This window comes from Cottoperca gobio, chromosome 4 (genome assembly GCF_900634415.1).
Source record: "Cottoperca gobio chromosome 4, fCotGob3.1, whole genome shotgun sequence".
NCBI classification, from domain to species: domain Eukaryota; kingdom Metazoa; phylum Chordata; class Actinopteri; order Perciformes; family Bovichtidae; genus Cottoperca; species Cottoperca gobio.
The window spans coordinates 19,358,074-19,430,162 of NC_041358.1; positions in this window are offsets into that span (position 1 = coordinate 19,358,074).

Consider the following 72,089-nt stretch of genomic DNA (forward strand, 5'->3'; position numbering starts at 1 on the left):
ATTCTGAAGTAATGACTTTCTCTTGATTGAGAGCTCCAAGTCAAATCAGAGGCGCCGCTTTGTGTCCTTTTGCTTTGTTCTGTGTGAAAGGCCATACACACACAACGGCAATATGAGACATGAGATCATGAGAAAAAGTTTCCATAACCGTGTATTCTTTTTCAAAAATGCCACAACTAACTAAAGTATTCAGAAGAATCATTACATTTCAAGTATCTCTGCTCTTTTCTGTGACTATTCCCACAGAAAATATCACCAAATTGTTTAGGATGAGTGGAAATAACTCTCCCACACTGCCTTCATTTCACAGGACTTAGTATAGTGGCACAAATACACAGGCCTAACTAACTGATGATTCTCCAAAAAACATTGTATTATAGAGGCAACACGGTGGTGAGCCCGAGGCTACTCTTTTGCTCCTCTTTACTCTCAGGCCTAAGGCAACAACTTTGTTCCGTACATTTCAACATCTTTCAATATCAGATTGAAGACTTATTTGTATCTCGTGTCTTCGTTCATTGATTATTTTCACTGTTACATTATAAGATCTACAAGTTATGGCTAATGCTCATGTCGGATTTAAATGGTGTACTGCAGGAAAAATAATATAAGTGGTCTCGCTTACTCTTTTGTTTATCTCAGCATTTCCAACTAACAATGAAGCAGCATTAAAGGATGTGAGCCACTTTAAACAAATGTTTTTTTCTGACGACCAGTGGAAGCAGATTTAAGCAACTTGCTCACTAAGGACTATTTTCACTCAAAGGTCATCCAGGATAAGTGGGGAGGAGGAGGTACACCTCGTCACTTTTTGAAGGACTAAGTGTTCTGCACTGAAATAGACCGTTGGGAGACTCAAATGACTCAAAAGGCTATATCAGCGAGCACTTGTGGTCAACGTTATTTATTTATTAATTTGAGGCCTGTCTACTGACACATCTGAGTGGTCTAATTGCTGCGAATTGACACCGGTTACTGTCCATAATGGGAGCTTGGGAGTCTTTCCTAACCGCGGTTCATTCAGCCGCCCCTTGCTGCAGCTTAACTGCCCTTAAAATGTCTGATTGCAACACGGGAGCTGTGGGGCGAGACAGGATTATCAGTCTTTGTTGTGTGACTGTGTCTATTATCCTGACCTCTATTCACAGTGGGCCCTTAGGAGTGTCGCTTCCAGCCACACAGCAAAGTACCCCATCCCCGACAAACAACAAGTGAACCAGAGATCTCCCCCTGTCCCAATGCACTAGACACTTACAGCTCCAACACTGGGCAAAGAACCCCACTGCAGGTAAGGCTATCAAATCCCTATTGATTTAATAAAGATACATTGGAGGCACTTCCTTTCAATGTTATTGCAGCAGATGCGATTGATTGTTAGTGTTGACTGGTGATATTGTCACCAAGCTGGGTGTCTACTGTTAGTTTGGGAAGTTCATTACTAGTGAAGAGCTGCTGGCAGAGTCTTTGATAAGGAGGTAAAGTCAGTATGCTTGGGCTGCTCTTACTGTACTGTGTTGTTAAACTGTGAACTGTGTAAGCTCTGTAGCTGTGCTTGTGTGTGTGTGATTCTGATAGAGGTTTGGGCACCTTGACATCATAATATTTTGTATTTTGCGCTTGTGATTTATTCAGTGTCCTCTGTTTTTTCCCCCTGGTATTTATTTCTCTTATATTGAGTTTCTAATAAGGCTAATTAAGAATATTTAATTGTGGATTTTAAAAACAGAAGTTTGAAAATTTTACCTGCTTTGTTAAATATATTTTCATTTCCATGAGTAATTGTTTTCACATTGTATTTATAATGGCTTAATTAAAAACCTAGTAAACCTGTATTTGTTTAAAATAGTCATAGAATGCATTTTAATAATAAGTGATATTAAATTAATCAATTGTTGAATTTTTATTATAATATATTATAAATAATATGTTCTGGTAACCAACATTTTATTTTAATTTAATCTCAGAATGGAGTTCAATATTAATAGCAGAAAATAATAATGTTGATAGCGTAACTCAATTGGAGGATGTATCTTTAAAAAAATTAAAGGAAATTCATCTCCTTTTTTATAATTTCATAAAATATGTATTTGTTATCACCTTTTGTAGTAACATTTAATATAATTATTTTGCTGTAGGAAAATTAGTTTGCTATGCATAAAAAGTCCAAAGCTTTTTCTCTTTGTGCCACATCACTATCCTTATACGGTAAGGGTAGTGATGATCAATGCCAGAGGACACATAAGGATCCTCGTTGCTTCTCTTAGAGGTTTGTGGATTGAGGTCTGGCACGACACAACACACAGGCATAGTAAGCTTTTGGATTCAGTGGCATAAATACATGCCCATTAAAGCTCAGCTGATTAATTCATCATGTTTATTTTCATGGTGGATGTCATGAAGGCTATATATAAACTCTCTGTAAGCATAAAGATGTCAAGGAGCCAAAGTTTTGAAGGGTTCTGTGGCATATTTTCAGTATTAAATTTGACCTAAAACCTAAATACGCACATGATGAATGAAGGATGAAGAGAGACAATAGATTTTTTTCCTCCTTTTGCGTTTTCGTATTCGCAGAGTCGATGGAAACGTCTATGCTGTCATGGCAGGTTAAAAGAGGAAAGGGCATCGAAGTTAACATCATCATTCATTAAGCCTTTTATAAAAGCAAATATGGTAGTGCTTTGGTTTGCCTGAGCCTATTCTTTCAGAACTACAGTTCCAGCATATTCTTCTCCATCAGTCCTGAAATTTCAACCACAGCAAGTGTGAATTCAATTTATTTCTGTGTGCCCTGATTCACCGCAGATTGCTTAATGGTTTGAAACTCACTCCTGACAGCACCATTAAAGACTTCTACACAGATAATTTCCAGTGAGGGCCATTAGAGATGTTTTGCTCTTTTATGCATCCTACAAATGTGCACTGTTGGACAAAAGTGGAAAAGAAAATACGGTATAAACCACTTTTAAACAGGACTAATGTTTACAGATACCACAGATTTGCGCGACGAAAAAAACATACATTTTAAGATAAAAGCCAAATAAATAGACCAGAAGGGGCATCTGAAGGGTGCTGTTCTACCTCTTGCATACAATTGTTGAGAACAAAATGACAATGATTTGGTATCCAGTTGTTGCAGGAAATAACTCTTAAAACTTACTTGATGGATTGTTATTGCTGAAGTTATCTCGAACTTGTTCCACTGTCGAACAGAGCTGGACTGTGGAGCCTCGCATATCCTCCCTCAGCCCACTACATCAGATGGGGATGATTGCATTCTTGAAATCAATGAAACCACAAACCTTCCTGATAATATTCCCTCTTGGGGTGTGGTGGCAGTTACAGTTGTGGCACTATTTATCCGTCCAGCGGAGTCTATACTGGAGACATTTGTGGGTTCAGTTTGTGAATTGTATTTAATGATTTTGATGTCTAAATCTGCATTTTTACCAACACTCTTAAAACTTTTACAAGCGACACAGAATTCATTTTATTGAGAAATAATTATTTTATCATGTGAAAATAATCCATTAATCAATGTTTTATTGATGGAATCATTGACAATCCAATGTACGTTAACAGTGAGTTAGCAGGTTCTCGATGTTTCTTCTTTTTTGTTCTTTAGTGTTGAGAGGAAACACTCAGGAACACTTACACGTACAACTACATGATGACACGTCTGTTCTTGATTTTGAGACAATGCCCCCCAGAGAAACATCCACAGATCTGTAAATGGACCAATTTGACAATATAAAAGTCTCTCAAGCTGCCCGATCAATCATTGCTTTCCACTGCATTATTCCCCAAACAATAAAAAGACAATATCAGATTAATATATAGTCTGTTCTTGGCCAGGATTTATCCTTGTGAGGCGGCCAACGTATCCTTGTCTGAAGTCACCAAGCAGTAAGAAGGATTTGGTTGACGGAGCCCAGTGGGCCCAAAGATGTCTCTGTATTGGAGGTCACTGGTGGAAAGCAAAGTTATCTAAAGCCCCAGTTTGCGTCGATTTCCCCCCCAATTCCGGAGTGAGTGTCAGAGATTAGTGGTGTATCCATCCTCCGTGACCTCTAGGAGCTAAATAGACACTGCGTTGCCATCTTGTGACGTGTCAAACAATGCAAGGGCAAGACTGTCATTTCAATGCCATGCTACGCCACTGGATGTCCCTTTTGTTAAATGCTTTAGAATGATAGCCATGCATGTAATTTCAGCCAGTATGCACTATCATGGGCACCTCCCCCCCCCCCACCCCCCCTCCACTGAACTGGCTTTTAGAGACAACAATTTTTGTTCTGCAGAGGCATGTAGTGTAGAGGGAAGGTTAAGAAGTATTTGCCCCTCTTGGGAGATCACAGGATAATCTTAGGAGACTATTTCCAACACTTTAGTCCTTTTTTATAAATTGTGGCTGATTGTGAGCAATATTTTGTTATCTACCAATTTGGTAATCTCTTTATCGTTCTCTCCAGAGCAAAATGTTCTGTGTTGCAGTTTCTCTTAAAAATAGAATTGTTCTCCTCACATCTTTGTCGATTTTACAATCTAATGTCAAAGCTTACACAAAGAAGCCACTTGCCTCTCGCTGACTTACTTACTATTATGTATTTAGCTGAAGCCTAACCTAAATGTCAATTCTAATCGTATAGAACATGTCCATTGTGTAAAAATAATTTATTTGGGTCTTTTTTTTGCATAATTGGTTGTTTGATAAAGGTCCATATTCTGATGATTAATTCACAGACCTACGCGCATGATTAATCAACCGTTATTAGATATTCAGAGCTGAGACTTCAGCGTCTCTCTCACTTTGACTGACAGGCCAGTGGTAGGAATGGACAAAGCTAATAGAAGTAGTGTCAAAATGTCAAACGGACCATCTCTGAGAACATCAACAAAATGTCTGTATTGAATCTCTCCAAGGCCTTTAGTATTCCCTGACCCAAACCACAGAACTCGATACAACCAGAAAACTGGCATAAAAATATCAGTCAGATATCTGACATTCCCATTTCTGAGGCTGTCAGGCCTTCTCCTTGTTCAGGCATTGTGTGATGTATAAATCGTTCCCTTAAGGAAGTGGAGTAGCTCATAACACCACAGATTCCATCCACCACTATACCAAGAGGCATGTTTTACAATGTCTTATGAAAAGATCTGCTGAGATGTATCGAGGTATGTATTGGCATTGTTAAAAAAATGACAAACTTTCAGTGATTTATATATGAAATCATTGTAACAAACAAACAAACAAACTGTAGAGCAGTGGAAATTCACCCATTCTCTGAACATCATCCCTTCAAATGTCCCCAGTTAAATCATTTAGTCTACTTGGAGAGAATGACTGTAAAAGGACACAATTGGTATATTCTGATTCTCTCATTCTGTTACTATATTGTTGCTTTAGTCATATGCAGGATACATGGCGTGTATAGTTTTCTGTATTATGAATGATTTGGCACGCACATATATGGCCCAAAGTAAAACCTTTGAACCCTTCTCAGTGTGTACATGCAGAGCCTACTGAAGGGGCAAGTGCTTCAATAAAAAAGCAGGAAATCCCCTTTCCTCCAGCGTTTTTGGAGGTTTTCCACATTTTAAACAACAGTGTACATTCATAAAGATTTATTCTCTGTATGCATCTGATAAGCTGTTCTTTCCCTTTTTTATCCAGATCTAGATCTAGATCTGAATAATGAAACATTTCTGCATCTGTTTTGGCAAATAAAAAAAATGAAAAGAAAAATCCTCACCTCAGGTCATCTCATGTAATAAGTTGCAACTGCCTTCAGTAAGTTATCTGTATTTAGTAATCAGCAGTGTCATTCCTAAGGAGAGAGGCACCATTTTTAATAATTAATTGGCAACTTTTGACTTTGGATGACAAATAAGTGAGTTTCAGAGGTTATAAGGAGTTTTTGTAAATATGATGTTGAGTTTTAGACATTTCTACCAGCTTGCTGTTTTGAGGGCAGAAATAATCATTTGGCAAGGCGAATCAGATGTGGCCCATGATGCACTACACTAGGCGGCAAAGGTGTTTGAATTTACGGCCCTTCAGGTCATCAATTACTATAAATTGATTATGGGGAAAACTGCAATTACACCAGGGTTAGTGAATTATTTAGTAAGCACAAGAAGACTCTGTCCACAGAGCGGCTTACTTAAAATGTTTTATTTACTTATGTTCCTTCTCCTTCATGGGGATACAAGCACACTGATGGAAAACACCAAATGTTTTTTACTTGACTAATCTATCACATCAGTTCATTAGATCTATTCCGACAATTACTAAAATAGTTTATGGACAGCTATGAATAAAACTGTTAAAACTAAGATTGTTTGTGCTTATGTTCTCTAAATTTTTTATTATTATATTTAGATATATTCTGTAAGTGTCAACCACTTTTACCGGTCGGGACACTCTGCAGCTGGATGCTTGGTTTAAGTTTAAAGTGTATTTGCTTTGGGTTGTCAAGTTCATTTTAATGCATACTACACAATGTGTACATATTTTCAGCATAAAGGATTGTCAATCTCACTGGCATGGAGCAGTATTTGCATGTTTGCATTAATTACAATAGTTGGAAAAGAAGCCAACGTGTCTGTTCTGACGGGAAAGGACGGGCTTGAAAGCATGCTTTTCCTATGGTATATACTTAGGGTGAAGTAAAATAGGAGTTGCTTTCCATTATGCCCATTGTCTTGACTGGCCAAAAGGTTGCTGTGTGATGGGTCATGTTTATTGTGAAAGTGTCAGCAGGTCCATACAGCCAGACTGGACTGGTCTAATAACCATATAATTTGAGTTGTCAGCCCCTTTCCATGTTGCAACATAGAGAAGGAGCTGTCCATCAAGTGCTGCAGCTTGCCTTTTTAAATGGCCCTTTTCAAGTGATACTAGCCGCTCGGGCACTTGCATTCCAGTTTCATGCATGGCGCTTTCATTACATTACAATTTTAAGAGCACTTTGAGGGCTGTTTAAGTAGTGTTTAAAAGGAAACTATTCATATTATTCTTAACTGAGTGGAACAGACGGTCAGGGCCTCAGTCATACTACCAATGATATGGCCTTGCCTCAATATGGGCTGTAACAATATGCCTGGCAGTCAGTAATGATGAGTATTGGAAGGAATGACATTACCTGCTTAGTCTTCATCTCCAGGAGCGCAGCTACATAATATGCTACCTGGGCCCAAGGCAAAATCGGTGTTCGTACTTAGATAGGACCCCAGCTGTGTGTTCCTCCGAGATAGCGAACCACAAAAGTAGCCATGACCAAAATGCTGATAATGGAATCAGTGACATTTGATGTGTCAGTTTAATCCCCCCACTTTAAGACTCCCATCACTTTATTTATCATTTCATTTTGTGGATTTGCTCCACCCTGGCTGAGAAGGGTTTGGATGTGTGGCTGCAGGAGGACTTTCGCTTGATTGATATGTTATTCATATAAAACGTGTCCTGATAAAATGTTTAACTAGTTTGACCCTAACAGGGGGTGGACATTTGAGATTTTGGCCTGTTTTTTTATGAGGGACTTCCCGTAATAAAGAAACTATTTTGAGACCCCATTTCAGGTCCCAATATTCTCATGACCGGTCAGAGCGGTTGCTATGTGATTTTGTTTTTTATCAGTTTATTTGACAGGCAAATTGCTCATTGATCAACAGAAAGGGAAATAAAACTGTAAATGAGCCAGAGTTAGTCTGAAATGCTCGTTTCCTTTAATGTCCCTTGCCAGTTTAAAAAAAAGGCACTATACAAATGTAGAAATGACATCTTATAAATTCATACACAAGATTGATATTCATAAAACGGTACAGTACACGCTCACCAATTGAGTATGAAAACATTTTATTTTCAACAGCATTGAGGGGCTCAAAGGACACATTTTAAGGCTTTTTAAAAATATAATATAATATTTATACTTTCAAAAATGATAGTTTTTAGGAATCTCTCCATATGCAAGTGAAATGACCTTGTGGTGCGCCAACCTCAAGGTTGAGAAGCTCGCCACTAACCAAGTAATGCTAACGGAGACTTACCAGTAGCAACAGTGTGACTAGTTAGCTGGTTTCTAGTTGCTATCACGTGTCTAAGAGAAGGAATTAAAAATGTATTATTATTATTATTATTATTATTATTATTATTATTATTATTATTATTATTATTATTATTATTATTATTATTATTATTATTATTATTGCTATTACTGATTTTGCAACATAGGTCACAGTCTACCAGCTTGCAATAAGAGATGAATTTGGAGACGTTTCTTACATTTGTCCTACGAGCCAGACATGGACCAGGCATACTGCCACTTATAGTATGATTTATCAATGTAAAATAACTCCATGAAAAAAATAGTACAACTACTTTACAGCCAAATCCTTCACTAATGAGGCGAGCAGCCGCAACAAGGAAATGGAAGACGCTGAATATGAGAAATCAATGAATAAGCTGTGTACAAGAGCCCAGATATCATAGGCTGCTGCTGTTTGCTGGATGGGTTTATTTAAGCTGCATTAGATTACTATGCAAGAACAGTGAGCTTTCTTCCTTGAATCGACTTCAGAGCAGACTGTTTTCAGATGCCTCTCCAAGTTCTACCACATGCCATGATTAATTCAGCCGTAATGTATGTTAATGTATGTTAATCTGTGTCACCGATATGCTAATGAATACCTAACTCCCACAATCCAACTTGTCCACGATGGCAACACACACTCGGTGAGGGAGGTGCCATGTTGGAATTCTGAGGGCGGCTCGTCTGTACAAATTGCATTTATACAGTAGTCCTGCACTGCTTTGTCAGTTGTTTGTGGCAAACATGAGGCTTGCCTTGAATATTGTCCAGCATTTCTACAAAATTATAAAATGGAAACACATCAAGTTTATGGTAATACAAATTATATTATGATGAAAAAAGTTAGTGTTATATTCATGTAGTTTATTTTTTAATAGTATGTTGATGTTGAAGAAATGGAGAGTTGTTTTGGACTACTGTAAAAACACATATTAAACAAGTAAAAATACAAATGAAACAAAATAAGGCTAAATTGTAGTTTAACCCTCATCCTACCAACATTTAACTAACAAGGATTACCAACAGGGTTCCCTGGGGACACTGTTAGAAATAACCATCATAGCAACATGTTAACTTATTTCTTTTAAAAACATTATCAGTTATGTAATTAAAGTCATCTGGAAAAAACAAACTAATAATAATAATAATTATTATTATTATTATTATTATTTTATTAAAGTTACAGTTAATTGTGTGAAACAAACAAATAAATAGGCGAAGCACATGAGGAAATCTGTGTGAGTCCCCCGACCTCCCCTGTCAGTGTGTCATTAACTCAATAAATAGTTCCTACCTGTTAAACTGCAAAGGTGGAATTAAGCCACAATAAATTGTTATTTAAATAAACAAAACACTAACTAAAATAGAAACAGAAAACAATGATATGAACACATTGATTATTAATTGATGAAATCATAAGAATTGGAATAATAGAATGAAGCACCTGACAAAGTACACCTCTGGGCTCTGCGAGGACTAAGGATTAAGGTTACATTCTGAGCTTCCCAATTCTGAGCTGTTTTTTTTTTTTTTAAATATATAACATCCCCAAGCAATATGATATCTATATTAACAGTAGATGGCACCAAGTCATCATGATGTAAAGGGTGAGATTAAACTCTATTATTTTAAATCCAGTTCCACCATAAATAATTGGTTTCTGGGAGAAAAGAGAAAAATAATCTGGCCATCCAAATCCATGGGATGGACTAGTTTCTTTCTATTTTTTTATTTTTTATTAACTTCGACATTTATAAATGAAGACATGATATACCAATGCAGTTCATAGCTCAATATGGAGAAATAAAAATCCTCTCTGTCGTCAGATCAGTCTGATGCAGTTTGGGAGCAACCATGCTGACATTGTTATTATGCAGGTGATGTTTATTTATAGATGAAAACTCATCGTTTGTGTTGCGACGTTGGTTGAGTATGAGATGCTCACTAGAAGGGTTGCAGAGGTGTTTACGACTACGCCAAAACACAGTCGCTGTAACATATGTTCCTAGAAGAAATGTCAGAGGCAGAGTGAAGGTTTGTGTTTTCTGGAGATAAGTGTCTTTGAACCTTGACCTCAAAGCTTCCTGCCTGAATGCCTCGATGGTATCTGGTCGACATTCTTCAGCTGTGATGCATGTTGTAAGCAGGAAAAACACCCAACATGACACATTTTTTATGCACTTAATATGTATTGTCCCTCATCTTAAAGTTCAGTGTCAAGTTTATATCGTCTTGACGAGGATGCATCCATGTAAAAATGATTTTGAAATTTCCAGGGCAACACTCAAGTGAATATTTTATGATTCTATTCCACTCTATTTGTCTTAGTTTGTGACAATCAAGCCGTTCAGAAAACAGTCATCAATTATTCACATTTGCTCAACAGGCTTATCAAAATTCATCATAATGGTCAAATGACAAGCAACCTACTAATACAGGAAAAAAAAGCTGTTGAACATTTTGGTTTTCATAATTATGTTTTTGATGACAACACGAAAACATAATTAATGAGGATAAGACAGGAGATGTTTGATGATGATATTGGATCAGCGGCGCAATGAGCTAGGAATAAATAATATGAGAGAGAAGTGTTCAAGGAGAAGATTGGACTCATGTCTAGCATATACAGAACATAATCATTTTCTTGGGTAACTTCTGACACATTGTTCTATTTTAATGAACTCTTAACCTTTTTCTTTGTAGTAATAGTTCCCGTACTTTAATCTTTTTTGTTTTTACATTTAAAAAAAAAAAAACCCCAAATAATTATACTACACATGGCTTGCTGCAGTTGGATATTCCTTGGTCAACATCAAATATTATCAGGACTCATAGATTTTATCATAGGTTTTGAGATATATATACATTTCTAATATAAATGCAAAGATAACAAGCTTTTGCAGAATTGTTCTGTAGCAAGGTTTAAACACTTGCAATCCTTCTTGTCTTGTTTCATCGCTCTTCAACTTTGTTTTTGTTGCAAACTGTTAATGATCAGGAAAACACCGCTTACATTCGTACTCATAAACACGCTCTGGCCATTTGCTTAGTCTATGTTGTAAAAGATAATGACATGTTGAAAATAAATGAGCCCAGTCATAATCATGCCTAATCTGCCATTGCAGCCCTTTTCGCGACAGACATTAATCACGTCTGCATCCAGTGGGATATTTTATTTGCAATGCCTCAGGATAGGTAAGTGAGTGTAGACACTTCAGCCAGATTTGAGTTGCACTGACTATAATACAATGACCACTAATTGCTAATTATGAAATTCTCTGATGGGCAGAAGCACAGTGCGTTCGTCCCATTATTGTTTATTCCTCATTATGTTGAGCTTTGTGTTAATGGTTCCATTTTATTCACAGCACATAAACTAAAGAGTTTACCTACTGTCATGTGCAATTTATACATATTCACTGTGCTCGATATAGTCATTGCACATAGGTCAAGACTACATACAAACAAAGCTTTTAAAGGACTGTTTTCAACTGCACCATTTCATAGTGTTAATTGAATTTAAATGATTGTTTGCTTAGAGGGCCATAAAGTCCCTCAACAAAATGTCTCTAGAATGGAGCCATAACATCAAATGAAGTCTTTAAAACAGTCAAGGAAACATAACAACAAATCTCTGAACAGCTCAACTGTAAAAACTAATTGTTATTGTTTGTGGAAAACTCTTCCACAAAGCAATTCGGCTTTGAATCAAGATGAGATTTAAGCAAATATATGGAATGTAATTTTACAGCTTAGTTGTCTTCCTGCAATTCCCTAACGGTCACCCTCCGGATAGACTAAAGATTGCGCCGCAGCAGGGCCACTAATGACTCTAATAGTTTTGGCGTTGTGAAAATACTGCTCAGCAACCAGCACTGATCATACTATCTGAGCTTTTGAACATGCAGCGCAGGCAATTACTGCATATCGATGCCTGATACAGAGTTTCACAGTTTCCCCGCCACATGCTTTTTTTTCCGGGAGGCTTGGAGTCGGCCAATATAGCACCCTCAGATCACCCTCGCAGGGCCACTCTTCAGCACTTCCGCTGCCAGACAGTATCATTACTAATGACTCCTAAACCTGCCATCAATTTCCATCAGGCCATCTGCTGGCTGCCCGTTACACATTGCAGGTCCATCTAAAAGTCATTAACTCTATTTAGATATAGAGAAGCGTCAATACCGTCACTGTGTCTCACTCGTCCCCCCTGAAGCCAGCGGGGATCTCCCTCAATTTGTACTTTTGTTAAAAAATAATTTGTGTGTGGGTAAATTATGTTGGTAATGCACCTGAAGAGAATTTTCAGTTACCCATGAGTATATATGCACTAAATATGATAGAAATTCAGAATTGATGCTTAATAAAAGCAATACTTCTGCTACCCTGAACCCGCTAATGCATCTCAAATTGACTTTGTCACTACATTGTGTCGTTACATGAGGACATTTGCAGTTCTGATGTTCTGGGGCAAGTGATTTCTTTGCAAGCATATGAGCTTCAGCTCATTTATTAAAGTAGGACACCCTTGCACAGTCTGCCGCTCTGCAGTGTTATTGTACAGTAAGAGAAGCGTGACGTGACAAGAATAGCAATTTGTTCAAGAAGGCAAGTTGCTCTGTGATTGACAGTAACTTGTTATTAGGTATATGGCCTCACGCTCGTGTATGCTGTTTGTAGGGAATCTATCAAGTCTTGTAAGGGAAACCCCTTCAGGTCAGGATTTGTCTTGCATTGTTCTTGTGTTAATAGAGGGGCCACTCACGAATATGAACAACACACCATCTTGTGAATCACTTTACAAGATATGTCCACTGACATTGATTAACATCCCTTGAAAACTTGGAATTCAATCTTATCTGTAGCATTAAATGTTCACGACTCACCAAGCGTCAATCAAAGCTAAAGTTCAGGGAAAAAAAACATCCTTAATTAGTATTTATGAATAGTTTAACACGCAACATTTCAGTTAATGTGATGTGTGGGTATGGTTTCATCAGATTTGATTGACGGTAGCATACGCAAACAACCTCACAACTGTCAGATTCTTACACCTATTTTTTGCTCAATCCTGATTGGTGCATGGCAGTATGTGACATCATCTATTTCCAACTGATTCCCGTCCCGTTTAAACCAGTGAGAAAAGCACAGAGGAAAAGCGAGGTAGGAAGCAGAGTGAAAAATAGGTTTTCAGGACATTTAAAGGTTGGAATGACACCGGGAGGGGAGGTGCTTGTTTGCCAATTTAATTCTCCACACAGTTCAGTCCCGTAGCTTTAAAACCTCTGCCCTGCTTTAAGTTCTATGAAAGCTGGATCAAATGATAAAATTGTGTAGGTCTGGATTAAATTGCGACCAAATTCAATTTAGAAAGTGAATTTCTTCAGAGCTTCTTTGTGACGAACATTTGGATGATCAACGTACAGCTAAACCAAAGCGACAGCACATGTAAAGCCCAACAACCCATGGGATTTTCTCAATCAATTTAGTTTCACCTGACCTATTTATTGCATTCAAATGACTAGGGAGTAAAGCTAATTTAAATACTGGAGAGTTGATTTTTGTTTTACTCTTGGCTATTGAGTGGTCCTTAAATTATTCATCCTCTGTAGCAGTGGCTCTTTGTTGTCAAGGAAATGATCGGGTCAGAAGGCTCCATTTGCAACATCTACACTCCAGCTATAAAAGGTATTCTACAGTTTCACACCTGTTTTCACGTTTGTACAGTGTAATAATTTCAATGCAAAAAAATTTGGCTGCGGAAATCACGGTCATAACCTTGTTTGTATAGCAGCTGCAGTAATTAACAGTATGCTTTTAGTATTTTTAGAGTTGGAAGATGCACTCTTAGTAGTTTTTAGATTACTTTGTTATTGATTTGTAAAATAATCTCTATTCAATTTGTCTGATCCTGACTGAAAAGTGGCTAACATTTATTTCACATGGCATTTACAACACAGTGAGATACAGTATCTCATATTGTCCATCCATCCATCCATCCATCATTCATTTTTTATGTAATTGCTTCAGGGTAAAGAATAAAGAAAGAACTGAATTCAATTGCAGTTTATTTTTTTCAGGTCTTTATTATTTTGTGTTCTCATGAGTTGTTTTTGGTATCAAGTTTGCAATGGCTATAATTTGATTGCATCCCTGCCATCAGCCCAACGATTATATTCCAAAACACCTCTGTTCTTCTATACTTCTTCCTTTCTGACATTCCAATTATCTTTTCATCAATCATTCAAATCTATTCACATTTCTCGTGTTCTTTATGGATCATCATATGCTGCAGTTCTTGTCCCAATGCTGGAATATTATTTTGGATCCCAAATAAAATATTTTACTGCTCATTATATTTGATTCTGTACGTCACTATATCAGGCAACATCCAAATGGAATCATATACACTTCCCATTAATCGTGATGGTGGCAGTATATTGTGTTTTATTATATGCAGCCTTAATTAAAATTATTTTAGGGGATAGTATTTTTCTTCTGAATTTGTAGGATTTGTTATGATCTTATTTAGCATACATGCAGTATTAAATCTGAAGGCATTGCCAAATACATGTATACTACATTATGTGTTACTCTGAATACATATTGTTTAGATGATTTCAGTATGTATATTACTGCACTTTTTCTGTGGCTACTTGGATGATAAAATCCCAACAAATTATTTCTAAGAAGATTAACATTTTTAGACTTCGTAGTAAATTAGGGCTGCAAATAATGGTTATTTTAATTATCAATAAATCTGCATTTTTTTTCCTCGTTTTTAATTGTTTCGACTACAAAATGTCAGAAAATTGTGAAATGGTCCAAGGGGAAGTTTTTAAATGTCATGTTTTGTTCGACCAGCTGTCCAAAACCCAAATATATTAAATTGGCAATGATATAAAACAGAGAAAAACAGAATATCCTCACATTTGAGAAGCTGGAACTAGAGAATGTTTGGCATTCTTGCTTGAAAAAATTACTTAATTCATCAATTGTCAACTAATGGATTAATTAACTACTCATTGCAGCTCTATAGTAAATTATATGTAATCAGTACAATCCCTTTTGTTGATAGGTGTATGCATTTGTGACACGTTGTGCCAAATATTCTTCACCATCTCATCATTTAATACTTACAGATTGACTAGTTTTATTTAACTTCCTTGCACTTTAGGATTTTCCAGACACATTGATGCTATTTTATGACAAAGAAATGTTTATCCTAATTTCTTGTGAAGCTGTCACTCCTTTGGGTTACTTTCCAGAGAAACCCCATGGTAAGATTCATTACAGCCAGGAAGGGGATCAGTGCTGAATAACTTGCTCATGGTGGCTTTTAAAGGCCTCCAACCTCCGTAACAACAGGAACCTGAAACTCTATACTACATCCATTAAGTGCATAACTTAGAGTGGACAACACCTCCAATGAATGAACTTGATAGGATTATATTTGTCAGCAGAGGATCAGTGTCGGGGTTAGACTTGGGTCTAATTTCCAGTATCGTGTGGATTTGGAGTTTATGATTTTTTCATGAAAAAGTCCGACGCCAACTGTGTGCCCTTGTGGCTCAAACACATAAAGGAGAGGTCACAATTTGAAAGATTATATACCACAAAATATTTAAATGGAGAAAGAAGAAAAATATATTCTTGGTATGTAAAGTATAGTTTGGCTGGCACTCGCTTTTTCAACATGAAAACTAAGCACTTAACTTTCTGAGGGATACGTCCATGTTATGATACTTTATACTCTCGCTCCTCTTGTACTCTGTGCACTACTTTCATTTAAGGACTACAGTTACTAATTACTTAGCAAATTTAGATAATCATGATCCCTTTATGAAATGTAATACATTATTATTGATTGAACTATCAGACACTATGATAAGTAGGTAAAATCTTCCACCCTGAGCAGCAACATTAAAAGGCTGCTTATAACAAATCAATAATATATAATAATTGTAACGCTGGCAGGGGCCTTTCTGCATAACGAGGACTTTTACTTGTATTACTTAAAGTACATTTTCTGATAATACTTGTGCACTTTTGTTTGAGTAATGTTTTTAATGCGAGGCTTTTACTCATAACATAGTAGTTTTACACTGTGGGATTGCTACTTTAACTTAAGGAACTCGTCAGAATACTTTTAATCCACTTCTGCATGGTACCAGAGTTTCATTTGAAATGGAAGAAATGGGGTTCTCAGTTAAGAGATCCATCCACATGCTTTGACAAGATTTTCTTTTTTTTCTTTTCTCTCTTACTTTTAGTCTTTTATTTGATCACTTGCCGCCTTTCATTATCTCCCATACATACTTACAGACCTGCACTCTTACTTTACTGGCTTCTGCAGCTAATTCAGTGTATCAAAGAAAGGCCACAGAGGCCTTTATCTGAAAAGGATCATGTTACAAACTAGCTTTTCACAGATACAAATCCATTTAAACAGATCTGAAATTAATTGAAACATTGAAAAAAAAGAATAAGAATGAAAAAAACGTCCTTGGGAAAATAATGCACTGTATTTGTACTCGTGTATTGAAAAACAACCCAGCTCAGTGCCAGTCAAAGAGATTGATTTCCATGTTCACAAGGGGGGTCAGCTTTCATATCAAAGACGCAGAGATGTGATTTTGATAATGACTGCTTCAGTGCCACCCTACTGAGATGATGTTTTTGTTTGCTGTCTCTCAGACATTTGAAATTGCTTAAACAACAAAATGAACTGACAAACAGACAGACGAGACTTGCATACGTTCAAGAGAACCGCTAGAGGAGTACAATCAATTGTATTAAATGTCTACATTTCAATTGCAACATCAGTTAATAAGTGCTTGTATGGCATTAAGAGTTTACAAAAGTTCTCATGTCACTGTAGACTATATGTAGGGTTTATGGGAATAATGAAAGGGCAGTGGTATTCTTAGTTTCCTCCCTTGTATTGCAACAGAGACCTCTCGAATGCTACTGTGAAGACATCCAATTAAAACCAGAAAATATTGCCTTTTGAGCTGGAGGTTACTGCTCCCAATGGTCTTCTACTGACAATATATTAATGGACAAATGTCTGTCGATGGAGAGAAATATTCGTCACAGTGTTAGGTAAATTCAATAGCTTTGTGTGTGTGATTCCAAATAATGGTGGACCTCACAATGCAACTCAGTATTTTCTGCTGTAGTGTGGTTGTACAAGTTTGGTATGCTAGCAACATAATACTTTGGCAAAGAGCCTGTTCCCAATTCCAGGTGGGAAATCTGTCAGTTGTGTGTTCGAATGAGTCGAGTTGATAAAGCTTTCTGTGCTGTAGTACAGCTGTGACCAGTGAGGATGAATTGAAAATCAACAACTCCACGAATGTGTTCCAGTGCGGTATATGATTAACTTCCGTCTCAAGATTCATTATTCGTTATTTGTGAGTATGAGTGTATAATTAATCACCTCAAATTAAATTCATGGAGATGAAGTCATTATGAGATTGAAAAGTGTGGTCACTGTAAATCAGTGGAGCTGTCACAAATATCTCAGTCATAATGATTATGGTTAAATACAACGAGTGCTCTAACAGTAAACTGACCGACATTTGGTCTGCGAATGCTTTACACCTTGTATGAATTAGTTCAGCTTTGCCTCTATGCCTGTAATTACTGCCCCCATCTGAATGGCTTAGCAGGCTAGTGTGAAGGAGTCCCAGTGGGGCCCAGCGTGGGTCCTTTCAGCTTTGTATATTCCAGCCGTGCCATTTCAAAAAAATGTATTACCGCCTTGCAGCTCTGGTAAATGTCATGCCATTCTCTCCTGTGTGGGAGGAATTGCAGCTATGGTGGTGGTCAAAGAACCCCAGCCTTGAAACCAACAGGAGGCCAGGCATTTTGAGAAATGGGACTAGATGAGCAAACAATAAATCTTTTTCTTTCTTCTTCTCCTTACTTTTTTTTGGAAAATAAGATTACAATAAAATGGTATAGATGTGACAGACTTTGCTCACTTTCTACACTTGAGACAGGCAGTAATATTGTTCTAAATTACATTAGAATGTGAAATTTCACATGTGTTACATTTTTTTTATGAGGTATCAAATCTGTGAACCAACCCTGTCTCCTCGAAATGACATTAATGTATTGCACATCTGTCCTCCTCAGTCACTCTCCCTGAGGTTTCTTCCATTACAAATCTGTGTTGAAAACAGCAGGAGGAGAGCTTGTGAACTTTAGCAGTCACCGGTGAGCAGCACAGTCTTGCATGGCTAACTAACGGAGCTAACAGCAAACATAAACGGAGACTGCATTGAGTTACATTATGATGCATTCAAGATCTATTCAGTACAAATGAGTATTTGACAAAGGTAAATTATAACGTTATCATGATGTGTTCAAATGTAATCTTGTAAAATTAAGTTTTTGGCAAGTACCTTGAATAAATACAATTGTTTGAAGGAGATTTTTTCAGCAATATAAAATGGATATGAAAAAAGTTCATATGGAGCCTTGTATGCCAGCTGCTATACCAAAACAAAAAAACAATATTGGTAATTGGTGTTGGGGCATCTCTAGTTGCTACAAACGTATAGCACAATATCCCATTGATATGCTCGGATACCATAGGAAGAACAAATGAAATACATTGTCACTAAAGGTTTTGAAGATATCTTTAGTATGAACATTTTGCGACTTTGCAGATATGTTTATTAAGAACGTTATTCAATGATGCAGATCAAAAACGTAATTGGGACAACCTTACTTTTCTCTCAAATAGCCCGAATATTAGACGATTCTGATTGTAAGGTAAAGTATTTTTGAAGACACAAAAATGCTTCAGATTAGCGTTGTTGAGAAAGATTCCCTGAGATACTATTAGTCCAAAGAGGGGATACTTCTCATCCCTGAAGCTTTTTCTTTCGTAAAAGGGAAAATGAAATACTTTGCCAGAACATAAACCACATTTGTTTTTGTAGTCAGTCAATCAGTCAGTCAGTCACATACCCACACTCTCCTGTCAGGCTCTTGAAAGCGATCAGAATAATTTTCTCTTGTCAGTTAGCAATTTTTTCCCCTCAGTTATTGAGCTTTTCATCATCTGTGACACTGGCAATTCATGGCAGTTTGACAGATGATTTGGTCCTTGTTTGTGTCTGCATTAAAGACGTCAGAAAACAATTTCCACTTTCCACAGGAATTAATTACCCGCTAAACACGTTGCATGAGCCGTCAGAAACTCCTGTAGGTTACTCTTGGCTAACTAAACACTGTCAGGACTGACTAACTCTAACTGACACATTACAAACAGACTTGTCCTGCAATATTAGGGTACAATTAACCCAGAATGCACTCTATTGTAAACAAATAATAATGTTGTAAGTATGTGATTGTCTAGTCCTCAAATATAATACAACCGCCGCTTTTTCAAATGTAATTTTCTTATTTTACCGTCTTATTTTCAGACCAATATGATGCATATAAGAATTATATGAATATAATATTTTAGGAGAAAGGTTTGGTACATTATACCAGTCAATTTTCCATTCCAAACAACTTGTGTTCTGTTGCATATTACCAGAGAGCTGATCACCCTTTAAAAGAGTGGATTTTGGTTTTTAGAGATGATCTCTCTAACTCACTGAACATTGCGTTGGGAACTTGAGTTTTGCTCATTATCAAAGGTGACACCACCAAAGAGGAACTTAGAGGTTCTTAGCTCTGTGGATTATATATGTGTTTATGTCATGCCACACTGAGCCTGAGGAATGACTTGGAACCAGAATGAATGAGCCGCTGTGGTTTACATAAAGGCATAAAAACCCACCAGATTGCCGGAGGTAATTGCAGTATTTTGACTGCTTCATAATCTCAGAGCACATAAAAAAACCATTCATCAGTGTAAGATATTGGTCAAACATCATTAAAAATAAAGCTTAAAGTTTATTTGAAATGTGAAGTTGTAGATATGTTCTAGTTAGGAAAATAAATCAGAATGATCAAATGAATCATCTTTCTATGCCAAGGCAATTAGGCAAGTGAGAAGGTATCCCATGTGCCAAAGGAGTGTGTATTTTTAGTCAGAAGTGAGCATTCATCATATCGCAGCTTGGTTTCCTGATCAGCTTAAAGTGTCCCTTAGGTGATTCTTCTCTAAAGACATTAATCATGGATGCTTATTACACATAACCTGCTGATACCAGGTTTCTCCATTTATGTCTCGACTGCACTGTCAAATACTCTCACCTGGTCCATGTGAACCCAACGTTTTGCTTGCTTGCTTGCTTGATCGTAGCACTTTCATTTAATTTATGTCCGTCTGTCTATCAATCTCCTCCGCTCTGTTTCTGTACAACGCTGCGCCTACAAACAACTACACACAACAAAAAGCGTTGTCTAGAAACAACAGCTAAGCTAAGTCTTCTATCACAGTATATGTACTTTTATATCACGGTAACGGTATATATCAAGATACAGTAATTGTTCTCTAAACTTAATTAAGAAATTATTTAAAATAACCTAATCACATTTAATTATTTTTCTTTTATTGGCCACACATGACACAACTTTAGTTAAAAACCAAAGAGTCAAAATGGAATCTTTAAGGTTCCTGGGAACAATAATCAAGTGTTTCAAGTGTTACAGGTTTTAGGGTTAACAAATAAATACCAGTCTGACTTCAGTCAGTGCAACATAAAGCAATATAAAAGTCACACAAATTTGTATTTTAGAGTATAACGAAAGAAAAGAAGACTTGGCTTTTCCTGCTGGATTTGTTCATCTGTAATTTTAAAAAGCCGACAAGACACTGTCAAATTAAACTACATTGCAAATGCTTTTCCTCCTCCTGCTCTGTATTTACACCCTCACTCTCCTCCTCCATGTCTACACAAATCTTGTTACCTTGCGAGTCAACTTGATTCGCAACATTGTGAGTTGTCGCATGAGATCAGACGAGAAACGCACGATCACAAGAGAATAGCTTCGGTATCGCAAAATCTCTACCGGCGGACTAATTTCTACCGTTGTGCGTTATATATTATTATATCACCAAACCATAGTCCTATGTATCTCTGTCTATTAATCCATAAAGCTTAAACTGAGGAGGATCAACGATCAAAAAAGACTTGACCAATCAGATTCGACTATGTTAATTCTTAGTCGGTGACACCCTTAGTTGTTCTAACTACCACATTCAACCTATTTTCATACCGAGTAAAGCTCTGTTGCCACTGCCTGAAAAAAACCCCCATCATTTTCTTTTTGATTTTTCCAGGAAATATTAACACCTGAAAGTGTTTACAAAAGTAAATGTCAATGCTTTCTCACTGTGAAATGTCATGGTAAGATTAAGTAATGTATTTGAGATTTAAAAGTACTTATACAGGAATAGCTTTGCTAATTGTGGAAGTTGCTATCTTACTAAAATGAAAGTAGTCTCTGTCTGTCTGTCTTTCCTCAAATTTTCTCAGAAACTGTTCATCTGATCGACTTCACACTTTGCGGACGTATTGCTTTGAAGGCCCAGAGAAGTGCGGTGTCGAGTGTGAGCTCTTGAGATCTACGGGACATATTTCTTAGTAATGTTACGTTCACACTGTGCAGTGTATTGAAAGGGTACCCCTTTTAAAGTGCAAAGGATTTTGGGGGATCTATTGGCAGAAATGTAATAAAATATCCATAGGTACATTGTTATGTATCTTGCCAAAAACTACATTTTACAAGATTACACTTGAACACATCATGATAAAGTTATAATTTACCTTTGCACAATACTGACTTTTACTGAATAGAGCATGAGCGCAACATAGTGTAATTTAATGCAACCTCCAATGGCTGCTAACGTTAACCAGCTCTCCTCTGCCGATTTCAACCCGGATCTGTTGTTCACAATGTAGCATCATCAGGTGTTGGGCCTGCTCGATAAGCAGAATTTTTATTAAAATCTCTTACCAATTCCTTTTGGAATCAGAATTTTGGAAACGGTTCTTTTTTGGAACCAGTTCTATCTTGTGGCCCAACCCTACTTGGGCCACAAATCGGTAAGAACTCACTCAAAGTAGGCCAGTGGTGAGCAAAAAGGCAGAGAAATTGGCAGTGAGCCAGTAAATAGTCAAGCTGACCATTTCATTTCTTTACTACATATGTCTATTAGATGGTAATCTACATGAGAAAAAAAGTGCTTTTAATAATCACCCGCTTACAGTGATCAATTTGAATTGTAGAGACAAATATAAGAGATTGTTTTCCAACCTTTGTACCTACTGAAGGTGAACAGAATGACAGAAACTCATTACAATGTAATGTAATAACCTACACACAAAGCGAGTCATCAAGAACTGCCATAGATTTAAATCAACGGCTCTCTGACAAAACATTTACCGCAGTGCCATTTTACTTTATAGCAGTGAATCACAATATGTTCCTGTTTCTCACTTCTGTAATTCCATTGTCTTTTTGTGATTATTGGGATATTAAAAGTAGTGCCAGTCATTTTTTCCAGCCTGGAAGCTCGAATCATCTGCACCTCTAACATTTAAGGCATAGCATTTAAAGGAAGATCTTACTGTTTCAGAGGCTTGTATACAGGCAGTGTGAAACAAAGGTTATGGAAGCTCTTCAATATTTTATAGGGGAACCCCTCCCTTGCCATAATTAGGCCGATTACCTGTTAGCCATGCTCCCATGTGCAGAAATGTTTTTAAACTGCTTTATCCTCCAGGCAAATGGAAAGGAAAGTCAAAAAGAATTACACGCTGTCCGAGCAACAGTGAATGCGCTATTAATGGCCATAGCCAAGGCAACAAAAAAAAAGCCTGAGTAACCCTCTCATGTTGAGTAGTGATTAAATTTTAACTGGTTTGGAGTACAAAAGGGTTGGTTAAATATTTAAAAGCCTTGTGGCTGATGGTGGCAGTCAGATGTCGAGACGGTTCAATCACTTCTGCACAAGCTGTTTGTGTGCTGTAGCTCCACATGGGGTTCACCAATAGTGTCTATCATTTACATCTACAATATGAATGTAATACAACAAATGCAATTGAGACTTCAAAAACAAACAGGTTTCCATGTGTAAAGTTACAGCAGTACCATCAGCTGTCAACTCTGTTTTGTGTTGGTAGGTTATGTTTCAGTTATTACAGTTATTTTCAGTGAAACAGCGTATGATATGTTACTTTTGCACAAGGTTTGCATGTTTGAACTATTACCAATCACACAATCGCAATTTTAACGTTTACATTAAGAATTTTAAACACGCATGTATACTTTTTTTTTTACCATAATTGTCTTTATTTATTATATATTGTATCTACTTGTATGGTAGAACACTTGGTCACTGCATTTTAATAACTCTGTACAGAAACGCTGCCTTTATAAATAGAGTAATCACCTCAGGGAGACTTTTAAGCTGATCAGGATATCAAGCTGTAATATAAACGATGCTCACTTTTGAGTAGAAATACTTTGTCTGAATTATTTGCCACATGGGAGACCTGCTTGCTTGCCTGCTCTTCTACATATATTAAATTATTTGAATGATATGATTTACAAAATATTGATTCTAATATTTTTATGTTTCTTAGGCAAACGTTCTTACGCTGATAAACAGCAATGCTAATTCACTGGAAGTTTGTGCAAACACAGTTTGCCTTTTTTGTTTTATGCACCAATCAATGTTGTTTTTTCCTAGTCCTATGAATCCATTCTTTCTCTAGCCAACAGCAACTGATTATGTTTAATGCTCCAAATGACATGGCTGCACTTCTTTGATCTTATTTTATCACTGTGTCCTTTCCGTGGTTAAAAACAGTCTGTGACAGTCTGTTTTAATGCTGTGGTTTTAAAGTGTAGCCCAGCCTATTATTACAACTATTGACTTTAAAACCTTTCTGTTGCAGTGTGTGTGTATCTGTGCACACATGTTTGTCTTTTTGCTTCTTTGTGTGTGAGTTTTCCCAACCTTTTGTTATTACTGGTGATTATTTTTGATACTATACTGTGTGGTTTTTAGACCTCCTATGTTAATGTCTAAGTTAAGTTACTGTTGCATGGTAATTCAGTTTTGAAAATGATCCTTGTTGGTTGTGTACACAACATATGAGATTTGAGAGTTGTGAGCTGAGAGATGTAAAATCATATCTCTTGGATTCATGAGCTATACATATAAATATTAACTTCATTTATTGGAATTAGCTGTTTAGTGATTTCAAATGTTGTCACCAGTATCATACTTGACAGCTATCCTTTATCTAAGTGAACCCTTTTTTATTTTTATTTTTTTCAAACTTGAGTGAGGATATTTCAGTTGTGTGTCTACTCTCTATTCTGTCCATCAATTTCTTTGGCCATTAGGGAATGGAGTCATTATGAGGTTCACCTTTCTAAAAATGTTCCATAAACGCCATTTAGTATATTGCATTGTATGAAGTGCAAAGCATTTCCCTCATACAGTGCTGGAGTAATTAATCCATCCTACTTCTCCAATATAATCACATGAGCTATATTTAAACCAAGTACAGTCTGTATAATGTTTCCCCCGTGGACAGCAGGACCATCTGTGTTGTCATTTTTTCTTTTACTGATGACACCAGCGCTTCAGCTGCACAATGTTTCTAAACCTGGCCTTGGCTGGATGCAGTTGCTTAGCTTGTCTGTTGTCTGTTTTCTTATCACATGATGAGCACTCATGGTACCTCACATTAGTCAGATGTTTGCTTGTCTTGTTTCCAGCTTTTGAGGCCGAGTTGCCTAATGAATTTGTGTCCATCGTGTTCAGTTTGTAAAATATGTGTCACTGCGTGGCAGCGTTTTGCATAGTGCTGGGCACATCATGCTGTGGTAGATGCTACTGATGGATGCTTCTCTGATGCAGGCCATGAAAGAGTTCTGAAGGAAAATGGTAACATGAAGGCCACAAAATACAGACAAATCCTGAAGGGAAACTGTCTGCAGTCTGCAGGAAGGACGCACATTTAGAGACAATTTATTTGCTAACAATATGACAAACATGAGGAATAGCCTGAAACATCAACGGTATGCCGCATTTCCACTGCACAGCTATACTCAACTCATCCCTTTTTTCTGTTTTTCATTAGCAAAACTTTTTTTGGTACCACCTAGGTCGAGTTTCTGAGTAAACTAAGCCAATACAAAAACATGGAGTCGAAACACTGTAGGGAGAATTATCGCTTGCGTGTCACGAGACATTCTGCACAAACCCGCCAATTAAGGAGCCAACCTACAGTCAATAGTGACCCCCAATTAGTTTCTTTTCACTAGAAATGGCAGTTGCAAAACTGCGCCATACACTACTGTGCACCATTGACGAAGTGCAGACGTTGCTGATGGAAGGAGCCAGCGAGTGTAGTGTTAAAGATGATTTTGCATCAGTTTCACGCAGTGATCTGGTGGTCAGCGAAGGATTTACACTGAAGAGATACGATCCGCAGTGGAAGCTGAAATGGAGAGAAAAGGACCTGGTAACAAAAGTGAGTCGAGCCAAACCAAGCAATTGAAATGAGGTATTAATGTTTTAAGTCAGAATTCAGATTACTTTTCTATCACAAATTTGAGGTAGGACTCAAAAAAGCTCCATTTATATCCTCTATGATACAAAATGACAAAAACAATATAAAATGAACATGTTTTAGTGGGATTAACACTTTCATAGAAACTTGTATGTGTACATGTGGCCTTCCTATAACATAATTGAGTTTGAATCTATAATGCTGCTGGCTTGATGCAGTAGGTACAAAATTAACCCTTGCCAATTAGACTTAATATAGATGAGGCTCAGATATTTAAATCACCAAACAGGGATTTCTGTCATCTTATATTCATCATGCCCTGACATCAGGCGCTTACTTTGGGGTGCTTTGATTGAATTTTATGGAGGTCAATTGTTAATGGAAGGCGGGGGTTTAAAAATACAAGTACGAAGGAAATCCTGATGCAATATTTCATCTTGCAGAGGCCAGATAAAGCCTAATGAAAAGCGAATGCATCACTGTACACTGTGCTGCTCAAATGGCAGCTGCACGCCCCCACACTTAGTCCATCAGTATGCAAAGCATTGGGCAAGAAGCTCTAGAATCACAAGTCCTACGGGACTCCACCACAGAAGAGTTGAGGACATGCAAGTACCTTTCTCACATTTAACTAAACCATTCCTTTTCTCAGAGCATGCAGAAGAAGGGAATTGCATTAAGAGATGTCAGATCCAAAGAAAGGCAATGAGATATGCAATGTCACCGCTAGGCTATCAGGAGACTCTTTCTTTTTAATCAAAGGCCCTCATCATAACGTCCACAAGCCCGTTCACTTGCAGTGGTCTATGCAGAGAGTTGCAAAACTGCTGGCATACTGTAAGCTCTCGCTCTCTCCCTGCCGCGATGCTCGGTAGATCATCTTTGATTGACCCAATTAGGCGAGTCCACCGGGTGATACTTGCTGCTTATTAGTGTTTCACATTGGCTTAATCATTGGATGCAGTACGTGAATGACGTGCAAAGCAACCTGACAGAGGGCTGACACGGGCCTTCTTTTAAGTGCAAATGAAACCAAATGATGGTAACCTGTGGTAACTCCAACAGCTGCTTTAAATGCTCATCACAACCAGTCCTGATATAATTTAATAGGTCACTGGTTAGGAGAAATACTTATAAAGCTTTTTATAAAGTTCTGAAGAGCTACTGCTTCACGTTCATTATAGAATTTCTCAAGCTAGCAAGACAATTTAATTTTCTCCCCAGTGACCGTTTTAACTGTGTGTCAGCCAACGTTTCTGTACATTATTTTAAACGTGTCACATTCTTTAAAGACGTAATGAAGCAATATTTCACGAGGTGAGCTGTAGAGAAGTGGAATGTGAAAGAAGCGAGCAGCAGAGCATTGTGCTACAGATGCAGGTGAACTCCCTTGTGTGATGGATGGAGGGGAAAAGGTAATTTGTGAAGAGACCTACCTGCCAAGATGATGAAGAGTTCTCCTTTGTTGATTTTCCCAAAAGTGTCTCCCAGTCAGGAGTCATAAGAGAGCAGAGCTTACAGTGACACCTTGACTGGCAATCAGGGAGAGGTAGTCCATTTCTTGAACCTTTGTGTGTGTGTGTGTGTGTGTGTGTGTGTGTGTGTGTGCGTGTGTGTGTGTGTGTGTGTTTAAAATAAAGAATATCATTATGTTTTGATAGGAATTCTCTGTCATATGCAGAGGTAATTCCTCTTCTCTGGTGACAAGGGTTGCCTTTGGGCTTACTGTGTGACACTATTTGTAAATAGATTAAACTTTCCTTAAGAAATGCGGGTAGGCGGGTATTGTTACCTAGACAATAGCACCTTATTTGGAAACTAAGACGCAAGGTGTTTGTGCTGTTTGAAGAGTGATTGATGTCTGGAACTTTAACCCATTTTGTCATTATCATAAACTCTGGAGAATACCGTTGTGTTTTGTTTTCCAAAGTTAAATGCCATCATTCAGATATCACTGTCATAGGACAAACGTGCATGTATAGAATCACGGGAATTATTTCAGCAATACAGGTGTTTACTAAGCTTGAGGCATCATTGCCCATGGCATTTGGTTTTGTGTTCCACACAGAGAAGAGTGGCAAAAAGACATTTGACAGTTTTAATTTCAAAGATATCTTATGGTGCACCAATGAGCCTGGAGAAGTTAAGCTCTGTGGCCACTTAAGTTTTAGTAGTAACCCACTGCAGAGTCCTTCTCAATGATGCTGCAGGGTATAGATCTGTAATAATCTCTCATTGTGTCATTAGATATTAATGATGGCTGTGTGTTGATGGCAGCTTTGATGTGCACATGACAGTTTTATAAATATTTGAAGTGTGATTAAGTAGATGTGAGCTAATTATTCAGAACAAGGTACTGTAGCTGTAATCTGAATTTTGTATTCAGACACTTATTTTTGCTTTAAAATTCAACCTTTTTTTTTTTCTTTCTTTTTTACAAACACTTTATCTATTCATGCTGCTGTGTGTTGCATATGTTATAGTGAAAGCTATACGGTGTGTGATTCAGAATGTAATCACACTTAATGAGGATGAGATTATTTGGAACTAAAATGACAAAATTTCAGTTGCATCAGTGTTGCATAGGGTGATAGATGTTTATGCAGAAGTACTTTATATTTCACACATAGAGAGATGTTGTTTTAACAAACAGCATGCGCCTAAACACATCCCTTAAATGAGATGCAGTGAGAAACACATCAGGATCCCCGTCTGTCATACAGAGATGGAGGATGGCCCAGAGGAACTCGTACAGGTAGACTCCGTCAAATCAATAAAAGCTCTTTGTATGCACGTTTAACGTACTGTCAGACTTCATGATGCTGCGACATCCTCATTTGCTCCAAATCAAATGTAATTAGATGCTGTAAAGACTTCATGACACACCTCCTTTTGAGCAAACAGTTCAGACATGTAGCCAAGTTGGAATCACCCTCACAAAGCTTAAACGACAATTTACGACTATGGTGTAATGTTTTTTATTGCAATTATGTCTTTGTACTGTATTTCTTAAAGAGCCAATGAAGGATCCCTCATTGTGTTAAGCGACGTATGTCTCTATTAAGTAAAACATATTAACAAGCTACATTTCCAGGACTGAATCTCAAAGAAGTGAAACGTATTTGTTTCATTATTTTCTGTTAAAAACAATTTTCTTTATGTTGTGTATAGAAGTATAAAGTTATCTTCTATATAGCTAAATACAAGCCAGATTCCTCACGGATTAAATTAACATTTTCTGTGAGGAGTTATGGTCAGGAACCCGAACTAGGTCTTTGATACAGTGTCCCATTCAACTACAAGAGCAGTTTGATGCAACAAGAACTGTATTTATACTCTTAGAAACATACTTTATTCTATAGACTGAACTTGCCCTGTAAGTAATACAGTAAGAAGCTGTCTAACAATATATCTCAATTTCTTTCACACTAATGGCAATTTATACCAAAAATGTTCATAGTCAAAACCCTAGGTTTCTATCACAATTTATATATTAAAAAAAATAAAATTATATATTGCAAATGGGTACTTTTTACTTTTTGCATTTACACTTTTTTTGTTTAACTTTTTAACTTTTTCTGCAGTTTTTGTTTATGCTGCTCTGTTTCGATCGTGAGCTCAGCCACGCTCTTTCGCCTACCATGCTAACTACGCAGTTATTCTGATCGCAAACAGATTCATGTTATTACTAACAGAAGCTGAACAACATTGTTTTTTCTGCACCAATGGATATATATATAAAGTTTAAAACTAGAAAAAAATTAATGAACTATTTAAGCTTTCATAGTTTTAATGACTTTTAAACTGTGAAGCAGAAGCAATCATTTATATAAATATATATATATATATATATATATATATATATATATATATATATATATATATATATATATATATGACTAACTATTGCACTCTTTCAGGGTTATTCCTTTTTTAACTTAAAATATCACCAGTGCTGAACAAACATTTGCTCTATTTGGTACCCATAATGCCGTCTGTCAGAGGAATGACGCCCTCTCACAGTTGTCACAAGTGCTCTGTCTCGTGTCTCCCCTCGGACTGCATTAGTGTCAGCGTGCGCTCTGCTCTCCTCATTGTGTGTAATCATTGCTTTGTCTCTGGTGCCCTGACACACACCTCACTGCATGCAACTTCCGCAGTCCCACCGGTCCCCCCACCACCAAATCTCTTGCCGTCCCCTGCGCCACTGAGCTGCACTAGCCTCACACCTAAAGGGATTGCTGTCACGCTGAAAAGGCCAGGCTTGCTATGCCTGACAACTTGCATATTTGTACACCGCGATGCAAATGTTTCCCCGCTGATTTTGTTTTGTCACTTAATGGTGACCCCCACTAGTGCGCCATTAAGAGCTAGGCATTCCAGAGTCTCACAGAAACAAGGCATTTCTGTAAACTTGTCCCCATAGGACATTTTCAATACTTGTCCTTCTTGTTATCTACGTGCTATTGTATGCCGCACAAAACAATTTTCTGCTTTATTCGTCCCCCGCTGCATGACGTTGCTGGGAACCCATGGGGGGGTGACAAGAGCCCTTCACCACTTTCTCACTGAAAACTTTCTGCTTTTGTCTACGTTCTTATTTCTGTGTTAAGATGACACCTGGGAATAATCCCGGGGGTTTTGACAAAAATGGAATTAAAATTAACTGGATTAAATGCTATAATCATAACAGGCATAATAACTATTACAACTTTGGATATGTTTTGATCTTGTCCTTCGTTTCATTTTCCTTCATTTTCTTTATTTTTACACATTAAACTCTGAGTGGAGGAACATATGTTGGACTAAAGATGGAAATGGAATACAATCTTAGAAAGTAGCAAAATGCCCAACAAAGGAAAAACAAAAATCTTTTTCAGAACACACACTTTAAATGGAAGTTGGACTACTTGTTTATAACCCCAACTATTTAGAATTTGCAAACTAAATTAAATTGGTGTGACCCAAAAAAACATCAGCAAAAACTCATATTGCATTTAAAACAATTAATGTTGAATATGAACAGTAATAAATCATGTGTTCCACTTTCCAATGCAGTCTGCAACATATGAGCCATATGGTGCCATATTCTTTTCCCGCCACGTAAGGGATTGGCCTGTCTCCATGGCGCACATAGTTTACCCTGTTACCTGTCACCACCTCAGCTTTGAGAGACTCCGTGTCAGCAATCACTGTCACGAGTCACATGGTTATGAATAAATTCTAGCTTTGAGCTTTTCACTTCTCTTGGTGATGTGCAGGCAAAGCTGTCACAAAGCCCTTCTTAGTTTCATATTTGGAATTGGTTACGATTTTTAAGGCTTTCCTTCTAATGTTTTTTTTACATCATTATTATAAATAATTTTGCTGACTGTTGACAGCCACAGCGATGATATTGTGGTATTGTGAACCGTTATCAATAAAAAACACGTTAAAACGGTTGGCTTGTCCTTGAAAGGTAATAACTGTCATTACAACGTATGCAGCAATGCGTTTCCACAATGCAGGGGTTTCAAATTGTTTCGCACATCTTTTTTGTGCGCTGATATCAAGGCTTTCTTTTCATCTTGTGAAACGTTCACGAAAGGTCAGAAAGATTAATTAAATGTATTCCAGTTTTCCATACGAGTGCTCTACTACAGTGAGAGGCCTTGTCTCCATTTTATGCTAAATTTGAAGATGTGTCGAGGGAAAAAAACTACGCTGTCTGTTGAAACCCTGCTGCTTTCAAGGACATGCCGTACATAACGCATAAATACCTGGGGGATATGCTTTTTCCCCCTTTTAATAGTACTTTTTTTTTTACAGTATATAGAATGAAGTGCATCCTGTTTCCTCTCCTTTTTTTAATTAATTGTGAAGGCTATGATACTTGCATACTTATGTGTACGCAGTTTCTAAATAGGTAGAGGGGAGCAGAGGAGCCATATGGTGTTGTCTGACATGAAGAAATTAGGCCACCAATGCTGTCTGTTCATTGTCATCAACCTGGCCACCTGCTTTGCTTCTGCAGCGGGTAAACTATTATAAACCCCCCTCCCACTGCCACCGCCGCCACCGCAGTCCAACTTGTTATGTCTTCATAAAACAAGCTTTAAGAGAACACCAAACTATTCAGGGGCAAGTTTCATTTTGATACAAATGATCTGGAGAGGCCAGTGGAAATTGCCTGGCTTTACTCCAGCGAGTTCAGTAGTGTCGTCTAATATTGAAAGTAAACAGATATGTTTGTTTGTGGCTTGAGCGTGATGATACAGATGGTTAGATTGGCCCCTGCCATATCCTCTTAGGTTGTGTCCTTGACGTAGGGATTCTGGGTGGTAGTGCCAAAGCCCACACACTGAGTCGCCTTACTTTTAAAACGGCGTCCAACAACTTTTTTTTTTCACCATCCTCTTGAAAGAAAGAAAGACTAACATGCACGCATTTAACCAGACCCTTCCTAAAACCTTTTCCCTGTCGGTTCACCTTGCTTCTCTTTGTTTGCAATGTAATCATTTCCCTAAATGTACTGGGTTTGATATGCCGGCGAGAAAACATATGGTGGGACTAAAGCTCAGACTATCAGTCAGCAGACAGTTACTTAGGTCGCATTACAAGCTGCTGGGTTCCACTCAGAGTAGACACTTTTAAAGCAGACCTCAATGCCGAGAGAACAACCTCTGGGGACAGACTACACACTCTTCCTGAGGCACTTAATTTTTTTTTGGTGTCTGAATTAATTTTTCATCATTGTGCTCTAGACTCAGCGAGGCTCCATGGTTTCACTGATCTACAGTAGAGCGAACTGTCATATCCATTTGGCAACAACTCACAGGCTACACCCAGCTGCTATGTTTGTGGCTTTGGTACGGTGATGCAGATAGTTATTTAGATTGTCCTCTGTCGTATCAGCTTAGTCTGTGTCCTTGACTTTTGGATGCTGGGAAAAAGTGCCAAAGCCCACACAACACCAGGCAGCTTCAGTTTTAATACTTCCTCCAACTAATTCTTAGCTGTTAGCTGCCAATACTGAATCCCATTCCATATTTAATTGGAACAAGTTTTGCAGTTGAATGTTTATTTAAAAAAAACAACAACTGTGAAATAGAATTGTTTAACAATTTTCAGCACATTATCGATACGGTGTAAGATTGAAATGACTTATATTCATTTCATCCATCCCTTTGTGAGATTTGGTGAATGCCTAAATATACACAATCTTTCAGATTATTTTATATTTATATATTTATCTTTTGTATTGCAGAACATATCCAAGGCTAAATACAGTGCACAGTTGTGTCTTGAGAAAACCGTGTAATGTATTATTTCTATTATCTGCCACAAAGCTCTAAAGAGGCTCGCCAAAACACCTTTGGTCCAGACAGAAGATGGGTATTGGCACATGTTGGGTAGAAAGAGTTAAAAGGTCTCCTCAGTTGATCTGGCCCCATCAGCTTTCAACAAGTCTTTCTAGGCCTTTGCTTGAACCTTGAATGTGCTGGATTCCAGTCTCCTTCTGGTTTTGCAAGGAGGTTTTTACTCACTGCGGCCCCACAGAGCCTGAGGAAGGATTAAAGATTGATGAGAGCTCTCAGAATCAGTTTATTGCTCCAGAGACCCTCGCATGTGTTATGAGTGGGAAGACTGTGTTGCTGTTTTGCCTCCTAGAAGTTCATGAGGCTGGCACAGCACTGAAGTGGTTGACAATCAAGGTTAGATTGTTTTTTCTTGTTTTTCTTTGCAAAGCAGATAGCCTTTGGATTGCCAGAGAGCTGTTAGTAGGCAACAGTACAGTATATTCTGATGTAAAACGTGATGAAATCCTTGTGCTATCAGGAAGAGAAGCTTTCATATTCCACAGACTCACTCCTGGATTTTGCCTGACTTCAAAGTTGATAAGGGCTACACTCACTCACTATTGCAGATAATACCTGGACCATCTTGAATGAATTTCCACTTTTGCTCCCGCTGTATTACATCTGCCTGAAAAGAACATGAACTGTATCAGTTGGGCTTCAGTGAGGAATATAATGCATTGCATTACGGCTGTATTCTGTGGTACTTATGTTGAGACTCAGTGCTGTTTATGAACTCTTATAAGAATGCAATACATAGAAAAGTTAGTGAGCCCATAACAGTGTTCTCCATTCTAGTTTGACATGTAGTTCCCATCAACATGTTTTATGCACATTTGTGCATGAATAAACCTCAATGGAAACTCTGTCATTTTAAAATAAAGTCAGAATATTGCAATCACGGCTAAGAAGAAAAAGTTTGTGTATCGATAATGCAAAAGTCCTTTGAAGCTATCAGATGAATACATGGAATAAATATAAATGCATATTTCCATCACATTTTCTACATTGGTCCGTCTGAGGTTTGACTGGAGCTCTTTAATTGCGCCATTGTTACGTCTTCTTTTTCTGTAATAGTTAAATGGCACCTGATAGGAGAATAAGAGTCACTGATTTTTATCTTGATGCACTCAACTTCTAATAATCACATAACAGCAGTGGTTAGAAATGCACATCAACTGCTAGTTTTGCTAAGTTGCTTAATGCTAAGATTTGCATCACATTTGGAAGGAATTCTGTTCATAACAGATGAAGCACTCAATGGTAAGACTGATATTTAAGTTTGCCAATACCCCAAATCCAATGGACATTCCTCTCGGACTACAGCCACATAAAGAAATATAGAAAGCCTAGAATGAAGATTGTTTTGCACATTTTGTCTGTCCACTATTAAAATATTTTTTTATTTAAAGGCCTTTTGTTTCCCATTTTGCTTACAATTAAAAAATAATTTCAGTTTGTTGAGCAATAAACTTTCATTCATGATCATGGAAAGGGTAGTTCGATGTTCTCCAAGGTAAAAATGAAATCTCATAAAACACAACCTCCACTTACTAGATTTTTCTGGAGCTTTCACAGCATCTCACGATATTAATCGGAAGATGGAGATAGCTCAGTGTGAAACTTTTATTTTAATTTTAGTATAGGGCTTTCGCTGAGAATTTAGTTGTCTATGGTCTAATTGCTTTTTATGGTGCGTTTTCACCCTGGCACATATTGAATATTAACACAAAATATTGTCTATCTGTAACCTGGATCTAAATATGTCTGCATAAAATCATATCTGTCAAGCCCTAATGGATACATTTGAAGCAGACCTGAAGCAGTGATAGAAATCTCTGTGGGGACAAATAACAGACTGTATTACAACACATTAAGGTTTTGGTATCGAGTTTAATTTTTCATCCATGTGCTATAGACTCAGCATGGCTCCGTAGTTACACTGATGAACAGTGGAGTAAACTGTCATCTCTATCTGGCTACTCACAAGCTACACCCAGCTGCATCCTACGGCACGGGGTATAAAGGGGAAGGTGGGGGCTGCTAACAACACCGGGCTTTATTACCTGGAAAATTAATGATCTGAGAGACTAAGATGTAATAGCTGAACCATCTGCAAGAAATCATCCTGGAGAGGATCCACTTTCTATCCACTTTCCTATCTCTATCTGTCTATTCAGCCATAATGCTCCTGGAACATAAATCAGCGAGCTAAATTCATACAGTTAAGGAGTTTTTGTACTTTTAGAAAAGTGGTTACTGACTGAAATTAGACATATATGTTCCAAAAATACACGGACGTTTTGTTGATTTTGTTTTGTGTTTTTCCCACCTTTTTGTAATAACACTTTAACCTTTTTGAGTGCACTGTTGTGTGAGTTACGTGTCGAAGGCTGTAGCTGAATGAAGATGTAGTTGTCATTACTGGTGCAGGCCGGGTTTCTATGGAATGGTAGAACTGGGCCATTGGTGATTGGCTGACAGGGCGTTGGAAAGAGCCAATAGGATCACTTTATTTGTGTTGCGCACGCACACCAATAGTGAATGAAGAAGCACCCCCTGTTGCATGGTTGTAGGATTTACCCTCCTGGCTTCTTCAGCCCTACTGTGGCTCGCTAGTCCACAGTTTTTGCAGATTATAACCTACAGTAACAAACCACAAGGCCTCAGCAGTATTCTACTTTAACTGCAGATTTTCTCCATAAACCCTGAGGATCCTGGAGCTGGATTTTGTTGCCTTGCGACTGTATGTTCATAATCTGTTCTGTGAAGATGGCATTGTGAGCTCAGAGTTGTGGAAAAAGGACTTGATGAAAATTATGCATTTGCACCATGGCTCAAAAAAACAAAAAAAAGCTTTAGCCTTTTTCACAGTGTAATTTGATAGGATTATGCAGATGCTCACACTATGGGAATGGCACTCACCAAACTTGCTCCAACTCTATTAATTGCCACAAGAGTCCATAGTGTATTTGCAGAATTTGAAACCTAACAATTGAGTCCATAGAAGGCGCCCAATATTAAATAATGTTATTAATATGATAAATTCCATTATTGCCTATTAACTATTCAAACACGGTAATAGATGATTTGCTAACTTGCGAGGAGAGGAAATGAAACAGTTTGGTCAGATTTGAACAAAAAAAAGCGCTCTGTGGCAATAAGTGTTTAATCTTTTTCACCAGCAGTATCTTGATTATTTTTTATCGTTGGTTAGACATTTCAGAATTTCACATTATAAAAATGTCTCCAGCTTCCTGTAGAGTTGGCAAAATCACATCCACATGCTAAGCATACCCTCCAGACCTTTCACACCTCTTTTAGTGTTTGTCACATGTCTGGTGAACACATCCTCACCTAAACATCCTTGTCCTTTTTAATTGAGCTGTTAGCCAGACTGCCATTCAGCCTTATATACTGTACACATCCCTTTAGCTGACAGGGTGCAGAACCAGGAGGTTCCTCGTATGAAAAGCTATGACCTTTCTTTTGTGGTGCAATCAAATGGGGCTGCCTTGGTCCTTGGCTCTGAATAATTAATTCCTCCCCTCAGTAGGAGTGTTTGCTAAACAGTGGGGTCCTCTGCAGTTCACTTTTTCTGCACCACTGCCACTGCACCCTAGGGGAGAGACGAGTGTACGCTTTAGTCAGACGCAGATGTGCCTTTCAGAGAAAAGAGAGACAGTCAGGAGATATTGGAAAGCCTCTCTTTTCTTTTCTTTTTTTTTTTCTGAGAAGAAAACACAACTGCATACAGAGGAACGTAGTGAGCAAACTTTGCATAATTTTTTTGCTCCTTGTTATGCTATTTACAATAACAGAACTAGGGATGGCACGATGTAGGCTTTTATCGCCGATCGCAATACAAACACTCACAATAAGTTGATCAGGGTGAAAGTCGTCTAGCTCGCTACCATGGTAGAGAAGTGAATTTAATTTATTTAATTTAGACTAATTCTTTATTTTTGCTAGGGAGCTTATGATTTTATTTATTTACCTTATTTTTTATCTGTTTTTCACAAGATGTTCACTAAAAAACACGTGTGTCCTATTTGTGATGCTGAAAAGTTTTAAGCATATTTTGATATATCAGAATAATGTTGTGAATCACAATTATTTTAGCCAGGACAATCGTAAAATGAAATTTTAATTTCTACACACGCCTGAGCGGGACTATTTGTTGTGAAAATGTGTTACCCAACACACTTTTTTTTTCATTGAAGCGAGAACACAAGAGGTTAATTTTACTGTAGAGTCCTATTGTAACGGTCAGCCCTTGAGTGGATTGGCTTGCAGGACAGCCTAAACCTAAACCATTTGTTACTCCTGCCGTCCTGCTAGCCAATCCCCTCTTACGGAGGCCTAATGTAACGCCCTCTACTGCATTTGCCTCGTAACAGCGTCATCTCCACTCCTAGTATACACTCTTTCATCATCCATACAGGAATAATATATTGTAGGGAGATGCTCCTGAACCATCCTCCACTGGCAGTGTGTGTGACAGCCACTTTGATCTCAATGTGAGAGGCTGAAGCTCCAGGAAAAATTATCAATGAGATGGGGAAAGAGAGAGAGAGAGAGCGAGAGAGACAGGAAAAGAGAGGAGGTATGAGTGGTGCATAGTGGTGTGGTTTGCTGACGGTGTGTGTGTGTGCTGGAGGTATGAAAATGGCCCATCCAATTAGAAAGTTATATTTATTATTAAGTGCCCACGGCGTATGAAAAACAAAAACAAAAACGTTTCAAGACATTTATAAAGGTAATATTTTCTTTTTGGTGCTCTTAAATAATACACATACAATAGAAGTTTCCTTTGTGGCAACTTATTTCCAAAATATCATGTTCCCTGCACCCTGCAAACATCTAGCTCAGTTTTTGCAAGGGGGCAGTGCAGGACTTCTTAGAGGAGACCAAAACCTCTTACTGCTCAACTTCCATGAAAGCTTCATTTAGGCAGAACCCTGTGATGGAGCATTAGTAGTGATCCAGCTCCACACTGGCTCTGCATAAAAGCCAGTGGACTCAGTCATAGAATAAATAATAACCTAACCTACTTTTCACTGCTGAATATCAGATGATCAAATGCATTTCTCACTGAACAATTGTGCATTTGTGGGGTATTTGTCATTATAGTATGGTGAAATGATGATGCAATATTTGCTTATTTATTCATATTCATAAAAAAACAGACCAGTTCTTTTGTCTCTGAGTAGGCAATTTCTACAAATTAAAGTTCATTTTTGACAATGTATTCCAAGCAATGTTGACATGCTGCAGTTTCTCTTATGAATGAGATATGCACATATTGCAAGCCATCTCATTAGAACTGTGTTTAAAAGGAACCGAATGTACATCAAATGTAACATGCAAAGATATGTTTATATAGTTGTGCGAGAAAGTTCATTGTTGACCTTGGAAATGGTAAAACATGAAGGCTCCAGACAAAGCTGATGGGTCGACCTTGAGTTAAGGTTATTTTGTAAAACTATATTTATTTACATCCACATGCATCATCAGTAATTGCTGCTTAAACTGAAAAAGTATGCATCCTTAAATTTACATTAAAATGAATATATAAAGCCACGTTGAAACAGTCTCTTGCAATACTAGGAAGGACTTCAAATGGATTCTATTGACCTATTTATGACTCTTAAAAAAAAAGAAGAAGTGCCCATACATCTCATGAAACTATATATCCATAGCTTAAACAATAGAAAAAACTATTTTAAAAGAAACCTCTACAACCTGAGGAAAAACAACACTATGAAATACAAAGCAATATACTGCCTTTTTTTAAAACCAGGGGAAAAACCCTGCTTGGCACATCTGCATATGAAAAATTGCAGTGTAATGAAGACATATTAGCCCATAGAAATGTTATTACGGGTGTAGGGAGGGGATCGTTTTTTCATAGGGAGATCAGAGATGGTTCTGTCCTCAGAGTTGCTTTTAGTCTTGATCTCATCTGTTTGGCATGAAGGGGGAGCTGTGGCTCCTCCTGTCTGACCAAGGTTACAGCTCCGGGGTTCACTGTGTGCCGCGCACATTTTCTCACACTTTTGTGGCTGCGCTGTGCCACATTGATTTAAATGTATCTGTTGAGGGGAAAATAATCAATGCAAATTCCCTGTTAGTGCAGCCAACAAATAAGACATGTCTGATTCATCAAGCGGACATTGCTATAAAGACCACTCTTTCTCCTTTGTCCCATTTCTCTCTCACTCTCTCTCTCTCTCTCTCTCTCTCTCACTCACCTCTGGGCCACTTCACCCTTTTTTACTCCGTTCACCTTTCTCTGTCTATAAACTCTTAGCTTGAATTTAGTGGAAGGAGCTTTATCCCTATACATATACCTATGGAATTGCAGCATAGCTATCTAATTAAAGGTAGGTGCAAAATAATTTTTAAGTAGCTATTGTTTTGCTTGTTCTTATTTGCTATCACTTTATTTTTGCAACATTTGAATGGGGGTAAAAAGAACCCCCTTTTTCTCAGCTGTTGCTAATATAGACTGATATTCAACGTAAGAAATAATGCTGTTCTCAATCTTCTCAGAAAGATTTTAAATCAATCGATTTTCTTATTTTCCTCTTAAGAAAGTTCATTGGAAACATGCCCCGAGTTCTTAACCACATTACAATGAAAGTAAGTCAACATGTTGAACAGGAAGGAAGTCTCACCTGACACCTAACCTTAACATTTTGTTTTGCTCCAGCTTGAACTTGGTCAAACGGTCTGGCTCCTAACAAGGGCAGAGTGTAGCCTGTGTATGTAAATTCACTACATGTGTGAGAGAAATAAAGGCAGGGGCTATTTGGAAATTCCTGTGTGATGAAAGGGAAAGAATATCCCCCAAAAAATGATTAATGTGGTGTTCAGGTACACAGAAGATTGAGTGATCCTGTCATCACACCATATGGTACCAATTTATTCCGGCAAGCATAAGGCAAACTCAGTGGAGGAGCTCTCACGACTGTGCCTCTACCACTCTCCAAGAAGGAAGAAAGAAAATCTATATGTGTGTGTAAATGTATATATATCTTCTTCTTTTTTTTGTTCTTATGTATATAGTTAGAACATTAACAAAAGCAGATACCCAGACATATTTTTTAAAATTGCTCAGTTAAGTGCTGATGGTTATCTCTGCAGTGTTGTTTTTAATTTTGAAGTGTAATTTATTGTGGAGATGCAGGCTTAGGGAAAGGCCAAGAGTAATTGCTCTGGACAAACTGTTAAAAATCCACTCCCATTATTATCATTATTATTATTGGCATGTTCTCACATTCCTTTTTCTTTTTTTTTCCATGCATGGAAAATTAACATTAGCCCCTCTGATGCAGGTTACTTCTGTAAATGAAGGGTGTGTAGGACTTGGAGTACTTGCACACGCAAGTGTAGTGAGCATTCACTTGTGTTTTCCTGCTCTTCCTCCTCCTTATCAAATGTGAGTTAAGCCATTTCAGATGAAATTTGACTATTAGCTGAGAAAAACAAATCTGCCTGTTTGTATATTGATAAAGTGATTGCTCAAATCTGGACCAGCAGATGCGGAATAGTGCAAACATGTCCAACAATACAGCTTATTATTTTGACAGCAACTCCAGAGGTTTCATTCAGGGAGGTATACTTTTGTAAAGTATAGCCAGGTAGGAGACATAAATGTAGTTTGGATCTAACAAGCCTGTCAAATCAGACTGAGGGCTGTAATTTGACATGGTTTGGCCATCCTCTAGCACTTAAATAAGGTATTTTCCCATAAATAGAAATCCTGAAGCCTCTGAGTAACTCTGTGACCTAAAAGAACCTCCAAAATAAATAATGTGGGTACAGTAATTCCAATGCAGCAATGTAAATATTAGAGGAATAATTAACCTTGGTGCTAGACATGATTAGAATGATCTAGCAACAAAGTATCCATATTTTAATATAAAAAGAAAAGAAACGATCCTGTGAGATGTGACTGTTGCAGTGGGTATGGCAGCCTTTCACTAAGCAGTGCTTGACATTTTGTGACGTTTCTGAGATGCACCTAGTGCAGCTTCTTGAATCACGTGACTTCGGTATCTCCTTCTAATGCTGCTCAAACATGACTTTCAACTCTCTAATCTCCAATCTCCTATCATAAGCGGAAATGAGTGTTTTTTTGTAAATGCAGATGCCATTGGCAGGGGGGGAAACAGGTTAGGGAGCTGGACTCCTACCACTTTTCTTTTTCACTACCTTGTTATTTGTCTCCTCACCCCTGCAGGGCATGCTGACAGGAACTGATAAACCTCTTTATGGGCTGAACTGAATTGGCTCCTATTATCCAAGGTGTGGAGCGACTCAATGGTGGAAATAAAAGACTTTATCCACTGCCCATCTGCCCACCCGTCACTCTCTGCCCAGTTTTCAGGATTCCATGAAGCGGAGTCCCATTTGTGCTTGTAATAGTTGTATATAGCTTGGTTTGGAAAAAGAAAACAGATTTATTTATTTATTTTTTGCCAAATGTCTCATTTGAATAATGGCCCAATAGCCACAGCTTTTGGCATGAAAAATAAATTGCAGTCACAAAAAATATTTTATGATATGGGTGTAGCTGCAGTTGTATTATATGGGTGTATATTTGTAATTCAAGCATTGAACAGAGAAAAAGGATTTCCTTTTTAGAGGAACAAAGCCAGATCTAATGTTTGACTTTATGTATCCCCGGGGTGTTCTAATAGTGGTCAGATAATTGTCCGATGTTTCTTATTGACTGTGTACTACTAACAAGAAGGTGTGATACTGTACCTATGAATCAGTGAGGTCTATTGATGCACTGATTGTGAATTTCTGGACTTATACCGATGTTTAAAATAACAATTTGCCCGATGTTTTTTTGTTATTGTTGGCTTTTATGCCAGAGTAGTGTACAGCCACTGGCTGGGTGTGCCAGCTACTGTTGTCACAGTCCGACCGTAAAAAGACAAAAAACAAAACAACATTTATCCGTTGCTAAGTTGATGCAACACAACAGATAAACATCGGCCTGTGCCATCTGTGGACGTCATCTTTTTTGCCGATAGGCCGATGGCAGCCAACAAGGTGATAGCCAATGTTCAGCCGATAAATCGTTTAATCCTCGTGAGGCCACTGATTTCTTTAAAGAAATAATGAAGTATTTTTTCCAGGTTTATTTATAATTAAGGAAACTGATTGGGTGCGGACTTTGGTTATTTATTGGTTATAGGCTAAGTCAAGGTATCTTCTCTTTACTGCGCTTTATTTTCAAACTGTGGTACTTGATATATACATTGGTATTATTTCACATGTATTGTATTCTTAATTACATTTGAACCATCAAACATCAAGAGAATGCTTCCCAGATTGGTGAAAAACCCTCCTTTTTATATAAATAGTGTGACGGTAAACCAATCACAGAAAACGGTAAAAACAATCTATTAAATTAGTTTGTTAAATGATTTATATACAACAATGAGCTGTGAGATAACCATGCGTGCAAACATTTGCTATATGCATGCATGTAAATAGAATTAAAGTGATGGTGAAATGAACACAATGCAAAATGTTAATATATATCTATATATAAATATATATATAGATATATATTTATTTATATATAAATATATATATATATATATATATATATATATATATATATACACATATATATATAAATATTTTGCCGTAAGTCCCTTCTCAAATCTTTTGTTTGGGTACATTTTATCGCACCACATCCTAAATCTGTGTTTCCAGCCTTTTTCCAGGTCAATTTAAGTACAGCTGGATATATTTATGAGATGTTTTTGGCAAACAAGGTTGTTGCAAAGTGCATTTCAGGCGGCTAAAGAATACAATAACAAGATATACCAAAAGTTATTAATAAATCACAAACTCCAGCATGGATGTGAACATGTTTGCTTGCCTGTTCCTTCTTTCATGCATGAATACGATTTATATGTGCTGCCACCTGAATAGCAATGAATCGGTGTGAGTAAAGGACACCAAATTCTTAGACAAAGAAGAGCCAAGAAAAAGTAACGACTGGTAAAGAGTTTAGGTAGAGTTCCGGACTTGGATACCAAGATATTTGTGTGTGCCGCTGAAGGTAGTGCTCACTATTTACATCCATCTAATACCGATCAACACCATTCTGCACCGACTGTAGCTTGGCTCCATTGTGCTGAATACCTGCCCACGTCTCCAAATATGGCATTTCAGGCTGATTATCATGTTCTAATGACTGCATTATCTTTATAAAAATAATAAGAAATGCGAAGATGCGACATGACAGTAAACGCATACCGCACTGGAAACATATGGAGGCCTTAAGGCTGACACAAGTCTAGCCAGTCTAATGTCTGCTAAGTGCAGGAGAATCCCTGTCTCAGTGATTTGTTTCTTAAAATGTGCTAATTTTGTGGTTTGGAGCTAGTTTAGTATCCCAGCTGTTTACTTTTTTTTACCAGTTCATCAGTTCTCTATCACACTAGAATAAATCGAGCAGAACATAGTGGACAGCTTTGTGCTCATTGAAATGCAAAAAGGTTATATCCTTGATTTTTGGGGAAACCTGAAATTAAGATATATATACCTCATGGTGGCTATAAGGGTTGCAGACTATCTTAAGTCAGGGCATGACTTGTAGTGATTTGGAAGTGTCATTTGTGAAGCTGTATTAAATACTTAAATACTTGAGTCACCTTGAAATGATAAAACTATCAAAGTGCTGCAGATGTGTAATTGTTCTTCTCAAATGGATGAACTTGGCATTAAATTAAGCTGGCTGTCTGTACTCTTAAGACGTCATTGGACATCCAAAGAAATAAGTATACATGGCCAGAAAGTCACTTTCTTAATGAAATTGGAGAACAAAAATGTCACCACATATGCCAAATAAAGGTTTTGGGTTTAAACCGACTATACTCGCAGTGCGTTGACGGTATCTCATCTTCCATAGCTCGTATAAAGATGTTTTATGGAAGCATACGGTGTCCAGTATTTCACGTGGTAAGATTAATAAGCCCTATTTTTTATTTATCTTTTGCTTATGCATTGCTGCTTTTGCTTTTCAAGGTTCACATTATATCTCTATAACTTGTCAAAGCAGAAAATGGCACAGTGTCAGAGTTCAGGTTTAATATGATATGCGGCCGTCTTGTAAAGAAGTGTTGTTTACTTATTGAATGTCACTTTGAACAGATGAGGAGGGGAAAAAAATGAAATGTGTGGTGAAATATCAGAATGTTCAAGGTGGCTGGAACCAGTTACGCTCACTCGATATTAGTCTCAACTGACTGGTTTAAGAAATACAGATGACAAAAATCCAAATCCTCAAGAGGAGATGGTTTCGGCTCTGCGACAGGGAAACTCTCCCCAATGCCAAGTGTATAATGACTCTGTTTGCATGGGGAATGGAACAAATAGAGCCAACGATGGATGTCTAGTTAAGTGTGGCGTTTTGGATTGCTTTAAGCAAGTTATCGAAGCCATCTGTTTGGGCCTTCGGGCCGAGGCTGATTAATATAGCCATGGAATGAGAATGTCACCAAGGAACTAAAGTCACAGGCACAGACTACAATATTTCTTTAACTAATTAAAGTATTTAAAGCCTCACTCCAAACCGTCCTGATGTCAATCCTTCACCAAGGTAGCATCAACAATGTACAAGAAAGGCTTGGCTTCAGGTCATGCTGTCATGTCTCATTACAGTGTGAGCAAAAAATGTGATGGAACAAATGTGTCTGGGGCATATTTGTGGAGTATGCTGCAGTCTCTAAGGGATGGTATTTTAGAGATGTGCACCCTGGGAGGAGAAATGTGAGTAGATCTATAAAGAGGCAAATGACAAAACTTTGGACAGAATTGATTTTTATAATAGGGGGGGGGGAGTGTTCAGGCCGGGAATGCAGAAGTGATTTCTTATATATATATATATATATATATATATATATATATATATTTTTGGATTTTTTTGGAGAAGTCAGTAGCTCAGCACAAAGTGATGTTGTGAGAATTTAGGACGTCATGTCAAATTTAAGTTGCCACAAAGTTACAGTTATTTAGCAATCAGTGAATTACTACATCCGTTTATAGTGAGCAATATTAAAACAGCTTTAATCTTATTAGCATTTAGATGGGCATGCTAAATGGGGTATTGCACAGGACACAATATAAAAGCAACACCCAATTCATTGACTCAGTGCTAACCACTCACGAATACATCAATAAAAACAATCCAGAGTAGTCCTACACTGCCCGTCCTTGCCATTTGAATTATTTCAATTCAATTTAACTGCAGTGTCCCACCCTCTCAAGCACCACAACAACATTCAAAGTGCTCACTGACTTTCTATTTTGGACTAATAATCCAGAAAACAGATTTCCCTTTCAGACCAGTAAGCTAAGCGTCATTGATAGTTAAAGGAAGACATTAGCATGAGTCTGTGGTTAATGACATTGTTTAATGGTGTGTTCACTTTGTTAATATGGCTGACAACACAGACACATTATGCTCGCAACTTTGAGTTGTTGTGAGTTCAATATGAAGAGTCACTTTCAAGGATAAGTTCACAAATTTTCTAATCATTTTTCAAATGGCTTCTTGCCTGGAGGCTAGTTTACTCTAGGTGAATAGGGAGGGACAGTTGGGTTAAAGATGCTAAACATACAGGGCAGAGATTTGTATAAAAAATAAAATGTCGGCTAAGTGGTGGAAAATTCGAAATGGCAAGATAAAAAAAACTGATGTTTCCAATGATGGCTAATCCGAGACCTGGTCCCCTCCCCTCGTACGTGGGGAATCTACTCTGAGAAACTGAGCAAAAACGCATCAACTCAAATAAAAGATTATAAATGTTCCAAAGACCAATGAACACGTGGCATTTAGTTTGACATTAAAGTAGGAATTTGTCATTTGTAAACTAATATGATTATTGATAACATTTGTAAGAGATATTAGCATGATTTCAATTGTTCATAACAGGCTTATGATTATCACTTAAAAGTGTCCATGGGGAGAACCTCACACATCACGCACCAACATCACTCATAGACTGTTTAACAGTGATGGAAGTGTGGAAGCAGTGGAGACACTGTGGAGCACAATGAAGGACAAACAGACACCAGTAACAATGCAGCAACACACATACTATGAGACTATGAATGAATCTATTGCCCCAGTGCATGTTGGGACGGTTCTCCACCCACCTACCTCATGAATGTTGCTCATGGTTTCAACTCTCTAAATGTTGCTTTTTATTTCTAAATAAGAATGCACTGTTACCCAGGATAATCTCATCCAGGATTTACAATTCAATCCTCAAAATGCTTTCAAAGATTCAAATTAGCTGGATGAGAATAAACAGGATTAGTTTTGCCTCATATCTGCTTGTACATACAAGCTAAATTTGAAGAACTGGTTATAGAAGGTTTACACCAGGGGTCACCAACCTTTTTGATACTGAGAGCTACTTCAAGGTTACTGAGTAATACGAAGGGCTACTTGTTTGACACACACTTCCTGAATAACATAGTTGCACAGGTCACCTTTAATGATAATATTATCATTAATAATCATAATAAATACTCATATGTGAAGAGACTGTCTGATCACATGTTAATGTTACTCACAATAACTATTAATAAAGATTTACCTTCGTAGGGAACAGATATATTTAAACATGCAACATTATTTATTTATATTCTCAATCTATTTCAACATTTGAAAATCAGAGTTATCACATCTCTGATATTTTTGTAAATATCTTTACTTGACCGTTTGTATGAATGAGCACATTTGTAGCATTTTGTTCAAAATCACACCATTTAGTACCATTTAGTACCAAGTATCACTTCTGTAAAAAAAAGAAAAAAATTAGGAAATCATTAACTGTCACATCTTCAAATCATATCCTGTTTGTACAACATTAACTTTGTAACATCAGAGAGTGGAGATCACATCGGAACCTTTCTTCTCGTCTCTGAACAGTGTTTTCAATAACATCATTGCACCTTTCAAGACCTCTTCCGTCCGAAAAGGCTTTCTTGTTCTTAATTAAATAATGTGCAGCTCTAAATGAAGCTTCCGATGCTTTGTGTGACTTGTTGACCGGCCTCGTGAGAAGAGATGCTGCTGCTCAAAGCTGCCTTTAACTCTCGGCTTATTCTGCCCGCAGTGCTGCAGGTGGGAGTTAGTTAGTTAGTTAGTTAGTTAGTTAGTTAGTTAGTTAGTTAGTTAGTTAGTTAGTTAGTTAGTTAGTGAGTTAGCATGGTAGCTTCTGTGACACATACCGAAGTGTCTCCACAATGTGCCGCTTTGCCGTCGCCCCGCAAATGAGACCTACACACTTTTCTTTCACTGTTGTAAAAAATAATTCTTCCTCCCAATCATTGTGAAAATAGTTAGTTTTCTTTCGCTTTTCTGTCATGTTTAGCGTAAAAAACGCACCTCGCGCCCCACCGTAGCTGCTCCCGCTAGCTTGTCTCAGCGAAAAGGGAAATGGAGATTTAGCTACAGGGTCAGAGTTCATATACATAAAACATTTTTGTTTTTTTAATTCTATATTCAATATTGTCATTTTAAAATAAAGAATAATTAAAGTGTTATTGATTAAAAAAAAACAGCAAAACAATTAAATACAAATTTTAGACGGAGCTTCATGGTGACTAGTGCTATTTTTAGAACATGCTCTGCGGGCGACTCACGTGGTCTCTGCGGGCGACTAGTCCACGTTGGCTACCCCTGGTTTGCACACAATGAATAACGAACTGTTCCCCTAAAAATGTAGATACTACATTTAAAAAACATGTCTGCGTTGAACTATTTGTGCCATTGTTAAAGGCTAGCAGTTTACGCCCCTGACTTTTAAGTACTCAATTTAATAGACAACAAACAAGGGTGTATGTTTGTTTCTCTGAGAGACCCTAATGACAAAAAAATACACACGGAGAGCTCTGATCCTATAGTGAACCTCTAAGATGGCTCAAGTAATTAGTATAATCTCCGTAGGATGCATTCACTCCTCAAAGTTAATTATAACAAATTCCCTCTCCATGATCCGAGTGTGCACGGATCAAATGTTCCAACTGCAATAGAAAGATAGAAGCATCTGTCACAAGTCTCCGTCTTCAGACACTCTGAGCCCTATGTGGTCATCGAGAGCTGCGTCTTTTTAGTCTTCCTGTGCTCGGACGGGGCTATCATTTTATAAACTGGAGTGTGCTGATATGTCTCTAATTGTACGATTTCAGACTTGAATACACTCCTTTCTTTAAAATCCCTTTCATAACATTCACAGCCCCTTAAAAAAGCATGATGCACTCAACCTTGAGAATGTATCAATAATTCAAACGCATCATCTTCTCATGATGTAGCTGTCAGGAATTGTGGGACTGTGTCTGAGGGATAATATTGCACTTTGTCACATCTGACTAGCTGTCACCTGCTAGAGCATGGCTACATCCAGCTAATGAATGCAGAGTCAAAGCATGTACATTTTCATGATTTGCAGTACAGTAACTGCTGCCCTATGCAGGAAATGTGACTTTCAGATTCCCCAGTGTTAATAGTTAATAGTTGAATCCTGCATATATGGCTGGACTGATATTGAGTATAATAATTAATTCTAAGGATGCACCAATCCAGTTTGTTTGGCTCCAATCCCAATCAGAGTCCCTTTTATTATTAACCATCGGCCAAAACTGAGCCCAATACTTTTAAAATCATTTTGACTTTTTGTTTTTCCTACATATATCAGTACACACTTAGCATGAAGTAGGACAAACATCAAAATGAGTAAAGCAATTTAGTTTATTTTGGAGAGCATCAGTGTGGCCCTGTTGTCATAGGACCTTTCGGGGAGGATTTTAACAACCTTCCATCAACCGCAGCATCAACAAAATAATGAAGTTCAAATGTAAGAAATGTTGCTGGAATTTTTAAGAGAATTCAATGTGGCTCTTGCTCGCATGGTTTGATGACGCATGCCGTCTTATCATTAACTGAAACTGCTGGCTGCTGTTTATTTGTTCTGTGTGCTCTGCAGTTCACTTGCTTACAGCTCTTATGAGGCTGCACTGTTTTTGACAGTTGGCACAACAAGAGCAAAGCCAATAAAGTTTCAAACAGATCAGACTTTATATCCTTATCCCAAAGATCGGCTGAGGACATCCCATTTCGTCCAGTCCTTAAATCTTGACATTTCTTGGTTTTAAGTGATTAAATTGACAGTATCGCGTCCAACCCTTTTCCTCACACGGTCCAAAGACGTACGCCTCAAATGGTTCGAACACTAAAGAGTCATTTAATATCGAGTATCTGCCGATACTGAGTCCAACTGAAACTTGGTTGAGTGGATTTGGCCATGATACACTTAAAAAAACCAGCTGGTTTAACTAAAGAGTTGAAGGCAATGACTCTAACCACCATTTCAACCATCATACTTTAAAATGTCACTGTTTCATTGTCAAACCAACTGAATCTCCTTCACATACATATTTCAAAGGGAAATGTACAGTATAAAACAGCTTTTTCTTTTAAAGAGCATTTCTTTTTTTTAATTATGTGCTCTGTGCTGGATTAAAACATTTAATTAAATTAATTATTAATTAATTAAACTAGTCTTTTACCAAATCCCTTTGCTAAAAACTCACGTCATTAGTCCCATTTTGTGATCTACATTGTATAATGCACCTCAGCAAAGCCTGCAGTAACTTGAGTAACACTCGAGTAAGCTCTTGAATTTTTTATTGTGTATGATGCAAGACTTCTGAGCTGTTCTGTATCTATAAAAGGCTATCAATGAAATTCATTAGCCACTATCAACTATATTAAATGATTCACCAGTTGAATGGCGAGGCCTGAACATCTCGTATCTGTTGTCATTATCAATGGATTTGACTCTGATTCTTCAAATTAGATTCATTCATCATTATGGTTGAAAATTAATACAAATTTTCTTGATCAATTTGGCTCCCTCCCAGTAACTTGTGGTACAAGATAACCAAACATGGATAATAAATAGATATGAGCAATCATTACACACCGTTAATCAAGGTGGAAGTTTGTCTTGTTCATTGTCGATCCAGTATGAGCCCACTTGTGAGACTGAAGAAGAATATTTCTCTGATGTAATGTAATCAGAGATGTCTATCTCTGAAGTTTTGGCTCAATTAGTCCTTCTGAACACTCAAGGCGGAGTGCCATGCTAATTTTGTCCTCAACACCTGTGGTGCAGTCAATACACTCTCTCACAATCTTTGTAATAAGAAAATATTTATGAGGCATATCTTGGCATTGGTGATTCACAAGCGATACAATTTTGATATTGTCATTATTTTAGTTTACGGAAAATTCATGAAAAACATGAATGTCCACAGGACAATAAACACATTAAGCAGATTACATCAAACACACAATCAATGTGGTCTGAATTAGAAAGCACGACCATACTAATCTTTGTTTATCAGATAATCTTGTTTAGTCTCCTTTCAACAAACACTCCTAAAAATGTCACAGAGAGATAATAGCGTTAAGTTTCCGCGGGAACGTGATCGGCCTCCCTCCGGCTGGAAGGTCGGGTTGGACGGTCGAGTGAGAAATTGCCTTGAATTCTGACCAATGAATCGTTTTACACACATGCTTCAATGCATTTCATAAATAATCTGCCTGAGCAGGTAATTAGAGCAGGTGTTTACACATTTCCCTGCCATCAGGGTGCACAGTAGGATCACAGTTGGCTCAGTGACTTTTAGGTTATTAAATTAGGCCCAAGGTAACAGGAAGAAGGATGAGCTACAGTTGGGCAGGTATGAGCAACAACATGTTTCCCTATTCATCATCCAACCAAAAAAAATACATATTCAGGCTCAAGTTATCTCCCATTCGAGAAACAGATTCAGTGTTTGCATAATCAACCTGTATGCAGAGAGATTTTTCATATTCAAGACGCTCCAATAGCAGAGAGTAATCTCCCTCGGGTTTCTATTCCAAAAACAAAAAAAGGTTTGACCTAAAAACGTAAGAATTAAGCTTCTTTACTTCACAGGGTCAAATGGGAAAGTAAATCATTTTCATAATTCTCTCAGCAGTAAACAATGCAGTGCAGAAAGCAAGCCATGTAGGAGATCCTTCCCGATGTGAGGGATATCGCCGGGTTTGGGGAAATATTCCATTCAACACCACAGAGAGACTTGCCAATCAGTTTCCTTACAATGACTGTTGCATGATGCATATTGCCCCGCTACAATTGCTGTGAAAACATCAATGCTTCTCAGTTCAGCAAGAACTCTGCAGGTAATGACAGGTCCATCCCCGAGGTGAATCTGGTTTATCCACTGCCCTTCACCTCTCGCACCCAGACACAGAACAGCAATCATACTATTGGTTTTTACAAGCTTCTTACAGCACAGAGATGCCTCTTTTGACAATGAATGTTTACAGCTGTTGTTTACGGTGGCCGACGCTGTACCACGGCCCAAAATATTTCAATTAGGAGAAACACGCTGCAGCTTCAGAGACGATGCAAAGTCAAAAAAACAGAGAAATCCAAGACAGACACAACAACAGAAACGTGCTGCACATGTAAAAAAAAGACTGCAGAGCCAAAAACACAATACAGAGAGCATGCAAGTCAAAAACACACAACCCCCCCCTGAAAACAAATGCAACGGGGAAAATACGCTGCAAACACAACAGATATGCAAAGTCAAAGACACACAACATTTGAAAAACAAATGCAACAGAAGAATGTGCATACCCCAAGTCAACACAACAGAGTTTCTCCAGAGCCAAGTATCAGAAAGCAGGATTAGTGAAAAGTCTTAAGTTTGTTAACTCTGAGATGAGATCAACTCTGGGTTTTGAGTTCCAGAAAGAGAGGTAACTTAAAACTTAAGCGAGCAGGTTAGTTTCACAGAGTCAGTTACCATGGTAACTGACTCTGTGAACTCGCTGGCTGGTTTTATTCAACACACCCCGAGTTTCTCTGTCTCCTCCCTCTTGCAAACCAGACACTATTTCCTCATTCATTGAGTCCGTGAGAGAGCGCTGCAGCACAATAATTAGCGGAAGTTTACCGTTTGTCAGACTCTATATCCTGGTTGGATATTAGTTGTTACTCAGAACTGTCTAAAGTCTGGCTACAGGGGATTTAAGTCGTTTCTTTTGCCCTCACATTCAAATAGTACACAGCTCCTCAGCTCAGAATAAAACTTGTGTGTGTCCTTCTTATTGCTGGTGTTTGCAAAGTACTTTTTTATATTGTGACTAAGACAGTGGTCAGTTTATTAGAGCAGTTCCACTTGCATAGGCCTATGTATAATCTCAGTTCAATTGTAAAAAATCTATATCAAGTTTAGACACGTACTGACCAATGAATAGACTAATTATATTCTCATTCATAAAGCATTTGCTCCATTTTTGTGTTACGTTTGTTTTTGCTCGCTGCGGCGCATGTTTTCATTTGTGGCACGTTTCCGTGGTGTTTTTGACTTTGCATCGTTTCTGAAGCTGCAGCACGTTTCTCCTAATAGAAATGTTTTGGGCTGTTTTAGCGAATTTGCCCTTATCGGCCTGAGTAGTTTTTCATTTTTACTTTTAAAGGTGACAAATGCTTTGTAAGACTTTAACAAGCAATTTTAACAATGCAGCCTCTTGCTTTGTTCAACACTGACTTCGGTCTGAACGCACGCTCCGGCTGGCAAGAGTTTCCCCAAGAGCAAGATTCTCCTCTGGGGGTTTTGATTCATGGCCCAATTGGTGTTCACAATAAATATTATCTATTTGAAAGTTACATATGCGCCGAGTCCCTCCAAATTGCAAAGAGTCAGCTGAAGTTGAAACTGTGAATTGCCAATAACCTTGTCTCTATTAGTCTCTCCTATGTAATGGCAACCCATCTCGTATGGCTGAATCCCTAATAGGCCTGAATTACAAAAAGCATAAAACATAATGGCTTTCAGTTTGCGGATGGTAATATTAATCAGCAGCAAAAAAAGGTTGTTTCGCAAGTTTAACACACGTTGGTACAGCTGGTGCTAATGGACTAAAAAGGTGGGCTAATGAAGAATAATTAAGTGTCTCCGTCGCTGTAACTTTAGTCTGTTACCTGCTGATATTATCAATCTTTCCAATAACATAACGCCTAACATTATTTCTGGTCAATCACAGTGACAGTCGGGTATTTGGAGTCCTGGCAGTAACAGCAGATTTTATTAGCACCTTTTGTGGAAGACATAACACTACACTGAGTAGTTATTGGCCAACTGCGCCGCTTTACGCCCTCAAACTCCTGTCCGGTGAGGGAGATACTTATTTAAGAAGGTGTCCTTAATTATTTTTATTAATAAGATACATCCGTCTGTATGGCACCTTTTACTGTGGTTGGAAAGACTGTCTGCACGCTGCCATGCAGAAATGTACTTGTCAGGTGGCACTAGTTGACAGTGCCAATAAACCTTTTCAAAACATACGCAGAATTTGCTGGAAGAGATGTGCTTCACACCATGGTTCTATTTTCATAAATTTAAATGAAAAAGCAAACCCAGCAGCAATGGTTTTCACACTTTGCTTGTTGACGCATCTTAAAAGTTTGTACTTTTGGCTGATTCTAATACATGTGAAATGTAATGTTTGACAGAACCCACCATAACAGGCATGCAATCTTGTATGTGGTGTAAACAGAATTTCAATCAATAACCATCACAGGAGAAGGTGACAATATGTTGAACGTTTATGATTTTCCCCTTTGAAATAGCTGCTGCCATGATTGTTTGTGTATTTAGTTTTAAAAGGTATGCGAAGGGGTACAAGTTGATTTCTTAAAATACAATTAGTAGGTTGGGATTTTGAAGATAATTAAGATGCGTGATTGTAATTCCAGGTTGTTACTTGTATTAATAAGGTGCATTGGTTAGCTCATAATTTATCAATATGTTCATATCTGTTTTATTTCCAATCCTGTTATGATACATTGCTTAGTTTTTAAGGAAATGTTGTAGATTTACGTAATCTTGTCACAAATGTTGATACTGACTGGATCAGTAAATCACCTTTGTTGCCTAAACCTAAATACAGACGGGAACTCAGGATGTGAACCCTCTCTGGTATCAAAGTCCAGCACTTTGTCCACAATAGGAACAAGAACTGAAGAAAGGGTTGATTTTTCATTAATTAACTGATCATCCTAGTAATAATCTCAAAGTTAAGAGGCATCACTCAAAGCAATAAGACGTGTTAACTCAGCAGTACCATATCGGTAATTAATAAGTGGAACAGGGAGAAGACCACTCTGAAATAAAGTGATGACTTACATTATGGTTTTCTACTAACTACCCAGCACTTGAGGTATTAATAATGGAAGTTGTCTAATAATACTTGACTATACAGCCATCCCGTTTGATTTCACTGTATGAGAACTGTTGACTTGGTTAACGTGCTTGAATATGGCAATAATTAGCTGCTATTATAACTTGTTGCCACACAATGCAAAACCTTTACTTTTTCAAATGTTCAGCCAAACCCACTGCCTTTCCCTAACCTTTCCCCAAAGTGTTTTTGTAGCCTTAGCCTTACCATACGCCTGGTCTCCAGGAGACCGGTATGCAGAGCTAATAAGTTCCACATTGTTGTTATGCTTTGGCCAGTTTTCAATTTTCTCTCCCGAGTACAATTGCTATGGTGAGTTATAAACTTTGATATATGAGCTAATCACAGAACACTGAAGTATTGCCCACCTTCTAACACTTTCTGGCATCAGGAGGAGTTTGCCGCAAAGGCACAGCTGGTTGATTTATTGAAATCTGCTACACTTTGGGGATTCAAAAATACTACCAAACTCCCAAAATATAACAGTCGGACACTGATGGTTCACTATGTCTTTATGTATTTCAGTACATTGTATGTAGTTCAGCAGTATAAGTTTATGTGTGTGTGTGTGTGAATTCAGATCGGGGGAAACTGAAGGCTCAGTGTTTATGTCCCGGTCGAAGCAATTCTGGCATCACATTTGGTTGATGGCCCACAGTACGATGTTTTTCTTTTTGGGGCATTTCATATTAGTTCTTTCAACTGGATGGCACACACACTGAGGAGCGGAGGGGACAGGCACTAAAAAAATGATTATTTTGTTGTATACATTTATTTTCAAATCACCACAGTATGTAATTATGTTGCAAACGCCTTAAAGTGCGCTGTGAAGCTGTTAAAAACCCTAACTGCTCATTTATAAAGCTGTTTTGATGGCCCTGCCCTGAAGCTGTGGATGATGGGCTTGAGTATGTAAACACTTTACAAAGAAAAAGTTACCAGTGTGTCTGGAGATAGTGAGTGCAGGAAGCAGTACAGACAACAGTAATGAGTTTTAAGCAGCACTACCTTGCCTATATTTAAGCTGAAGGTTTACCCTTGAAGGATGACACAAGTCTAAGAACTAGAAAAACACTCAGAAAGCTCTCGCTTCTACAAACACTGCACAACTCTCAAAATGTATTATTTTAATAACAGAGAATGCTTAGGTATTTAAAAATGCATCTGGCCCAGATCTGTATCTAAATACCTGATTGGCTGATTTTGGCTTGGATCTTTGGAAAACTACTTGTGTCCTCTGTGGGAAAAGCACACGTCGTGATGAGTTGTGGTACATTTCAAAGAAGTCAGACACATGGCAATGGGTTTGGCCATTTTTGGCAGTTTTATTTTGTTTCCAAAGCACCACATTGGCAGAATGCCATCACATTTTGCAGTTAAAAGCATAAATGTGTTTAATAAACTTCATAAAAGGCCGTATTTTTGGTGTTTCTTTCCCCCGATCAAAAAACCTTACCAAAGACTAAGCACTCGTTCTTTGGCTCACAAGCAAACTTGTCATTTAAATATGCAAAAATATTCTTTGAAATGTCCTGATAACCTGTAAAACAAACACAAAGAGACAAATAGGAACAAAGAAATAACCTATTTTGGCGAATGGGCTTTGCTTTGGTTAAATTGAGTGAAATAGATTTAAGTCTATTTTCTATGCTTTAATGTCATATATGATGACGCTCAACTGAAGGTCATCCCCTTCATACTCAGTGAACAATCATCTGCTGATCGCTGACCCTTCAGCTTGCAGGTAGGATTGCAGGACTACATTTACATTATTAACCAAATTGCATGTATGTGGTTTATTTTAGAAACCATGCTGTTTCAAAGTCAAACGTTTTTGAGAAATATTTAATTTGACTTTCCCCATGGAAAATGTCTTTCCTTTTGGTGAAGCCAAATGCTTTGTTGTAATTTCCCAAAGGACACGAATTAACATTCAAACCAACTCGTGTCGTCCACAAATTGCATTATTCTGAATCTGTGAAATAATGCGTGCCGCTAATTGATACTGCGGAACATCAGAAATATCAAATATCAAATCTGCACCAAAAATATCGAAACCAGGTATGCTGCATGATTGACATCCGATGAATACCTCTGTAATCAAAGTCCGCTGTAATGCTGCTCGTTTCATGTGGATCCTTCCACTCCATCAGATTGCTGCCGGTGGAATGTGGCTTTGACTTGGACCAGGACTTTAATTAGAATAGACTGTTTTGAAGTCAGACTGGTCATTATCTGGCTAACAGAATGAGGACATTTTTCCGAGTGTAGAGGGAATATACACAGAATCTGCTTTCAAAGCTTGAGTAGATGTGTATCAAATAGTCACACAGATGGATGAATGCGATTCCATGTCTCGCATGACATTGTTGCTAAGCCTGTCTCCCAACTTTTCATGCTACTGTGAAATTACTCGATTTACAGCTGCTGCAGGCGGAGGCTCATGGACAAGTGAGCGGAATGTGATTGCAGATGCTGAAATGTGTGCAACACTATAACACAAGCGGTGGTAAAGTGGTTCAAAACGTATCCAATGAAATAACTGACGAATGCGTTTACTGTGATAAATGCAATTGAAAATGTGATTGAAAATTAGCGCTCATGACAAAACACTTGTAAGTTGTCAGCGCTGCTTTATGTTCATCATGGTTGTGAACGCTGAGAGCGTCTTTGAACTTGAGAAAAATAGTCTGTAATCTGTAACGTTTGATAGTAATACAAGCGATCCAAAAGAAAAAAGTGCTACGAACATCTTGTCACACCTTTTGAAGCGCCTGAGATTAAAACAAATCGAAAGGGTTTCCAGTGGATGTTTATTAAGATTGAAAAAGTGTTGATCTTAACAACAAAGTACAATTGCTCTGAAATGTTTCTCTTTTGCTGTACATGAAAAAAAAGAACAACTTGAATAGTGTCAAATAAAGCCATTGCTCCTTATAATGTTAATTGTAAGATAACATTAAGACATTTGGATGATGACGAAAGGCTTTCGCAGCTCACTGTCTATATATCTTTACGGTGGACAGGTTGCCGGAAAAGTGAGGAAAGCCCCCTTTTGGCCATGTGGCTCGGTGTCTTCAGCTGTGGTCTCTTTAATTACAACAGGAACAATGGGTCAGTTGTCTCTAAACAGTTCTGAGGGTAACATCTTTACAACCTGGAGAAGCATGGAGAAAGCAGCTGTCAGCGAGGATTTCTCTACCCTGCCGCCCCATTTTCTCTCTCTTTCCTTTTTTATCTGCTCAGCTTCGATGTTGCTAAGCACCGGGGCAAGCAGCCATGTTTGAGAATATATTTGAATGAGGAAAGCCATCCACATATTTATTCCTTTCCTCGTCTGCTGGATGAAACCACTTAGCATTTAGAATATAGGATGAGTTTCATCTGTGCAGGTATGGGCAATCACCAAACCCCATGATGTTTCTGTGGAATGGTAAAACGTGTCTGACCAGAATGCCGTTGAAGGATTGTCATATTTGTAATAAACAAAAGGAAATCTCTTGTATAACATGTCACGTAATGTATGTTTAAGAGGATAGAAGAAATCCGGAAAAATATGTTTCTTGCCGTTTGCTTGACCCTGATGAAGGTTTGATTGAGACTTGGAGGATTAAAGCGTGGCATGTCATTAGAGAGTGTGGCACTGCTCCGACACTAAGGCTGTGTAATGCAAAATAAATAAATAATTTGGTTTTATGTTTTTTTTTCTTGAGTAACAGACATTGCAAAATGTGTAGTGGGGAAATTCAAGGTGAATCCAGCTAAACACCAAATGCAAAAGTCATCTATTTATAGAAAGTGACAAATTAAACCGTTGTTTTTCAAGGTTAGTGTGTAAAAAAGCTTTTCACCATGAATTTTGGCCACATTGACTGTTTGATAATAATAGTGGGATTTCCATAGGATACCAAGCTGTGCAGAGAATACACAACTCCGTGGGCAGTCAAACTGTCGTACTTATGAGATGCATAAAATTGCTTGAAATAAGGTATAAGCTGGTTTACACCCAGATGGTTGCATGTTATGTTGCACAGAGTCAAATTGAACAGAACAAAGTAGTGTTTAACTGTCTACCCTGCAGTGCTGAAATAATGACCCTTCTTTGTGTGTGTTGTGATCGCTCTCTTTCTATTCCTCTCATTTTTTCTTTCTTTCTTTTTTTTTGCATTTTTAGCCAATTGAGAAATGTAACTCAGCAGGAGAAAAACTGTTGAAATGAGACAAGACCATGGTATGAATAATTAAAAACAGTGTTATTAATGAACTTCCAGGCATTATCCTAATGAATGATTTCAAGTCTAATTTGTCATCTTAACTTTTGTTGTCTGTTCCATCACTTGTCTGCACACCAAGGGGACTACCATAACAACCCTAATTATGAAAAAGGTGTCATTGTTTGAAACAAAAGCACTTTTTGAGAAAACCGCTCTTGCTGTTATTCTTAATTGCAGGATTAGTTTTGGGAAATGTATGCATTCATTCTGATGTAACATACGTTTTATTGCAAGTGTGGATGTCTATTTAAGACGAAACTAAAAATGTCCATTAATGTCGGGCCTTTGTAGTTCAGACTGTGGTGAACTCGCCGTGTAAACTCCCGGCTGGGTCAACTTCAGTCATTCTGTGACAACATCACTTTCTGTTGATTGATTAGGATTTAATCTCCCTTCAATCAGCCCCTCCCATAACTCGTACATCATCATCTACTTCCTCCATGTCCGTGAATATTATTTTCTGCTCGTGAGCTGTACTACCAGTAACAGGAAGCTGGTCTGGCGGAAACTTGAGAGAGTTGCAGCAACTGTGGAAGCAACGTCTTGCACAGCCGTGTTTTAAATTTCTCTAGGCGGACATGTTTATTCTTCAAGAATGAGCAAGTACTACCACAATATGTTGGGAGTATGTATTAGAAAGATGAAATATGAAATAATTCACACAATTAAAGAAAATCCATCAATCCCCAAACTGCTGTTAAATATCTTCGCAAACAACACTAATAATATGATGATATGATAACGTGATTGAATAAAGATTTAAACACTAAGCACCGGATCAACAAGAGTAATATCTATTCACAGCAAGTTTATGAGTACCAGTTGTTTCTTATCGGCAGGACAAGATGGTACGACTGAGACTGAAGATCCCAGAGATCCATTAGTGTCCTCTTTTTCATTTTGACACTGTCTTCTGGATATCTGCCATCACTTAATATTATATTACAGCATCAACAACACCCAGTTTATCTTTATTACTGGCCCCTAATCTCTTGTGACACTTAATCATGTTTCAAGTTATTTGGGTCGCATCAGTTCTTTACAGTTTCCAGCACTGTCTTTTGTTTTTGTTACGCCACGATATTCATAACTTCCAATCACTGAACGCTCCATTATACAATGTGTCCCCGTCGCAACTTGTGTCTTAATAAGAGAAGTCACCCGTTCTCCCTCAGTGCTGCTTAGCCGCGCTGTGATTAATGTCTTCATGGTCTGGTCAAAGTGTCGATATCTTCAACAGCTGGGCCCATCTGTCATCTTTTTCCTGTGACACCCCTGAACGTAACTCAGGTCCTATCAGGGACGCCATCCATCAAAGTGGTAAACAGAGACGTCTCACATTAGTAGCCCTGAACACTTCTCATCGTATACCATAACAGACAAGCAATCATCTGGTATTATGTCGCGCCACAGGCTAATGTGAAATATTAACAGAAATATACAGCACACCAGCTGCCGATTGGATAGGGCATCTGTGCTTAGCGTAATGGGTGGGTAACAATTTAATACTGTGAAGACAGTAGATTGTAAATTTGCTCTACAGATTTGTTCCTAAACTGTAACACTGGATCAGAGACCACGTCAATACAGAACAAATCATTTTTGGGGGAATCTTTGTCTTTAACCCTTCCCCCCCCCCCCCCCCCCCAACCATGCCTTTGTATGTGTAAATCAGATGCACACAGTCCATTTACTCTGAATAGCCTTCTCCTGCATATTGATTTGTGTTGTAAACTCTGCTGTTAAGTCTGACAAGCAAATGTAGAGAACAGCATTTCACTTGTACTTAAACTAGATCTGCTTTATAGGACTCGTAAAAATGACTGATACCTACAACCACCTTGGAACGTAGAATCTAATGATGCATTCAGATGCATTTATTAAATGTTTTCCTTTCATGCTGTTTCCTCTAGGGGGCAGTAGTATCAGCGACAGCCGTGGCGTCTCTTCATCTGTGCGATTGGTGACGGATTCACAACCATTTGCTGCTCAGATAAATGCTGGAGGGTTGAGGCCACGGGCCAGCTTACCAGGGATCAACCTCATCGTTCTCTCCAGCAGCCCCTCATCTCTCCTCTATCTCTCTGCCTTTCTTGCAGTGCAGCACTCCTGGCAGGGATTATGCTGACACTGTAGTGGGAGGAATATATGCACATTGGAAATCAAGTTATGGAGCTTTTGTCAGTGCCATTGTGAAGTGATGGAGATAAATGTGGGGAAAATATGTGTTTTCAATGTTCATTTTGAGAGCTCAGCCTAACACTCAGCCCTTTTTTTTATTAATTTTTTTATATAAACCAAGGGCCACATTTCTATTAGTATATGCTTCTCTCTGCTCCCAGCCAGGGTACTACTTTATATTCACAAGTGAAACATAGATTATGGTCTCGGCAGCAGTGGGAATTGTTAAGGATAAACTTGTTAAGGTTGGAGATAAAAAATGTGGTGATATCACAGATAAAGCATCAGTCTATTGGCTCTTGTGGCAGACCATTGTGGTCCATTATTTGGATTCAACCAACAGCAAGCCACATGGTGTTTGAGAAAGAAAAACTCTATTAGATAAAGAAGGCCAAATTAGGCACAGGTCCCCTGAAATTGAAGCAAGATAGTGTTTCTTTGACTCTTTGAAACCCAAGCACGATCTGGCACACATTTAGATGAACGGCTAATTGCATCAGCACCTCTGTATAAAAACTCAGTCAGTTATGAAGACATAATAGGAAACAGGATTCCTCCGCAATGCTTCATGTAATGCACAACTTTTTTTTATTACCTCTCTCTGAGGATTTTTTTTTTATCTGCTGTGGTCAAAGCAGAGATACTCGTTGTAACAGTAGGAAAATGTATTGAGGATTGAAGCAAAGGGGGCCAATAAGTGCAGTTAAATGGAAATAGTTTCATTTCCTTTGGTGTAAACAAATACCCCATGTAGTCCCCGGACCAGAGCTGTGGGTAATCGGCTGCTATAACTCAACAGAACACTTTGCCATGAGCTAAACGTAATACTTCCTGCACTTAACTAAATCCATTTTTCAACCCTCAGAAGAGTTATGACACACCAATACATTATTTTACAAATGTCTGACAAAGTTAAATGTGTGAAAAACATACAACACAGCAGTGTTTATTCAAAGAACTACATTTTTTATTAGAGATATTTTAGAGAATTTGCACTTTTTGGTCAACAGGCTGACTTACCCTATGCTCTTCTTCATTTATGGACTTAAAATAACTATCAACATTTGAGAAAGACCATCCTGATTCTCCTCTTTTTCAATTACCCATGTGACTTGCACATATCTGGAGGTTAGTCAATAGGCCATTTCCCTTCTGTATGGATTATTTTCTCAATGCTTTGCTTTCATACACTGCAATACTATTACTTCTAATTATTCACTGCTGGCAGCTACGGGTCCGCACATAATTGTATAGATTGACAGAAACATGATGTGCAGTTATGAGGAAAGCCATATGGTTTCAGCACTAAGTCCTCGAGATCAAATATATCAGAAAACGTGAGATTACACTCCCGTGTGAGACCTTGATCTCGCGTGTTTGTTTTATCTGTCTAACTTCCTACGTTCATCCTTTGCTAATTAACACCTCACATCTCTAAGATGGGTTATAGTTGACTGCTAAGGCTATGAAGCCTGCACTCCGGTAATAGCATGAATGCTTCTTTTCACCTCATCACAGGAAGACGCGGGAGGTCTTTTCCACTTCTGCAGGTGGTGAGAATGCTATTGCCACATCTTCAGCAGTAGCAGCAGCAGCAGCAGCATGCCTGTATCCAAAGCCAAGATTCTCCGATGATACCTCATACCAGTGAGGCGGTTGGTACGACCTGGCATAAACACTTTGCCCATTTGTTTCACTCAAGTTTTAATGGTGCTTGACTAGCTCCTACTGCCTGCATGTTTCAGTCTATATCTCAGCAGTAAAGCAGGAGACAGGTTAGTCTAAGGTCCTGCTGCGAGGCATCGGTAGATAAAGCACACTGCAGGTAAAAACATGCATGGCCACTCACCATTAGATCACCCCCCATGCTGCCCCTGAGATGGCGCTCTTAATTAGAAGGTCCTTGGATCTTGCTGTCTGAACTCAGGTTTTACTGCCCACATTACCAATTTATATAATTCAGTTTGTCGCAAGCTACGGTAAAACATGACAGGGGCGTACAGTATATTAGGAAGGCACGCTGTAATTGACACTATTTTGGAGTTGCTTTATGGCTTCATGTTGAACTTCTGCTTCCTCCTGAGCGTCGTCTGAGTTGTCTTTGGCGATTAGCCTGTTACTCACCTGCACTTCCTCCCCAGACAATGGCCTGTTCTGCTCATGCAGATGACGAGGTGCGGTATCAAAGCCAAATGAGATGGCTGCCAATTAGGGAGGGCTTCCTGGTGCATTTCAATGCAAACTCGCACCAGTAACTGCACCCCGTAGTGTCTTCATTCAAAGACACTTTATAACGGGCAGACTTCAACAGAAACTTATGAAAGTATTTAAATTATCGGAATAAATGACAGAACTCTTTTCAATACTTGGCACAGAGGGGGAGAGAGGATTGATCTTTGTAAGGATGTCTTAGTGAATGTTCTAAGCAGGAAGTTCAATTCACTTGCTGCTGGTGGAGTTTGTGTAACCTCCTTTTCTCCCTTAATGCTGGAAGTTGATTAGAAAAAATTAATAATCCATTTGCCTGTGTTTTGGATGGACTCCAGTTCAAATGCTTGGAAGCTGTGTGAGACCACACAGCTATTTGGAAAGCCCCCACACTCCCCAGGGGATGCAACAGACTTTTATATTGTTTCTTGCACAGAAGCCTCAAACAAATTTAATCACTTTTCACCGAATGTACAGGCCGCTCCCGACATAGTTTAAATGTCTCTAGATTTAGAATTATGGACCTATACTATATAAGGCTGTGTACATTTCCTGTTCAGTGTCGGATGTAACATTAATTGGATTTAATTTTGTGTTAAAGTGAAGAGAAATCCAATAAATGTTGCCCGAAAGAGAAGAAAAAGAGATCAATGTAGACTCACTATATTTATATTTAAGACATTAGCATTTTAAGCATTAGTGATGAACCAGGAACTTCCCTCTTTAAACACCTTTTATGCAAAACGGGTTAGGTCATGGCATAAAAAAAGGCTTTCCTATGTTCCTGTGGGTGTGTTTCCTGAATCTGCAAATGCACAGTGGTGCACCAAAGTGGCCTTTGAATCCAAAATTCTAGTTATTATTCAAATTAAATCAAGTCAGGGCAGACGGGAAGAGCAGTCAGAAGAAGCTTGCTGCTGTAAATCTTGAAGCTTTACCTCTGTGATTGCTCAGGCCACCGTGGAATAAAGATTAGAAGAAAATCACTAATCACAGCGGATGTCATTAGCATACTACCAATAACGGGATGCAAAAAGGGAAAAGAGGAATTGCCTTATAATGCTGGTTAAAGTACGAATCAATGCCATGTATGGATGCACACAGCTGCTCCACAAACAGATATATTCACTTCCAAACATGGGTAAAGGAAGTGTCTAATAATGATGTTTTTTCAATGTTTTGTCTGAGTCACTCACTGAAGCACTTGACGCTAATATCACATTCCCCCTCTCTCTTTTGATCAGCTTCTGCAGCTGGGCTGCCCTGCATCACTTGGATGCATCAACAAAGCTTGAAGTGGCCTCTCTAATCTGGTAAAGTATTGCCTGGTTTGGGAGAAATTAGCTGAATTCTTTTAACTTTTCAAACAAACATAATACAGTCAAACTTGCTGGATGAGAATCAATTACATGAACTGAAAATAGGTTCGGGGGGGGGGGGGGGGGGGGGGGGAGGATATCATTTCTGGAAATTATCTAATACATCTATTCAATGGCATATGCCTGTAGTGTCACATCGAAGCCGTATTTCAGTCCAGTGAGATGAATGAAGCAGAGTATCTGTTGAAACACTGCCGGAATATGTTTCACAAATCTTTTTCACCCACTGGCGATATTGCTATTATCAGCATTACTTCAAAAATAGTTATTCCCTGCCTAAATCCATAATATATTGTAAGGAATAATGGGATCATTTTAGGGTGATTGCGTAGTTTCTCACTATGATTGGTTGGATTGGTGGTGGCCAAAACTTTTAGTCCTAGTTGTATTGGTTTATTAAATAAAGTAATCTCTGTCTAAAACATATTCCGTTTATTCAACATATTTGTTTCTGTAAAGGTTGGGAAAAAATATTTTCCTGAAATACAAATTTCTTTGAGGCGTCTAACAGAAAATGGATGTTGGTTTGGTTTTAGTAATGAAAAAGGACGTATATTTTATTTATTATATATATATATATATATATATATATAGCCATCATCTTAAACCTTTGATACAGCCAGTCCATGAAGCAATTATAGTTAGAATTCTCATAAATAAATCAGCCTTTCATTCAACAGACATGTAGGTTTTTGTATCTAAAGCTGAGAGTATCCATCTATGTACCTGTCATACATGAGTTTGTGTAGATAAATGACCACAGCGTAAGTAGTAAAAGTAACATTTAGCTTGGTACTCGTTCGCTATCAACGCTTTCTCTTTTCAAGATTCTGAGAAAAGTAGACTTCTTTTATATCCAACTTGCCCAACAGATGGTTTCGCGGAGAGAAAAAGAATATGATCACAATACAACATTTTTGTTGTATTGAACATTTTCTCCCATTGGCTCTTTGGGCAGATTGTCTCCATTTTTCAATGTGTCTAAACCTTTTGTTTGAGACAGATCTGTTAAATGTGTCTCGCTGCTAATAAACTGCCATTATTTCCTCCAACAAGGCTGCGCTCATTAATAATGCTTCTGTCAGATGCTCTTTTCTCTTCCGTGAAAATAGAAAATATCATTAATTACAGTTTCTGTCACCTTCTGACAGCTCAAGCAATTGTTCCAGTCCCTGAGTTCTGTTTCATTGTGTCCTTACCTAGTGACCACCTATTCTTTACTGTCTCAATGGGGATGTCCAGCATGCGAGGGCCACAAAGGCCCTGAGAGATCTCACCACACATTGCAAAGCTTTTGTCCCAGCAACACATTAGTCATCCAGAGAGCAATTGAGTTTGATGATAAACTCTAAATGTAGATCTATCTCACTCTCTCAAGGAGATATTAGGGAAGAGTATCAGTGGAGATTGAGTCAATGTACTTTTCATTGTGGATGTGTTGCATGTTTTGCTACTCAGAGGGATTTTCTTTTTCACTTCATCAAGAGGGGGGGGGAGGGGGGGGGGGGGGGGGGGGAAGAAAGAAAGAAAAAAGCCGAGACTTAAGATTGCAGCTGCTGGATGTAGAGTACATTCTTGTATGAATACAGAAGGATCTTGTTGCATGGTAAATGCTTACAAATGTAAAATTGGCAATCTAAATACAAATGAAACCGTTGCAGGGCAAGAGCCTAACTCTCCAAACATATCTGAGCAGTGAGTTAACAGAGAGAGCTGCTTGGATTGTTTTAGTTTTACATTCTGTAAACTACAAAGAAGCTACACAGTCGCACACCAAGCGTTCCCTAGAGCTTTGCCATGTCAGACAAACATGTGGCTTTCTTTGCATCGCTTTTAGTCATGATATTGAACTTAATACTAAAGCTAGCATGAACCTAAATATGTTTAAGTCTAAGTGCTATCAATTGGCCATGACGTTGTGGAGCACCAGTATAAAGCAAGATGTGTATGCCTTCATGCAGAGCTCATTTGAGTTTGTTTATGTCTGTGTTTTGATTGGCTACAGGGGGCTGAATAAGCACAAACAACTCGTATTTGTGTCAGAGAGTTTATTGTCATGAGATTTATTTGGACTTTGGACAGTCAATCAATCACAGTTTATTGGTATGGCCCAATAACACAAATTACAAATTTGTCTCAAGGGGGTTTTACAGACTGTACAGCACACGGCACCCTCTGTCTTTAGACCGTCACAGCGCAAAAAGGAAAATTAACGGGGGAAAAAATGTAAGAAAACCTTAGAATAAAATCAGTAAAATCAAACGTGTATGACAGCCTACATATTGAAATCTGAATAAAATCTGATATTATTGAAAGTAAAAACAAAATGTATTGAATCGAAATGTCATAATATGGAATAGAAATGTACAAATTGTGAAAAATATACTCATATTAATATATGGTACAGCATGTAATGTTAGCCTATTCTATGTAGTCATGTGTGTGTTAAGTCAATACAATATGAATTATTTGTTTGCTTTCTTTAAATCCATACATAGCAAAAAAACAAAGTAATAGGATAATAAACCAAGTTCAGCAGAGGAACGATGCTTAAAGAGAAATATATTGGTACACAATGGACATCGCCCACCATCTATATTATTTGTGGGGTTTATGGCCTTTTATCATAAGGTAAACATCAGGATTTCTGAGCAAATAAAATCCAAGTTGGATACGAACATGCTTATTTTATGTGTCTCAATAAACGGAATGTCTTTTCAAAGCACACATCTCATACAAATATACACACACGCATGCAACGCACATAATGCACATGTAATGGTGTTCGATTAATTTCATCTGATCTCGTTTCAGATATATGAACTGGAGCATTTGTTCATATATCTTGAACATTGAACATCATATGCACGTTCAATGCAGTTCTTTCATCTATGTATAACATATGTTCTGCAGAGGTTTAAATTGTTTAGGATTTATTTTTTAATTACAACATGAAGGCAGTGTGAAGAAATTGAATGATGTGACTCAATGACAAAAAAAAAGAAGAAGAAGCTGTTTTTCAAAGGCTTTTCAGGGAAAGATCTCAATGTGATAGGACAAATAATTCATTGTGTATTCTATTGATGTGATTAAAGCGTAATAATTGATAACCTGTCGAGATGCCATACTGTTTCTTAAGTTATTGCTGAAATATTCTTCCACATATTCTGTCAAACACCGGATTATATGACACTATACCGCCGACTTTGGTCAAAGTTTCCCATGATGGATATGCTTTGAAGGATATTATACCAGACCCCATACGAGGATGTAATTAAACAAGGGCAAGTGATGGCAATAATGTATCACCCGCTGAAGCTGAGGTCCCGGCTTCTTATGAACCAACGTTACCAGAGACAAATGACTTGCAGCTTTCGCCAGCGTCGCTTTTAACTTTGCATGGTGCAGACATAGAGAGGGAATGTCTCCCTATCAGTGGTGGCCCAGCCAAGACAAATGGACAGTCATAACCTCCCCCCCCGTACTGGTGGGGAATGTGGTTTATTAGAATACGATACAGTGGATGTGAAATATTTTTCTTGCAGCGCGATTCAGTTTCCACCTCGTTCCTCACCACACACAAGTCATACTTGACAGGTTCCACTTTTTTCGGAGCAGCTTAGCCAACTTGGGGCTACTGCCTTCAAAGTTAGATAAGTTGTCTGTCAAGGAGGAAAGTCTGAAATGTATTGTTACTGCCTGTTCGATTTCCCCCACCAGAGAAAGTGAAGTGTGCAGATATAAGTAGGGCACAACATTCTGTGTAATTAAATTGAGGACACAACATGCAGTTGAGTTTAACTAAAGAGAAATATGCATTCTTAAGTGTCCTACATTTAGAGACTGATTCTGGTGTCTATTGGCAAACACTGTTTATCTATTCAGTTACAGGATGCTCTGTTTGGACCACGCGTGCAGGAACCGCTGACACGGAAGGATTGAGCTATTATTGCATATCATTGCATGAATAAAATATGTGTATGATTACATGCAAAAGTTTGTTCAACGATTCTCCAATTTAGATTTGTTTAGTTAGAGGGGGGAAGGCGGAGAGGGGCAGGTATTGTCAATACCTTGGGAAGTAATAGGTCTATGACCTGTGTTAATAATACATAGAGAAATTACAAAACTACTTTTGTAATTTTTCAATCGAGAAATGGTATTGCCTGGATCAAAAACTTTTCTCCAAGTATTCTTTTAACCCAGGCTTGAAGACATATCAAAGACTTTTTCTTTTCTTTTTTTTGACTTAATAAAGCTACACAGAAGAACCACAGTGACTTCCATTCACCTCCTCATTGTGTTTCCCTCCCCCCTCCACTCTTTCAGATCTCTACAACCTCTATATTGTCATTCACGTCACCCCGACTCTTGGGGCTCTCAAACACGTTGGCTTTTATCTCGTACACTCTGGTCATTTCCTTGAACACAGTAAAGACCTGCGGTGCTAAGAAAATAATTTATGGCTTCTTATGTCCTGTCTGGTCCTCCAGGGGTCCTGAAGTGTCAGGGGAATGTAGATGAGCCCAACTCAGACCTCTTTTTGCCATTTTTTTTTTTTTTATAGACACGTAGATGGTTTCTCGCACACCGAGACCCCCGACGGGATCTTTTATCCTTGTTCTAAAACGGAGCATCTGAGCTCTTGATCATAGGTGGTTGAGGACGGGGTGAGCCTCATTTCACCTCTTCATTTTTCAGTAATTCCAGTTTCCCGTAAGCGACATTTCACATTAAGATATATTTGCTTCAACTGAAAAACATCATTCTGCTTTTTAATACCTTTTTGTCACTGAATCTGCATTTAGTTGAATTTTGTTTTTTGGCGAGGAATTCACGCCAAAGATTAATGTTGTAATTATTTGAGTATAATTACCGGGGAAACAGTTAATCAGCATAAATTAACAAACCAAATAGTTTGAAACTACTTGAGGAACAAACATTATCAATTATAAAGAAAAACAAAAATCCACGGTGCTTAAACTTAAAAAGTATTTATTCATCTTCATTTCTTGAGAGAGAAAAGTTGAAAACTTAATAGCGAGCAGCTTGTTATTAAAGTTTTTATAATCGTCAGTCCAATAACAATTGTGTAGATATTTTTTTTTCTTGGTAGCACTTGAATTTCTTTTTGTGGATAGCTTTTACTAAGCCCTTGTGTCCTACAAGCACATTTATAGCGTTTATATCTACACGGCATCCCCACATCTGATGCTCATTATTATTAAAGACCATGTTAAGTGTCTACGGTGATGTGGTGGAAAGCTTGCTGACGCTTCATGCGCAAAATAGTAACTAAACTTATAAAACTTTTAATGGCTAATAACTGTGTAATGAAAAACATCCTACAAGTACATACTTCTGGTGAAGCATGGTAAGACTCAAATATGATATGAACCCAGTTTTCTTTTCTATTTAATACTTTAAATTTGAGGAATTTTGATACCAAGCCTGTGAAACATGACTTACTCCATCAGGGACATCAAAAAAAAAAAAAAAAAAAAAAAGCTCTATTGAAACTCAGCCATCCATTTCCTGTACCCACCTATTTGTAGTTCAGGGTCACGCGAGGCTGAAGTCTATCCCAGCACGCACTGGGTGACACTGGGAAACACCTGCCAGTCTATCACAGGGCTAACACACTCACTCACTTACACAGATTCACATTCACACCTACAGGCAATTTAGAGTCTCCAGTCAATCTGAGCTGCATGTCTTTGGACTGTGTGAGGAAACTGGAGTACCCGGAGGAAATACACGACGACGTGGAGAAACGCGCGAACCTTTCTGCTCTGAAGTGACAGTGTCACTGAGCCGCCGCCGCCGCCGAGGCCGTGCCTTCCCCACTGAAATCCAGACTAATGCAATTCTTTAATAGCGGCAGCTCCATAAGGCGTAGTGATGCCTATTCAGTGGAGAAGCAAATTATGGGATATATTAATTCTCTCTCAAGAAAAAAAGAGAGCTTTTACTCAACCATTACGGCTCAATCAATCATTTTGAAGCAACAGTTAGACTAGATGGAAAATGTCTTGTGTGATGATATACAGTAATGGCAAAGGTTCCCTGACTAGCTTTTTTTTTTTTTACTTTCAATTGCATCTCATGGTCTTCATCAGCAAATTGAGTTGGCTCAGGTGGCAGTGTTTTGTGAGCATTGTAAAACATCCCTCAAGGAAGCTTAAAATATGAATTTTTCATTTAGCTTTCATAACCAACCATTTAAAAAAGTGTTCATGTATTGAAATTAATTTTTATCAAATGTATCTTTATTTAAAAATATATTTTTCATATGTTTGACTAACTTAAGGTTAACTTAAGGTTTTGTTTACTGTAAATAAAAAACACATTCTGATTTAAATGTTATAAATCGTATTACAGTGATTCATATAAAAGGAACATTTTCATTATCTTATCAAATATTTATCAAATATTTTCTCTGTTTTGCTATAATCCAATAGATCACAATATGGTGGGATTACCACAGAAGTTGTCTTGAAGTAGGTCTTTGCATCCTTTTCAGATTATAGAATGATCTTGTGAAAAGGGATTTAGGATAATATTTGTAGATTAGGATTACGTCCTGAATTGTCGATGCACAGGAAGATGTTGGGCACAAAAATGCTGATGTTTGGCGTTTATTATTTTTGGATAAAGAGGCACGTCATTGTAAATCCAACTATGTAGCATGTTACAAAGATCATCCGTCTTGTTTTGTCTTGGAAATAGTAGTCCCTGACTCCACCCAAAATATATTTGATAAATACTTTTCATAGGTGATTTTAAAACTCTCCTCTTTGAGGTAAAAAGGTTTGACTTTACTAAATGCTGATCCAACATGACAACAAAGCACAGAATATACATTTTGTTCTATCTACCTACTCGGCTATTTACTATTTTAGAATATTACAGGTGCAAAAGGATTTACTCAATAAATTGCAGTAAAGCACTAAATTGTGGCTGAGCATGAGATTGGATTTCGCTTAAGCATAGAGTTCCTGTCTAAATCAGGTACTGTAGAGAATCAGCCCTGCTTAAGAATACAGTTAACACACTTCATGTGTGGCTGGGGTTAGTGCTCATGTGCTCAGACACGGTTCTGTTTGTCGTGCCTACTAAAGGAGGCTGAGCACTGGATTATAAGCAAGGCTAACGTTTAGCTGCCACCCCAAAAAAAACATGACTCATAAGCTGTAAAGAGCTGTCTGCATCGCAAGTCCATTTGTGATATGGCAACATGACCTTTGGATTCAGACCCATCTGTTGTGCCTCAAATGTTTACATAAGTGTGAAGAAGTAGTGCTTTGTATTTGCAGTGGCTGGAGGTTTAGAAAATACATGCTCCACAAACAAACTCCTTAAAATGAAGTCAAGGGCTCACTGTATGAAAGCTGCATTGCCCAATATGTCAATTTGTCCTACATTGTTATATCATAACATTTAACACTTGGAGTATGATTGTGTCTCAGAATTATGCTGTGAGAAAATCATTATTATTAAACACATTCCTGAAAACTCTGTACAGTTACCAATTTACACTAACAGCAGACACAGGGTAACGTTGACATCAGTGGCGAGCTGTGCATTTCACACCTAGGCCTTCAGTGATGTCCTACACAGTCCTACCTGAATCATTCCACCTCTTAATACCATCATTTAGACAGAAACGCAGTATAACCGGGCGTTGTGTCACCCTAACAACATCCATCCAACATCCATCCATAACATAACACCCTAACAACAGAGTTATATTAATATTTATGA